Below are 72,089 nucleotides of genomic sequence, written 5' to 3' on the forward strand. Positions count from 1 at the left end.
AGTTAGTGTAGTCTTTATCAAGACAAAACATTTCATAAAATTGGTCCCGGTTGATCTTTGTCTTATCCAAGACATAACAACTTTCAAATTTCAAATGTGCAAGAATAAGAAAAACCCTTTTCTAAACTCTACATTTTATGAATGTTATAAACCTTTTTAAGACTTGTCACTTAATATAACAATCTTAACATTAAGACTTGTTTTGGAACGAAGTATGATTGCCTTTTTGATATAACCATTTCTTCAATTGTTAATTGCTCTTCTTAGACATACAATTGTACTAAGACTCACTTAGAGGATCAATTGAGATATGGTTCTTAATCATTAAGACATATCATAAAGCATAAAAGGTACTCTCCCTTCTTCTTAGAATGGAGAAACTTTTATCTTTCTGCCTACTTGATTCTTCTTATTCGTTTTGCTATTGATTTAAACCTTTCAATTCAGAATTACACTTAATCTTATAAGTATAATCATATTTACAAATCCTTTAGTAAATCATGACGAATATCTTTGTTACTCTTGTGGTGGACTTAATCAACACACAACTTTGTGTACTTGATCTCCTAGTCCTTCACTTGACACTTTGTCAACGAATTTGTCTAATTTCCAAATATTAAATTTCTCATTCATCGTGCAACCAAGTTGCACGATTCCAAGTTTCTGTCCAATTGAAACTTGGGCGATGAGAAACTCTCCCTATTTGGTAAATTCTTGACATTTCCACAATTATCATAATTAAGAATCACATCCACTCGTTGTAGAAATATACGAACATCAATTTTTCATAATGATTTCATTGCAAGGAAATTAAATAAATAAATGAGTCAAACCAAAAATTTATTTTATTCATAAAACCAGCGGAAAACATTTGTCCTTACAATGCAAAATCAACTAAAAAACTATGTAGCCAAAAAGAAAAATTCCTAACAAATCTATCATAACTTCCTAAGCTCAAAATCTAATCTTCAAATCCATGCAATCGAGATCCACTTCTTTGTGATTAGATTCATCTTGCTCTTTCATCAAGCTTCCTCTCTTTTCACTGATCCTGCAAAACATTCAAATGCAATCTTATCACATTATTTATTAAGAATCAACGAATAGGAACTTAATGGAGTTAGATAGTGGATTTTACCTGAAGCACAACCATACTCCTTGACTCTCCCATCTTCTGGACTCTTCAGGCTCTTAGGGCAGGCTTGTATCCAACGCCCTTTCTCTTGGCAGCAAACGCAAGTCGGTTCTCCTAGAACGTCCTCAGAAGCATTGTTGGTTGACTTTCCCAACAAATATCCTCCATTGCTTTGCCAAATAATTTTTGATTCAGCAGCAATGAGCATGTAAGTTAGGTCAATGAGGTTTTCGTCATGATCCATCATATAATACTTTCTTTTGAACTGATTATATGATTCAATGAGTCACTGCAAAACCCAGTTCACAGCCAACTTATCTTGGAATGACACACCCAACATTATCAACCTATCGATGTGTGATTTCATTCCTAGAACGTGGGCACACACGGGTTTACCATCTTCATGTTTCATTTCCAATAGGGCTTTAATGATACTGAACCTTTCAATTCTTCGATCTTGTGGGTTAGGGAGAACAACGGGAGGAGGAGGAGGAAGTGAAGCATGATTTCTTGTTCCTCGATCGAATCGTGGAATATCATCTTCATGTGGAATGCTTGTTCCACAGGATTTGGGAAGACCATAGTTGTCGTACTTTGACATCTACAAAATGGGAGAAAACAAATTCAAGTTAGTTGATAGATTGAGTCCTTAATAAATCACCCAAATAAGATATTAAGGCTAGGACCCAACACAATATTCTACAACTCGGGAGAGGGATGCCGTAACCCAAATTGCAGAACATTTGAAGGTAAGTGAATGACGATTCACTAAATTTCCACCATGAAAACGAAAATTCGATTAAGTTTTAAATGCTTTGAAAACTCCTAGATTCTTTGAGATTCATTGAACTTTTCATTGGCATGTTTAAATCTCGATATGCCCCTCTAGTTTGTGACTGGGATACCGAGGATCACAAAGCGGGTGTGAATAACCATGCAAACTTACATGGTGCCCTCACATGTTACAGTCACCTATTCGATGTGCCGGTTAACCACACACGCTTCACCGAACTATGACAAACATTGAGTCACCCTTTGCTACCTTTGCTTAGAACCATTTAGTGTTCTGGTTAACCACACACGCTCCACTAACGTCTTTGCAAGGGCACAAAGTGTAATTTCATGGAATTGCATCAGTTCAATTTTGCCTAAAGTAACTACGATTGGGAATTTTGTAAAACATTTAGTTACTTATGTACTTCATTATACTTATAATGGAAGGTTTATGTCCTATCTTACACGTTCGGCTAACGACCCTCTACTAGTCAAGAGTGAGGTGGGTAAGAGTGGATACCCATTCAATCGCCATTTTATAGACAATTTCCTTAAACACCCCTTATAGACCAGCTTCGTGAATGAGGCCTACTAACGGTAAGACTAACTTTTACTCATACATATATATAATATTAGAATTTTGTTGTTATATATATATATATATATATATATATATATATATATATATATATATATAGTATAGGGTGTATTTTACAATATTATGTGGTTAAATTTAACAATTATACTTTTAATTCAATTAAATTGTAAACCAAAACTTTATGGATTCATTAAACCTCTTTTAATTATACACCTTAATTAATTAATAAAACCATAAGGGTGTGATTTGAACTTTTCAAAAACATCACTAGGGTTTTAGAATTTAACATTCCTAAATTAAACTTTTAATCAAATTCTAAAACTTGAGGGCATGTTTTGAAACATTTCAAAACATTAGGGTTTAGAATTTAAATATACATCAAATTAAACTTTTAATCAAAATTTAAATTCCAAAACTTGAGGGCAAGTTTTGAAACCTTTTCAAAACATTAGGGTTTCAATTATTTAAATTTCAAAACTAAAACTTTTGAGTTCAAATTTAAACTATAAAACCTAAAGGGGAAAATTGAAACTTTTCATAACACAAGGATTAAATAACAAATAATATAAATTAGACAATTAATTTCATCATTATCTATATTTGACCCAATTTGAATTTCTTGCAAAATAAGTTACCCAATTAATACAAATAATCAAACTTTATCATATAAGGAAGTTATTATCTAATCAATTGGTAATTATCTTTTGTTTAATCAAGGATATACTCATAAATATGTATAAAATCGGATTTTAATGATCTAAAATAGATAAGGCAAGTATCCATGAGAAAAACAACAAGAAATCCCGAAATCCCCTCTTTCTGATGCTCGAACTCGCCGAGTACCCCTATGGACTCGCCGAGTAGGGGCCTACTCGCCGAGTCCACAATGGGACTCGCCGACTTCATCAGGCAGACTCACCAAAATCGAATTTTGCAACTTGAACAAACATACAAGGCATCAATACAATAGAAACCAATCAAGGCTCTGATACCACTGATGGGTTTTAGCCATAAGAACATCCTATGTGCTCATACAAACCCTAATGCTTGGATCTAGGTTTCTCTATTGTACATGCAATTCATCCAAGACTATAAACCCTAGATCTAGCATATGATAATCAATATAACATATAAATTAGGGTTTAGATCATACCTTGATTGTTAAGTAGCAATAACAATCTCAAATCCTTCTTGTATTGACTTTAGAAAGCTTAGAGTCAGAAATGTCATTCCTCTAATGGTTCACAAACACCAAGAGCAAGAGGATGAAGAAGATAAGAGAAGGAGGCTGCCCAAAACGTGTAGAAACCCTAACCAACAAGTTCACCACGTTTTTGGGGCATAAGGGTTCTTTAAATAGTGAGGCTATTAGGGTTATCTAACAAGGAAACCCTAATTTGGATGCTTAGGCCCTAAGCAACCCATGGGCTCCTTCCTTAAAGGGCTAGGGACGATTTCTAATGGGTTTCCCCATAGAATTCGTCCACTCCTTTAATATGGAGTCCATTAGCTCAATATTCAACTATCATACAATTGACAGTTCTAGTCCCTGAAGTTTAATTAATGTCTTTTAGTCACAAACTTAATTACCAATTAATTCTTGACTAATATTAATTAAACAATATGATTTCTCCTTTAATATATTATTCTCATAATATATTAATAAATCATATTTAATCATTTCTCTCCATTATTCATCCTATCAAGTTGCTTTGGTGAAGGCAACCCAAAAGGACCATGCACCATCGGGTCAAGTACATACCAAAATAGTTATGGACTTAGACACTAATCCAACAATAATAACTTGGATAAAACATCATTATGGCATTGTCATCTTGGATATGTGAGCAAGAAACGCATAGGCCAACTCCAAAAGGATGGATTTTTAGATTCGTTTGACCTAAAGTCAGATGATAGTTGTGAATCATGCTTACTTGGAAAAATGACAAAGTCACCCTTCGCTGGTTCTTGTGAAAGGGGTGAAGGTTTGTTGGATCTCGTACACACGGATGTATGTGGACCCTTCATAACAGCCACAAGAGATGCTAATCGTTATTATTTGACTTTTACTGATGATTATAGTAGATATGGATATGTCTATTTAATCAAGCATAAGTCAGAGACTTTCGAGAGGTTTAAAGAGTTTAAGCAGGAAGTCGAGAATCAATTGGGCAGGAACATTAAGATGCTTCGTTCTGATCGTGGTGGTGAGTATCTTAGTACAGAGTTCCTCGACTATCTCAAGGAATGTAGGTTTATCTCACAATTGACACCTCCCAGGACACTACAGTTGAATGGTGCGGTTGAGAGGCGCAATCAAACCTTGTTGGATATGGTTCGTTCCATGATGAGTCGAACTTCGCTAGCAATCTCTTTTTGGGGGTATTCCTTAGAGACTGTTGCCCATATCCTTAATTTGGTCCCTACAAAGAAAGTTTCCAAAAATCCTCATGAGATGTGGACTGGTAAAGTTCCCAAACTAGACCACGTCAAGATTTGGGGTTGCGAGGCATTTGTGAGACGCGAGACTCACGATAAGCTCGAACCTCGAAGCAAGAGGTGTATTTTCATCGGCCACCCACAGAAATCCTTTGGTTACCTCTTCTACAGACCTAGTGACAATGTGGTTTTTGTAGCAAGGAGGGGTGTATTGAGAGAGAGAGAGAGAGAGAGTTCATAAGCCAAGGAAACAGTGGGAGGAAAATTGACCTTGAAGAAATTCAAGAGTCAAGTGGTGAAGGAATTTCAAACCCTACCACTCAAACTGAGGAGGAAACTCATGTTGAGCCAATTGACAAGTCTCAACCTCTGAGGCGTTCCACAAAGGTTAGGAATGCACCTGAGCATTATTATGGTTTCCATATTACTGCGGAAGGTGAGACACTTATCAGTGATGAGACATTGGTAAGTCTGGATGAACCTAACAGTTACGCGGAAGCCATGGCAGGCCCCGAGTCTGCTAAATGGAAAGAGGCAATGGATAGCGAGATATAGTCCATGTATGACAATCAAGTTTGGAACTTTGTTGACAATATACCAGGTCGTAAGACAGTTGGGTGCAAGTGGATCTTCAAGAATAAGACCGACATCGATGGTAATGTACACACTTATAAGGCGCGATTGGTTGCAAAGGGCTTTTCTCAAACTCTGGGAGTTGATTATTATGAGACCTTTTCTCCAGTGGCCAAGATTAAGTCCATTAGGGTTCTGTTAGCCATAGCTGCATTTCATGATTATGAAATATGGCAAATGGATGTTAAAACCGTCTTCCTTAATGAAAGTTTGGCTGAAGATGTTTATATGAGTCAGCCAGAGGGTTTTGTCAGTACAGAATACCCTAATAGAGTGTGTAAGCTCGAGAAATCCATTTATGGATTGAAACCGGCACCTCGTAGATGGAATCTTTGCTTTGATGAGAAAGTCAAGGAATTTGGCTTTTCAAGGAGTGAATATGAATCTTGTGTCTATATCAAGGCTAGTGGGAGCATAGTCAGCTTTCTGGTCTTGTATGTGGATGACATACTACTCATAGGAAATGACATCCCAACCCTGCAGGAAGTGAAGTCCTGGCTTGGGAAGTGTTTCTCTATGAAAGACCTAGGAGAATCTGCCTATATTCTAGGGATAAGGATTATGAGAGACCGGAGTAAAAGACTAATTGGACTTAGTCAGAGTACTTACTTGGAGAAGGTGCTGAAGAGATTCAGCATGCAGGACTCCAAGAAAGGAGAGTTACCCATCCAGAGTAACGCCAAACTGAGTAAAACTCAGAGCCCAAGTACTGAGGTCGAGATAGCAGAAATAAGTCGAGTACCTTATGCTTTTGCAGTAGGTTCGATCATGTATGCTATGACCTGCACTCGACCTGATATAGCCTTTGCTTTGAGCATGGTTAGCAGATATCAGGGGAATCCTGGCAAGGCACACTGGACTGCGGTAAAGAATATCCTCAAGTACCTGCGGAGGACTAAGGACTGGGTCCTTACCCTCGGTGGGAGTGATGACTTAAGAGTTGTAGGGTATAGTGATGCTAGCTTTCAGACTGATACGGATAATTTCCGCTCTCAGTCAGGCTGGGTCTTTACCTTAAACGGGGGAGCAATTTCTTGGAAGAGTTCCAAGTAGGAGATAGTGGTTGATTCAACTTGTGAATCAGAGTATATAGTAGCAAGCGAGGCAGCAAAGGAGGTGATATGGCTGAAGAACTTCATTGGAGACCTTGGAGTTGTACCAGCTATAAAGGAGCCAATGGAAATTTTCTGTGATAGTGAAAGTGCAGTTGCCTTAGCCAAGGAACCAAGGGATCATGGGAGATCCAGACATATCGACAGAAAATACCATTTCATCAGACATCGAATAGAAGAAGGAATCCTCGTGGAAAAGAAGGTATCATCGGATGAGAACCCAACAGATCCCCTCACGAAGGGACTGAGTAGGGTTAAGCATTTCCAACATGCTCGGAGCATAGGGCTGAAGGATGATATTAGTTTTAGTAGTTAGATAATTTGAAATTTGTAAAGTGTAATTGACATTTGATGATGAATAAAAGTTATGTTTATTTATGAGTAAAGTGTTGCTATCTTTTGTCAATCGTTTACTATATTTCTTTTGCATGTTTTGACTTCCAGAATAATTATGTTTGGTATATCATATTATTCGAAACTCCACAGTCAGTCATATGTTGGAAGTAGGTATGAATCAAGACTATCATGAGTGGTTGCAGAGGTCTAAGTTGTTGGACATGGCTACAACACTCATGAGTGCTCATAAGTTCTAAGCATTGAACTCAACCCACGCTCACTGGTATCACTTCATGGAATTTATCTTGAGTGATCGTGAGACGGTAATATTATATAAGTCTTCAAACCTAGAGATATGGCTTGTTGCCTATGATTTGGTTATGCATTGATCGTACGAAACCACATTGGTAACTTGATGTTATAAAACGTACTTTTGTGTGTGATTCAAAAAATAGTAGAATAAGCATATGAGTCGAAGTCTGTCTGTTCCTTCTTATATTAGAAGTGATATCTGGGCCCCTCGAGGATTTTGTTTTGACCTATGTACAGAACCGAATTGATGTGTTCAATTTAGTTCTATATCAAACAAATCGGAAATTGGGAAACAAACTGCTGGACAATAAGTAAGACATTGTTCCATGTATTTTTCCAGCTGATATCTAGAACAGAGGATTATATGATCACTTATCTTAAATGGCACATCATCATCTTCTCAGTTCCGAGAGACCTTGAAAGAGCTACGATTGCTGATCGGTTCCTAAAGTCATACTTACAGACATAGTTATTAGACTTATCCAAGTGGGATACTGTTGGATAAGGTGTCTAAGTCCATAACTATTTCTGGTATGTACTTGACCCGACCCGGCATGGTCCATTTGGGTTGCATGGCATCATGTATTTGGATAGACTAAATGAGAGAAATAACACTTGTGGTTTATTAATATATTATAAGTTCTAATATATTAATAGCGTTATTTAATTAGTATTGATCAAGAATTAATTTGGAATTAATTAAGTGATCAAAAGATAACTAATTAAATATATGGGTTGATTATGTAAATCATCCATAACTTGTATAGTAGGCTAAAAGGCTCCATGGATTATGTTGGGATTAAAACCCTAATTGTGATTTGATGAACAAGATGCGGAAAATAAGAACAAACACAATAATGAAGATTATGTCGAATGATCACTCGATTTATTGAAATATGAGGAATAAATTACACTTAAAGTATAGACTAAAGAATCTAACACTACATAAGAAAGCTCACGTGGCGGCTACATTTTGCCTCACACTCTTAACCCCAATAATGAATAATACATGACTATTTATAGGGAAAAGACAAGTCTTGGGCTTTTAACCTAGAATTCATCAAAGGGGCCCATTGCCATCATCCATGGAGTGCTTTGAAACCCTACAATCTCCCCCTCAAAGTATGGAATGGATGACAATGCTTTAACTTCCAAAACAAGCATCTAGCAAATAAAAAGATCTGCAACGAGGAATATATGAAGCAATCCACAAATCTTGATTCTTCAATAGTCTTCAAAAACGGGCTCTAGGATATATAGATCAAGCACTGAAGTAATGTCTTTAAACTTCATTTTCGAATGTAATCCCAAAGAATCTTCATGAAAACCAAACCCGCCATAAAACCCATTTCAGAACAAAGAAACTGAATCACTTCTTGTCTTTGAAGAGCTCCCCCTCCAAGTCACAACGATCTTCAAATAAGCTAATGATATAAGCCATCAAAAAATATCATGTAACAACCCAAACTTTAAGATTCGTAACGCCGCTTGATCGAGAAAATATAAGAAGTCGGAGATATAACAAGTCCTTAGCAGAGCTCGATGAAAAACTTCTGCTGTAAAGGATACTTCTCTGTAAAAACCTTAGTAGAGCTCGATGAAGAACTTCTGTTGTAAAAGCTACCTTCATAATTCTCCCACAAGCTTTATCAAAAATCTTCAACTTTGAAAAGTCACAAATCCAATTTCGAATGGCCATACCAAATTCTCCCCCGATTTATAATCAAAAACATGATTATAAAGCCTTCAAATGGTCATGAGAATGATCTTGAATGGATAAAAATTTACTATGCTCCCTCGCGACAAAAAGATATACACAAAAAAATCCGAAAAAATCGTGAAAACTTGACGTTAAAAAAAACGACTTTCCGAACCGCCAAGACTTGATGGAATCTTTATTTTTCTGTTCACGAAAAAAATATGAGCGTTGAAAAATCCAAAACTGTTCACCAGCCCTTAAAATTGCAAATTTTTCGAAAAATGGGCTGAAATTGTCACTTGCTGAAAAATAGGGACTGAAATTGTAATTCTGCATCAATACTCCCCATTATTTCTGACAAAATCTGGAAATCGTCCATAATCGCCAAGAAGTGAAAACAATAGGGACCAGAAGAGTCAATTCGCTGAAGTTTCAGGGACCATTAATGTAACTTGATATCTTCTTCCCCAATTTAGACGCTGATAAAAGGAATGCGCGACTGGAACAAATTAGACCCCAAAATTTAAAACACGCAGATCATACTTTCGTTTCAAGTACAAGCAACCGAACCTAAGTTCGTTTCAATACCGCCATTTATTCACGCGAACCTGATTTAAAGAACCGAACGTTCGGTTCGTTTCTTATTTTCATATCAAGCTTCATCAGGCGAAACTCCTTTCGCTTTCGGTTCATCCTTCTCTTTCAGTCCCAGCATAAGCAAGCGAATCCAAGATCGAGGTTCGTTCCAATAGCTACCAAAGCGAATCTCCCCCCTTTCGTTCCAAGTGCTAACAAATGACCCCAAGTTTATTTCACGTTCGTTTTGAGCACAAGCCTTCATACCGAGCCCTGAGTTCTGAACACCAAGAATCTCACCCAAAGCGAACCAATTTCAAACACGAACCCAATGTCAGATCGAGGTTCGTTCCAATTCCGTTGATTATACCCCAAGGCGAGTCTCCATTCCCAGGTTCGCTTACTGTTCTCACTATACATTCTCTTCAAGACCTTTCGTTCCAATTTTTTTTTTTAACAAGCGAACCCAAGATCATTCTAGGCTCGTTCCAACTCCATCAATCAAAGCGAATCCACATCAACGAACGTCAGACCTTTCGCTCCGAATTAGTCTCACAGATGTTCGTTCGATCGTTCACAGGTAAGGTAATTTTGACCTTCGTTTGATAATTGTTCTTCCCAATTGATTTCCAATTCCAGTTTCGTTCGTTCGCAGGTTGTCAAGCCCCAAATCAATCGTTCACACCCGAAAGCGAATCAACAAAAACGAATCTAATCAGAGGTTCGCCTTTTCCTGATGTTTGAGGGATCGCAGGCAAGGACATTCGCTCATAGTTCCACCCAATTCATAGCCAATTTTGACTTTTCAAACTGTGACCAATTGTTCGTCAATAATGCCTTCACACAACTCCAAAAATTTCATTCGACAATCATACAATCGCCACCAGATGAACAGTGACAGAAAACATAAGTTTTCATGAACATTTTCTTGAACAGAATTTTGATTCCATACCGCCAAAACACCAAAAATCTTCAAAATCTTGTGTAGAAAATCATCAAATCAAGAACCGATACTTCAAAAATCAATAGATCTTCAAAGACCCGCTCTGATACCACTTGTTGGGATTAAAACCCTAATTGTGATTTGATGAACAAGATGCGGAAAATAAGAACAAACACAATAATGAAGATTATGTCGAATGATCACTCGATTTATTGAAATATGAGGAATAAATTACACTTAAAGTATAGACTAAAGAATCTAACACTACATGAGAAACCTCACGTGGCGGCTACATTTTGCCTCACACTCTTAACCCCAATAATGAATAATACATGACTATTTATAGGGAAAAGACAAGTCTTGGGCTTTTAACCTAGAATTCATCAAAGGGGCCCATTGCCATCATCCATGGAGTGCTTTGAAACCCTACAGATTATCAAGTTGGGTTAAACCCATAGGATGCTCCATGGGAGTTACAAACCCATGGGTCATGGAAATGAAAAGTCATGTCACATTAGGGTTTACATGGTGTAACCCTAGATGTGACACACTATATAAGCAACATGCTCTCTAACAAAATTGGCTACACTAAGTTGCAAGAGGGCTAGGCCGATTTTTAGAGTGTTACATATTCTCTCAAAGTCATTCCAAAGCATTTGGTGTTGTGTGAAGCATTTGATGCATCACACTTGGGGTGCTAGGATCTCAAGGTTTTCAAGGAATCAAATCAACTACAAAGTATGTAATTCTAGCCATCCTTTAGAATAAAAGTTCCCCATGTATGCTAGATAGGTTTATGAACCTTGGAAATCATATTTTGCATGTATTTTAGACAAACATAGATCCAAGGTTTTCTATGGTTGCATGTACACTTAGGGGTGTTAGAATGCTCAAAACCCATCACCCTTGGGGCATAAGCTTGTACAGAAAGCGTTCACCATGTCCTCTAACCACCTCCTACTAGCAATGGGGTCCTTCTCCCCAAATAACATGGGAGCTCAACAAGCATGAAACTCACAGAAGAAAGAGTGTGAGCTCCCACAATAAACATAATACCAATAGAACATGCCCAGACGCTCATCCAAAATCTCCATGACCCCCTCCTCAACCAAACTGAAGATCAAAGGTGTCTGCACCAGAATACCGCGGGTGATCTCCGATGAGATGAATGCCCGCATATGTTCTTTAATTGGCTCAGCACCAACACCTAAGCCCGAACCTCCTCCACGTGTGCTCATCATAATTCTGAAAATCAATCATACAAACGATCAGAACATACCTAAAGAATCCTCATCCCACAGACTTCCTAGATTCTCCATGACTCTCCTTGATTCGAGTATAAATCATGTGCTTTCAGTAGTACGGGCTCAATACTACCTTCCACACATATCCATACTTCCCTCAAGAATTATCCTTAATCCTCTAAGTCACCTTATCAAATTGTTACCTTAAGTACTCTCTAAATAGTACCTCAAAAACCAACTAAAACACTTACCATGCTATCCTGGGTTCCCGATCTCACCCTGCCATCAACTGCTAAAGAACTCCAATTAATGTTAGGTAACTACTTCATGAATACAATCACATGCAACAAAGTTTAGATAATCCTTCAAGTAAATGGCTCATCCCTACAACGGTTAGACTCAAACGAGAGTTGTGATAGAGTCAAATCCATCACTCTCAGATTATTTAACCTTTACAGCATGTGACTTAATGTATTCACTTAATAGTTAACTCACATCACTAAGGGTCTCACAAAGCACAAAGCAAGCAGCATTCATGCAGTAACACTACAAGCACAAAACAAACAAAGGACATCCTGAGTCCACTTGCTACTACCATGCTAGGAACTTGTACTCTCACTGCCGGTTGACCTATGCATGTAAATTATACACAATACGGGATCAACTAGACTTTCGAATTAATGATTCCATCCTAGTACCAAAACCAGAGGATGAAAAGGAAATAAGGCTAAATCAATGATTCTAGGGATATATGATCTCAATCGTGTACAATTTTAAAAGCGTACACTTAGCAATTACCTCTTCTAATACATAATATAAATGTATATCATCCAATTCCTCCTAGGCTACAAGGCATCACATATTAGGCCAGTCTATCATGCAATTCCTGTAAGTATCATTAGACTTATCCTAGCATGCAAGCATTCATATCATATAACATATTAACATGTATGGGTATTTTGGAAATCACTTACTTGAGCTCGGATGATTGTGTGAATCACACCCTTTTTTTCTTTATAAAAATTCTTTTTACAAAAATTATTTTCTTTCAAAAGATTACTAATTCCTCAGTTTGAGTTTAGACGCACCCAAGAGTGTGCCAGAATCCCTCACACCAAGACTCTGATACCAACTTTTAACGCCCCAAAAATTCATAATAAAGTTTTCATTTTTAAAAGAATAAATCATACAAATGAGTTGTTCCAAAACTGATCAAAGTGAATAGATTATTTAAACATTAGAGTAATATCTTTAATTGTCAATTCGGAAAACTCTAGGAGATGTTGTGCAGTCACGTTGGGCCATTCCCTTTCAAATCGGAAGTACCTAAAACCATCAATATGAAACCATAAGCACATAGCTTAGTGAGTTCCCCAAGATACCACATATCATATATATATATATATATATATATATATATATATATATATATATATATATATAATAGAGATTGATGTGTGCCAGCCATAGTCTATCCATTATACCATGAGCCGTATCATGATCTTGCTTTGCCAGGCCAGGGTCCAAAACCCTGGGTCGTACAAACAAGTGCCAAGAGCCACCTCCTGGTCTTCCATGAAAGTATCATAAAGTCAACTAACAAATTACATATAATTGCCAAGGTCCAGACCATGGTCTTGCATATAATTGTTAGGAGTCGTATATAGGTCTTTCATGTAATTGCCAGGTGTCATCACCTGGTCTTCCTACATAACATATCGTAGTTAGCCGAATTTGGTGCCTTCGACCCATGGGTATAGTGAGGAGATTCACCTAAATCACAAAGCCGACTAACACCCCTCTCATACCACGTCTACCACAGTTAATTGCTCTCTTGCCAAATGATGGGTGCTTAACACCTCCAATCAATCCACACAAGGTAAACCCTAAGTATACCTTCTAAGAGTAAAATTTGACCAAAAGTCAATGGTCAAAGTCAAATTCAACAGCCCATATGTCAATTATCTAGCCTCACGTCGTGACCAAACCTTGGTCACGTCGTGAGAGTCCACTCGGACCGATTCTAACTCGTCTCGACCCAACCTAGCCAACGTAGTCAAGGAAAGTCACCTGAGCTAAGCTCACAATATGAGCATTGGTTCTCATCTCGTGAGCCTTAAAAGGCTCTGAAGAAACGAGATCATTCAATCCTCACATGTGAGAGCCTATGTCTCATGTTGCGTGTACGGTCTGAAGTCAAAAATCCAACAATTTAAGTCCTCAATCTGTTAAGCTTTGAACTCTAACTTTCCAGAAGGTCTTGTTACTCCCTAACACATTTAGAGTCGATACTTTATGAGCATGTATGTCCAAGACATGTCTAGATCTCATTTGGGGCCAAAATTGAAGAAAATGACATCCATCTTTCCTGCAAGGTTCCAAAACCCAACCATTCAATAGATTTGAACTTCATAACACTCTAAAGATCCCTATATCCCTTAAAGTTTCCAACTTTATGTTTTCCATACATTCAAACTTGATCATCCAAGGAGGAAAGTGGGACAAAACTTAGATCTAGCCACAAATAACAATAAAGGTGCAAGATTTGACACTTACAAGGGTCCAGAAGCAATGTGAGCTGATGATGATTCTTTGTAAGCGTCTTCAAAAGAGCACCTTCTTCTTCTTCTTTTTCTTCTTCTCGTCTTCTTCAAACCAAGAAATGCTCCAAAATGGATAAGAATCTAGCAAGGGATGAAGGCTAGGGTCTTCTGAGATGAAAGAGGGTTTGGAGGCTGATAATGAACCCTAAAATGGGTTTAGAGGTGCTTAAATACGAAGAAAGCCCTAAAAATAATGGGCTTGGGCTACATCAGTTCTCATGTCGTGAGCCTCTATGTCTCACATCGTGAGACCAGTCCCGAACAAAAGATTTCATATAAACCTATAGCACATCATGAACCTCTATGTCTCACGTCGTGAGGATCCTTTTCTTCCAAAATCCAACCTTTGGACTCCCTGAAACCCTATTTATATTCATCTTGGAAAACGGGTGTTACAAAACTAAATGATTAAGATGATGCACAATCCTCAGATCTTCATGAAGTGATTAAAAAGTGTAGAAATTGCTTCCAAAAGTCCTTTTTTCGTATGGGAACGTTTAGGGTTTAACTTGATCAGAGAGGGAGCCTTTATATACCAGCGAATAACTTCTGGAGCAAGAAAGTGAAAAACACGACCGCATTTTGTTCTAAATTCCTGAAAACCCCCGATTAATGAAGTACGTTGCTATATTTGACAAATAATGGAAATCACGATCGTGTTTATTCAAAATCACAATCGCATTTTTTTCGAGGTCCCAAAACTCTGATTTTTGGCCTGGAAAAGTTTCAAAGGTAAAGTATGATCATATAAGGAAAAACTCGATCACATTTTTCCTAAAACACACATTTTAGACGTGAGCTCTTCAATTTCATCAAATCCAACCCATGTTCCATCTTCCTCGGGTGATTTAGCTCCATTAAGCTCCACATATGCATCCAAGCTGCTTCCAAATCATCGCTCCACTTGAAATATCTAAAAACAACATAAAAACATGAGCAGTACGAGAATAATAGGGATAGACATGAACAGAACATTATTTAAACTAATACACACACAAATACATAAATTATGATGCAAAATGTAATAAGAACTAATATAAAGGATGCATAAAATGACATCTATCTCTTTGCTCTCCATGTCCTTCCATTTTGCAACCTTGTAGGGCCAGCCATGACTTCTGATAGTTGACATACTCTGATTATTGTCTACCAGTGACTTAAAACAACCTCAATCTATACGACTAGGTAATGATATCCTCTATCAAGTCTTTTAGAAAGATTTGGAGATATGTCAGTTTCCTCAATAGCTCTCTCAAACTTGAATTGAAAGCTAGGACCAACTATAGGTTCTTCATTGGTCGACTCTTAAATCTTATCAAGATCAACATATCTCCCACTAACTCTTTTGGATACCAGTTCCCTCTTTTGGAGGACAACTCTCCGTATAAAAAACATTTTATTTTTAAAATCTTTGTGGAACAATATACAAAACACTAGTTGGGATGTCCAACAACAGACCATATCGCTAAATTAACTCCTAGATTGTCGAGCATTTTAAGAAGAACATAAACCTCATAATCATAGACTTCTAAATGTGCTAGTTAGGGATGAACCATTACTTTTCATTTTAGAGAGTGTTCTATAACCTTCTAAATTGGTACAAGACCAAGGACTCTTTCCTGACTATTCACAGTACAATCCATTAACCGTTCGGTTAAGCGTAAATAGACACATCAAACAATAAATAATAAAATTATTTATTTTTTTTCTCCAACAACACTCATTGTGACACTAATTTAGGTAGAGAGAGAATGTGAAAAACGTTTTTATAATTCCTTAGATGATCGATATGGTTTTTACTAAGACACTCACCAATCCTATTAGATTTAAGTATCATATCCTTTTGCCCGGTTGATTCTCAATTTCATTACATAAAAACTATGAATACCTAGAAGATTCTAGCCTCAATGTTTATTCAGATAAACATGTCTGCACGAAGTCAATCATGCTATGTATTGTGGTCTATTTGAATGGTCCATTAGTGTAAACTAATTCCATCAAATATTTTTCACATCATCAAGTAATGTATTTTACCATCTATCTTGATAAATATGATTTGCATTTACCATAAGACTTACAATCAAATGATATCCACGATTCGATCCAACAAGATACTTGATAATGCGCTTCGTGTTTACATGCTCAAGAGAAGCACACCACAAATACATTTTATGCAAACATTTGTATGTATTCGATTTAGTAACTATTGTGGATAATCTGAATGGATCATTGATTAAAACTAATCCCAACAGATATCTACACTATCACATAGTGATTTTATCATTGTCTTAAAAAATAGGAGTCACATTAATCACAAGACTTGTTGTCAAATGAATTCTGAAGTCCTATCTAATTGGACTTTTGGCAATGCAATTCTTATTTTCAAGAATATGACTCCACAATATTACATCTCATTCAAATGCTTAAATCAACCTTTTATTTCCAAAGAAGTTTCACATATTTTTGCTTTCTTTTAAACGTGTTAAAACATTCTAAATAAGTCATAACAATCTTATGAAATATTGTACAAACAATCTTTTTCTCATAAAACCATAGACTAAATATTTGGGAGAACAAGATGTCGTTTAATCCTATGACTATTAGCAAGATCCTTATATTCATGATCAACTATGCTTCTCCTTGTTTCAGTCATCTTACTCCCTTTAAGTCAATGCACATTCTTGCGAATGTTAGTATTATATCCTTTGGTAAAGTACTTATGGATTGGAAGTAACATTCTAACAATGTTATGAGTTTATATATATATATATATATATATATATATATATATATATATATATATATTTGTAGATTAAACATTCATAAGAATGAGTTATAGCAATAAACCCGAAATCGACCAACCATATCAAAGCACGACGCATACATATATGGGCGTGCCGCTCCCTACGAATAGCAGGTTTCTTTCGGTTTTCTTAGTTTTTCAAATCTTGCTCTATAACCAAAACCTAATGGCTCTGATACCACTATTGGGTTTTCTATGCTTCTCTACACTAGATTTAGGCAACAGAAGCATTCAAAAATAATCCTAAGTGTACATGCAACTTATATCTAAGTTTTATTGTTATAACAATGAACTTTGAAAACTATAAATATAAACTAATAAGAAGGGTAGAATTACTAATGTTACATGTATAATCATATATACTTCCCTTGTAGATATCAAATTCCTTGCAATCACTTGGAAGTACTAGCACCCAAAGTAGAATGCCTCTAATGGCTCATACCTAAAAGACTAAAACCCTATAATATTTAGGAGAAATGAGAGAGTACTTGAGAAAAATGATTTCTCTAAGTATATGGAAGATTATGAATAAAAATTATGAAGTTCAAAGGGTCTATTTATGGCTGAGGTAACTTGTAGGCGAAACAAATTTGAATCAGTTAAATAATCAGATTTAATCCATATTCAAATACTTTCCTTATTTGTTACCAAGATTGATTCTGGTAGCCTCCTAGAAGCCCTAAAACCATCCACCATCTTTATGGTTTCTAGAATGATCCCCTTGTTCAACTTTTGAACAGTTCACGTTTAATCCCTACACCTTTAATCAATTTCTGATTAATTCTGTAATTCCAATTAATTCAAAATTAATTCTTAATAAATTATAATTAGTTCATAATTAATTTATAAACATGTAATAAGTCAATTTACTAATTATCTCAATATCTTAAATTCATTTTATCTATTTTAGCTATTAAGGGAAACCCAAAAAGGACTCTGTTATTATTCCTAAATTTATAACAATTTAGTTATGAGATTGGACACCAATTTCCAACACTACCAACTAAGAAGGCTGCTACGACACCATCCAAAATGTTGAATGGGAAACCTCCTAGTCCTGCACATTTAAAAATACAGGGTTATGAAGTTTTTGTGTGTCGAGAGGCAGACAAATACTCCGTTGGGTATTCTCAAAAGTCCTTTCGATATCTTTTCTATAATGCTTCTGAGAACAATTTTTTTGTTTCTCAAAGGGACTTCTTCCTCGAGAGCGATATCATGTCCAGTGAAGCTAGTGGTGGCCCAATTTATATTTAAGAAATTCAAGAGTCAAACAAAGAAGGACCAACAGTTGAAACGGGCACTTAATTACAGGTTGATCAACCTGTTGATCAAAACTACATAATTCCAACTCCTCCACTTCGTAGATCTGATAGGGTCTAATTCATTCCTTAGTTTTTTGTTTCCATATTAAAACTGAATGAGAAGTACTAATTAGTGATCACATACTAGTAGGTATGGATGAACCATCTAGCTATAGTGAATCAATGGAAGGCACTGAAGATGTTAAATTGAAGGAGAGCATGGAAAGTGAAATTCAATCCATGTATGATAATTAAGTCTGGCATTTGGTTGATCCTACACCTAACATCCAAACTGTTAGAAGCAAGTGGATCTTCAAGAAGAAGACTGACATGGATGGGAATGTGCACACGTATAAATCCAAGCTAGGTGTGAATAACTACACTCATACTCAAGGAATTAAATGTGAGGAAACATTTTCACTAATATCCAAGATTAAGTCTATTAGAATATTACTTGCCAAATCTACTTTCTATGATTATGAAATATGAAAAATAGATTTAAAGACTGCTTTCCTTAATTAGAAATTAGTAGAGGATGTCTACATGACATAATATGAGGGCTTCATTGATCCAAAATATCCTAATAGAGTGTGCAAATTGAAAGGTACATTTATGGAATCAAACAAGCTTCATATAGCTGGAATCTTTGATTTCATGAAAATATCAAAGAGTTTGGATTTTCTAGAAGTAAGGATAAGTCTTGCGTATATGGAAAATCTAGTGGGAGTAATATGGTCTTCCTAGTGTTATATGTGTTGGATTAGGTGTCTAAGCCCATAACTATTTTGGTATGTTGTAACGCTCGTAGATCCGGGCTAATCAATTTAGAGATAATAAGTGTCGAAAACGACTTTTCAGCAAAAGATTATTTATAATAAATAGTCCTAACCAAGTTGTATAATATGTCTCAAGGTTTCCGTACATATAAAGAACGCCGAAATCCGAGTTATAACGAAGAAGTTATGGCCCGTCGAAGTTTTACGGCAAAACCGGCACGACACCGGGAAGCGTAAATAGTAAATTTATGATGAAGCGACTTTTAGCCTTAACAATATAAACGAAAGTTGTAGTATATGTTAAACTGAGAACATACAAAAAAAGAACGCCCAAATCTATCTTCGTATGAGGAAGTTATGAATTTTCTAAGATTTGGCTTAGCAGTACACGGCCCGAAACTCGAATTTTAGTTCGAGCGGTTTTTGGCTTACGTGACCTAAATGAGAGTTGAATATCTCCTTAATAGGAACTCAACGGTAAAAAGATAGATGAAAACGGATTCCGTATGAAGGAGTTACAAATTCTTCGCAGTCATTTAACAGTCTAAACGCCTCCTACTGTTAAATTTGAGATCGGTTGAGAATTAGCCGACGGAGTCTAAATGAAAGTTGTAGATCTTGATTTTACCTATGCGTTGTACAAAAGAACGTTGAAAACGGAGCTCGTATGCGAGAGTTATGATTTTTCTAAGTTTGAAGGCTGATACGCGATAGTGGTGACGTGGCACCACCAGAATTGGACACGTGGCACCACCAGAAGGCTGCCACATGCCCCAACTCGGCGAGTAGGTCCTCCTACTCGGCGAGTCCATCAGGAATTCAGCCTATAAATAGAGGTGCCGGGCATTCCAACTTCCTCACACCTCACCCTTCAACTTTCTCTCTCTAGTTTCTCTCTCTAACCTCCCTTAAGCCCCCTAAAGTCTAGGTAAACCCCCTAGCACCCGAAGGAAGCCCCGAGGCTCCCGGAGTCCCGAGAAAAGAGCCTTTCGGCTCGGGAATGCTGCTCCAGCGAAGCCCGGTTTTGCGAAAAACCCGTTGTAAGTGAGCTGTACCTATCCTATCTTTAGTATAACTTATGTTTCAATATAGTAATGTTATTAGGACCTTATAAGGAGTATTTGGGATATTATTATAGGTTATATAAGTATTGTTTAACACTTATATAATAATAATAATAATAGCTAGACTATTAAATTAGTCTCGTCAAACGTTAGACTAAATTCTAGTGGTAATGATACTAGGTTTCGTCAAGGGATAATTGTTTTGAGAGTATCGAAGCGCTGTCCGAGTGCTGAGTCACCACCTTTCAGGTGAGTGCATGGTCCCCTTCAACTTACACATAGATATGAAGTATTTACTACGTGCTATGTGTGCATATTGTCTGTTTACTTGCTGTCTATGCTCAGTGAAAAATTTTATACATGTTTTAAATGATTTAAACTATATATGTATTTTATATCTACGAAAATGTTGGGGTAAAACATGGGTAGATATAATAGATGAAATATGAGTTGGACGATGAGTTGAGAGGTGATATAGACCATGAGGTATGGGTGAGAGGTGTATGATGTGAGAAGCCTTTTTCCCAAACGATGTCCCCGTCATTTAGCAGAGTATGGATGACAACCATAGACTATTCTAGACAGTCCAGTGGAACACTAGCAGGCTCGCAACTTGTAGGTGTTGTGAACGATGTGTTCACCCGGTGTACTCTAAACCTTGGTGACCATGCAGACTTGGTGCCTAAACCTTGGTGATCATGCAGACTTGATACCTAAACCCTGGCGACTATGCAGACTTAGTGCCTAAACCCTGGCGACTATGCAGACTTAGTGCTCGTTGTGTAAACCATGGCAATGATGGACTTCGTGTCGATTCCTTTGGATGATCCTTAGGAACGAATGAACGAGGAATAAGCTGATTCTTGGGGTAGATCCTTAAGAATATAGAATATAATGAGGATGGGTAATGGGGTTTAATTGCTTGATTTTTTAAACATAATAATAATATTATTGTGGGTTGAAAGCCCTGTGTACTCACTAGGTTTCGCAACCTGACCCACTCAGTTTATTTATATCACAGGTGTTGATATGAAGTCAAATTACACTGAGAGATTTAAAGAGATGTAGATCACTAGTGTAAATAAATGTAAGTTATGTTTATGCTTATGTTTCTGTATTAACGATGACATCCCAAACGTTTTAAAATGAATAAAATACGTTTCTTCGAAAATGTTTTAATAACATATTTATCATGTTTTTCTGGGAACAAATTCCGCAACATTTTTATTAAAAGAAGTACTCTGATTTTTATAAAGCATAAACAAAATCGGTCTTTTCTGGCCGTGAAAATGAGGATGTCACAGTTGGTATCAGAGCATTAGTTTAAGGGAACTGGGAATATGGATTTATTTCTAGTCTTAAACTTAGAATGCTAAGCAATGATGGTGAGGAGTGTGTCTTAGGTAATACACCTGAATAGACACAAGCATTAGCTTATTTAGGGAAAATGCCTAACATGCTTTTATGTGCTAAATGATTTATGACGCTTTATAATGCTAAATGTATAATTGGATCTATGGTCTGTTGCCGACCGGATCTGGAAATTTTATGTGCTCAGGTTTCTAAACGTTCAATTATGATATTAGAACTAGCATGTAACTTTTCGGAGTAATAAGGAGGATTACACGTCTAAATCTTCTCTATCTGTATTCTCGTCTTTATGCACTGAACGCATGCTTCCGTGAACGTAACGTCATGGTGAAGGATGGTAGCAAATTGTGTAAATGGTGGAAATGAAAAGGCTTATGATAGTGAATGACATCTATCGGAAGATATCGTAAGAGTGGTATCTTTCCTTTAGAATATGTATGGTAAAATAACAGTGTGTTTAGAAGAGTCCGGTACGTCCAAAGTAAACCTTCGATCGGCGGGATGATGGAACGATTGGTGTAATTCCTGAAGTTATCCCATCGTATGGAGTTTCCACCGCCAACCGAGTTGAAGTAGAATTAATGATTGAACATACGCATGGAAGAAGTCCTAGTAGAGTCTAGGGAAATTTTTATGATTGTTTGGACACATTTATATGTGTTAAAATTTGTTTTTTTTTGTGATAATGACTTGGAAAACTGCAAGACAATACTTGGGACGAGTATGAGTAGGTGTGAATGGTAGTAGAGGCCTATACTACCGGAAGCACAGGACTCACACTTGGATCAGGGAAAGTCACGAGGTTGCTAAGAAGCTAGTAATTGATTTCGTTTTATTCAAGTATGTCATTACCATTGTTTCGTTAATAACTAAGAAGATTATTGTTATTCCGACCCTAGTGATCATATCGAATTGAGTCCGACTACGATGAGTAGGTTATGAGAACCAAGTTTGATGTAGCGTCCAACTTAAACCAAACGATTGAAATCAAAGCGATCAATAGAAGTATCGCGCTCGTTGTTAAAGAAGTTGGTAGCTAGAAATGCTGTGACATCCCCAATTTCACGGCCAGAAAAGACCGATTTGTTTATGCTTTATTTTTATAAAATCAGAGTAATCGTTTAAAGAAAACTGTTGCGGAATTTGTTCCCAAAAACAAAAATATGATAACCATTTATCCAAACATTTCTCAAAGAGAATGTATTTTCATTAAATAATAAAACCTTGGGATGTCATGTTCGATACAGACCAAAAGCATAAACAATATAAAATAGACCTTACAATAGTTATTTATAACTACTGATCTATAATCCGAAATCTCTCGTCAAGTCCGCCAACTTATACCCTTGTGCCATTACCTGTAATGAAAAGAAAACTGAGTGGGTCAGGCTTAGGAGCCTGGTGAGCATATAGGGTTTTCAACCCACAATAATATAATTATTATATTTAATCAGCAAACAATCAACCCAATTACCCATCCCCATTATCTTCTTAAGGTTTTACCCTAAGAATCAACTATCCTTCATTCATTTATTCGTAAGGAATTGGCACAAATTCCATTGCTGCCAAAGTTTATTTATCAAGTACTAAATCCATAGTTATCAGGTGCTAACTCCATAGTCACCAAGGTTCACTTAACAAGTGCTAACTCCATAGTCGCCAAGGCTTACTCAACAAGCGCTAACTCCATAGTCGTCAAGGCTTACTCTACAAGCGCTAACTCCATAGTCGCCAAGGCTTACTCAACAAGCGCTAACTCCATAGTCGCCAAGGTTTACTCAACAAGCGCTAACTCCATAGTCGCCAAGGTTTACTCAACAAGCGCTAAATCCATAGTCGCCAAGGTTCATCAAATAGGCACGAAGTCACATCGTCGCCAAGGTTTATACAATAGGCGCTAACTCCATAGTCACCAACTATCCCATCTACCCAAGTTCTACCCAACATTTTCGTAGATATAAATACTTACACAGTTTAAATCATTTAACACTTGTGTAAAACATCAATTCCACGCCCATATCAAATAGACAAATAATATATAAACACATAGCACGTATTTCATAGCAAATACTTCATATTTATGTGTTAGAAGAAAGTAACTACACACTCACGCATATAAACAACAATATACTTAATACACTCAAACCATACTTGTATTATTATCGTGTTTATGAAAGGTAGTATACACTCACTTGATTAGAAGATGATCGGACAACACTACGGCTTGCAGAAGTAGTATATGTCCGCAGATCTGGAAGATCTTCACAAAAATTGAACTTTTCGCGGGCAGAGCTTCGGCTCGGGAATCATGCTCTTCGGGATTCTCGGGGCTTCGGATCTTGCTTCGGGACTCAAGATTGAGACCGGGGCTTCGGGACACTTCGGGTATGCAAAATGATGCAAAACGGGAGAGAGAAGAGAGAAAAATAGCAATTGAGCCGGCTGCCCTCGCATCCTATTTATAGGAGGCTGGAGCCTCGGAGTACGCGGGGCGTACGCGTCCGAAACGTCACTACATGCGTCATCCGAAGAACTCAAGTGCGAAGGTCGTCATGCTTCGCTGTACGCGGGGCGTACTTCGGATGAGTCCGATGACTCGTCTTCGGATAATACCGGGATTTAATAATTAAATTTAATTATTAATTATTTAATAAACTTCGAAAATTCATATCTTCTTCATACGAACTCCGTTTTCGACGTTCTTTATATCCACACGTAGGTGAGACTACGCTCTACGACTTTCGTTTAGACTCCATCGGCTAATTTTGACTTTTATTTTTATTATTTATTTTTAATAAGCTGGGACAGAAAATTTAGTTATAAATTCATAACTTCTTCGTTTGACGTCCGTTCTTGCCTAACTTCTCGTCGTTTCGCTACTAACAACGAGATCTTCGATTCTCGTTTAGATCGCTAAGGATAAATATCACTCTAACATAAATTCACTTTTTACGTCATTCAGCGTTGTGTCGGTTCTGTCGCGAAACTTCAACAAGTCATAACTTCTTCGTTATAACTCGGATTTTGGTGTTCTTTATATGTACGGAATCCTTGTAAAATATACAACTTAGGTAGGATTATTCATCCTAAATAATCTTCTAGCAAAAAGTCATTTTGACGCTTATCGTCTCTAAATTGACTAGCCCTGATCTACGGGGGTTACAAATGCTACATGTTAAAATGTGATTATATCACATTAGACCATGAAGGAAGGCATATTCCATTCCAGAATTTGACTCTAAGAGACCTGAGTCTAAGCGTTGCTACATACGATGATAGGTCATTAGAATATGACACATCGGTCAATTGTAGTAATCAAATTAACTTATCCTAAGTTTAAAGGAGTCTCTGACAAAGAATGAGGTTGTGACACGAAGGTCATGATTGAAAGACTAACGAGCAGGTGCAAGACCGAGCACCGCCTGCAGTCAAAGAGTCCAAGAGTTAGATACTCGTTCGAAGCAACATAGAAGCTACAGTTATTACCTAGGATGAAGAGATAATGTATGGAGTCATTATACTGCCCTGTTTTGTTGATGATTCCGGGACGTAATCATCCTAAGGGGGTGATAATTGTAACACCCGTAGATCCGGGCTAGTCAATTTAGAGGCAATAAGTGTCGAAAACGACTTTTCAGCAAAAGATTATTTATAATAAATAGTCTTAACCAAGTTTTAGAATATGTCTCAAGGTTTCCGTACATATAAAGAACGCCGAAATCCGAGTTATAACGAAGAAGTTATGGTCCGTCAAAGTTTTACGGCAAAACCGACACGACACCGGGAAGCGTAAATAGTAAATTTACGATGAAGCGACTTTTAGCCTTAAAAATATAAACTGAAGTTTTAGTATATGTTAAACCGAGAACATACAAAAAAAGAACGCCCAAATCTGACTTCGTATGAGGAAGTTATGAATTTTCTAAGATTTGGCTTAGCAGTGCACGGCCCGAAACTCAAATTTTAGTTCAAGCGGTTTTTGGCTTACGCGACCTAAATGAGAGTTGAAGATCTCATTAATAGGAACTCAACGGTAAAAAGATAGACGAAAACGGATTTCGTATGAAGGAGTTACGAATTCTCCGCGGTCATTTAACAGTCTAAACGCCTCCTACTGTTAAATTTGAGATCGGTCGAGAATTATCCGACGGAGTCTAAATGAAAGTTGTAGATCTTGATTTTACCTACACGTTGAACAAAATAATGTCGAAAACGAAGCTCGTATGCAAGAATTATGATTTTTCTAAGTTTGAAGGCTGATACGCGATAGGGGGTGACGTGGCACCACCAGAATTGGACACGTGGCACCACCAGAAGGCTGCCATATGCCCCAACTTGGCGAGTAGGTCCTCCTACTCGGCGAGTCCATCAGGAATTCAGCCTATAAATAGAGGTGTCGGGCATTCCAACTTCCTCACACCTCACCCTTCAACTTTCTCTCTCTAGTTTCTCTCTAACCTCTCTTAAGCCCCCTAAAGTCTAGGTAAACCCCCTAGCACCCGAAGGAAGCCCCGAGGCTCCCGAAGTCCCGAGAAAAGAGCCTTTCGGCTCGGGAATGCTGCTCCAGTGAAGCCCGGTTTTGCGAAAAACCCGTTGTAAGTGAGCTTTACCTATCCTATCTTTAGTATAACTTATGTTTCAATATAGTAATGTTATTAGGACCTTATAAGGAGTATTTGGGATATTATTATAGGTTATATAAGTATTGTTTAACACTTATATAATAATAATAATAGCTAGACTATTAAATTAGTCTCGTCAAACGTTAGACTAAACTCTAGTGGTAATGATACTAGGTTTCGTCAAGGGATAATTGTTTTGAGAGTATCGAAGCGCTGTCCGAGTGCTGAGTCACCACCTTTCAGGTGAGTGCATGGTCCCCTTCAACTTACACATAGATATGAAGTATTTACTACGTGCTATGTGTGCATATTGTCTGTTTACTTGCTGTCTATGCTCAGTGAAAAATTTTATACATGTTTTAAATGATTTAAACTATATATGTATTTTATATCTACGAAAATGTTGGGGTAAAACATGGGTAGATATAATAGATGAAATATGAGTTGGACGATGAGTTGAGAGGTGTATGATGTGAGAAGCCTTTTTCCCAAACGATGTCCCCGTCATTCAGCAGAGTATGGATGACAACCATGGACTATTCTAGACAGTCCACTTGAACAATAGCAGACTCGCAACCTGTAGGTGTTGTGAACGATGTGTGCACCCGGTGTACTCTAAACCTTGGTGACCATGCAGACTGGGTGCCTAAACCTTGGTGATCATGTAGACTTGATGCCTAAACCATGGCGACTATGCAGACTTAGTGCCTAAACCCTGGCGACTATGCAGACTTAGTGCCCGTTGTGTAAACCATGGAAACGATGGACTCCGTGCCGATTCCTTTGGATGATCCTTAGGAACGAATGAACGAGGAATAAGCTGATTCTTAGGGTAGATCCTTAAGAATAGAGAATATAATGGGGATGGGTAATGGGGTTTAATTGCATGATTGTTTAAACATAATAATTATATTATTGTGGGTTGAAAGCCCTGTGTACTCACTAGGTTTCCCAACCTGACCCACTCAGTTTATTTATATCACAGGTGTTGATATGAAGTCACATTACACTGAGAGATTTAAAGAGATGTAGATCACTAGTGTAAATAAATGTAAGTTCTGTTTATACTTATATTTCTGTATTAACGATGACATCCCAAATGTTTTAAAATGAATAAAATATGTTTCTTCGAAAATGTTTTAATAATGTATTTATCATGTTTTTCTGGGAACAAATTCTGCAACATTTTTATTAAAAGAAGTACTCTGATTTTTATAAAGCATAAACAAAATCGGTCTTTTCTGGCCGTGAAAATGGGGATGTCACATTTGTACTTGACCCGATTGTGAGCATGTTCCTTTTGGGTTGCCTTCACCACAACAACTGATAGGATGAATTAAGGAGAAAAAGGATTAATTATGATTTATTAATATATTATATGAATAATATATTAAAGAAGAAATCATATTGTTTAATTAATATTAGTCAAGAATTAATTAAGAATTAATTTTGTGGCTAAAAGAGATTAATTAAACTTGGGGGACTGATATTGTAATTATAAGATAGTTGCATACATGGGCTAATGGACTCCATAGAAGTTGGAGTGGACGAAATCTTTGGGGAGACCCATTAGAATTCGTCCAAGGCTTCTAAGGAGGGAGTCCATGGGCTGCTTAGGGCCTAAGCAGTTAGATTAGGGTTTCCTGGTTGAAAACCCTTATAGCCTAAGTATAAAAGGAACCCTTGGCAAGCCAAAAACGTCCCTAGCCTTCTAAGAGAAACCCTAGGACGTTTTTGGTGCCTCCTCCTTCTCCTTGTTCATCTTGTTGCATATGGTGTTTGTGACTCCATTAGAGGTGCAATATTTGAGGCACTAAGCTTTTAAAGGTCAAGATCAAGAAGGATTGAGATTGTTATTGCTATATAACAATCAAGGTAATATCTAAACCCTTTTATTGTGATAATATTGATTATTATATGCTATATCTTGGGTTTATGAGCTTTGGATGATTATTGCATGTTCATTAGACAAACTAGATCCAAAGCTTTAGGGGTTACATGTACACCATAGGATTGATGTAGTGCTCATAACCCATCAATATGTTGATGACATACTCCTTTTAGAAAACAATATTCCAACGTTTTATAGTGTCAAATTTTGGCTTGAAATTTTTTTTGCTACAAAGGATCTAAGAGAAGCAGCTTACATATTTGGCATTAGGATCTATCGAGATCGATCTAATCAGACAAAGCTAGAGTACATACCTATATAAGGTTTTAAAAAGGTACAACATGCAAGATTCTAAGAAAGGGTATCTACCCAAGAAACATGGAATAAGATTGAGTAAAGATCAATTGCCCACAACTGAACAAGAAGTGGATAATTTCGATTCCTATATGTTTCTGCTGTAGGATCGATCATGTATGCCATTACATGTACTAGACCTAATATCTCATATGCTCTTACCATGGTGATTCGATATCAACAAAATCGTTATGATAGTCATTGGATGGTCATAGAGAATATCCTCAAGTATCTAAAAACTAAGGATATGTTCTCAGTATATGTTGGAAAATAAGAATTAAGAGTTACATGTTAAACTGATGCAAGTTTCCAGACTGATAGAGACAACTCTTGCTCATAATTAGGATGAGTTTGTTTGGTTAATGGAGGGGTTGTTACATGGAAAAGATCCAAATGAAAGACGATGGCAGATTCGACATGCGAGTCTGAGTACATTACGACTAGTGAAGTAGCAAAAGAAGCTATATGGTTAAAGAAATCCATTGATGATCTTGGAGTTGCACCAAGCATAAAAGAACCTATGAAGATCTTGTGTTATAATGAGGGTGTAGTCTCCTTGACTAAAGAATCCAAGGACCATGGTAATTCAAGACACATTCAGAGGAAGTATCATTATGTTCGACATCATGTAAAAGATGGCGATATCATCATGAGTCGGGTACTGGTGTTATTCAGATAAAGATAAATCCTAGAGTTTGTATCCTTCTGGAATACCCCTTGTTGAACTATAAACAGACTGCTAAGGTAAACCGTAGAGCCAGTTTTTATTTCTCCAGAAATCATCCAACCTTTGTGTGTGTGTGTGTGTGTATATATATATATATATATATATATATATATATATATGAAAATCACATCCTCTTTCCTAGGGCTTGGTGATTCGAATAAACCCTAACTTTGGTTAAATCCTTTTTTCTTTTTGGTGTTATGGTTTTGATTCCATTAGAGGGGTGCTCTATTGGATCCTTTATATTTGCAACAAAATAGCACGTACAAGATCTCAAGGAAGTGAATCCGAGGTTAGTGATCCTTTACTTTTGTTATTATTCAAAGCAAGTTGCTATAACTAGTAAAACATAGATTCTAGGATGCATGTACACTTAGGTATATCTTTTGATAATTATGCTACCTCTGAGTTGTGTGCTTAATACAATAAACCCCCACTAATTCATAGCCTTAGGTACACATGGAAAATCAAGTTGATTATTTTCATTAAAATTAAAAATATGATCAATCCATAACTTAAAACTATTAAGATGCTCAAGTTCCTTATTTTTTATCCATGTGGAAAAACTTGTTATAAGTTTGATTAATTTAATTTATTAATACTCTTTATCTAAATAAAACAAGTTATTATTTTCTTTTAAGATCACCGTTTTGAATTATCTACAATTTACGAGATTGCAACATTCTTTTGATTGGTGTTTCACTTAAAATGTGTGATATCCAGATTATAAGGGTGCGTATGATCTGGCTTGGTTTGTTTTTGGCCGCATAACAATTTATGTCATTGTGGGGGGGGGGGGGGGGGGGGGGGGGGTTGTTGGACTTGTCAATTATAAGTTTGGTTGTATGTAGTGATGTGTGTTTTATGTTTGTCACATAACAACCCTTGATATTTTTGCCTCAAGTCTTTCATTGTTTCTTGGTTTTAAGGAAATTTGACACACATCGTTATAAGAAAAATAAGTTTTAAACTTATCATGTCATCAATTTAGGTATGAAGAGCACATACAAAGCATGCAATCACTTGCTCTTGTTTTTCAATAATATTTTATCTCGTGTAGAGGTTCTTAAACTCGTAGATGCATTCCTATATCTAGAGAGTATGCTAGGATGGTTAATATTAATCAAGAAATACCTCTTTACAGATAATGGTGAGTAGAAACTTATAAAGAATGGCCTTTAGTATCTTCTCTTAAGTGGTGACCTTTGGTTTGTTTGCAAGTGATGTTTTTCAAGAGATCCCATAAATATGATGTATGGCATTAGAAACTGATGCCTACAACAAGACTTTTGGGTTCTTTGACACGTTAAACAATGGCAAGTCATTAGGGCTTTTCTTGCATTTAAGTTCAAGGATATCCAATCACCCAAAATGCACACGACATCTTACTAATAATGACGATGAGGATATTGACATAGACGACATCTTGGTCGCCATCCAAACAAGATGCGTATTTCCTCTTCCCTCTCCTAGAAGTTTGAATCAAAAGCAGTCTCATCAATGATAATGTCTGGTTTGAGCATATGTGCTTGAATTGGTTTGTTGAATTCCTTGATTACTTACTTTAGCTTCTTGATTTTAATATTATGGATGTCTCATGCATCACCCTCCTCGTCTCCACACCCTTCGTCATGAAAGGGTGTGTTGTAATAGGATTGTCCCCATCCCAACATCTTTGTTGGTTTTATAAAAAAAATGATGCATAATAATGGAAATGATCAAAAGAAATGTATGGATCATAACATGCAAGAGTAATCTCTCTTCTTTATATGGTAAAAAGATTATTATTTCATACTTTAAAATGGTTTTTATTATCAATTTTATGCTTAAAATGAGAAAAGAGCTTCTCTATTTATAATAAGAAGGATCCTAATATAAAAGGGAAAAAACTAAAAATAAACACAAAAAACTTCAAAAATGATAGCAAATTACAAAGCCTAAAAATTTATTGTTGCACCAGGAAAATAAATTGATTTTCTTTGCTAGAACCCTACATTGGTCATCGGATTGGTACACAAATTCTGATGGGATTTAGGCATAAGAAACATTCCTATGTGCTCATGCAAACCCTAATGCTTGGATCTAGGTTTCACTATTGAACATGCTTTGATTCCAAGACTTACAAACCCTAATCTAGCATATAAACAACTAAATTAACATATAGAATCAGATCTAGATGTTTACCTCTTCAATTGTTGGCTTAGATCTTCTCTTTCTTCTTTTCTTGAGCTTAGAGTCACAAATGCAACTCCTCTAATGGTTCACAAACCCCACAAGCAAGAAGGCAATATGAGAGAGGGAGAGAGAGGCTAGAAATCGGCCTAGGGATCTCTTAGAATCAAGTGGTAGCCGAATTCAATGCCCTAGGGGTCATATTTATACTTACAGGTTACTAGGGTTTCAGTCTAAACCCTAATGGACAGCTTAGCCACCAAGCAGCCCATTGAACCTTCTGGAATAAGGCCTTGGATGAAAATATGATGGATACCCATCATAATTTCGTTCCCCTTTAAGCCCATTAAGTTTCTTTAACCTAAAACTCAACTATCATACATTTGACAGTTTATACCCCTTTATTCAATTAGTCTCTTTTGACCACCAAATTAATTCCTAATTAATTTATGACCAATACTAATTAAATAAATATGATTTCTCCTTTAATATATTATTCTTATAATATATTAATAAATCATAATACTCTCTCTTTCTCCTTAAATTACCTTGTCAAGTTGCTTTGGAGAAGACAACCCAAAAGGACCATGCACAATCGGGTCAAGTACATACCAAATATAGTTACAGGCTTAGACACTATTCCAACAGTCTCCCACTTGGATAAGTCTAGTAACTATATCTCACATATGACTTCAGAATCCGATTAGCAATCGTAGCTCTTATACTTCGCTGTCAACTCTGATCAACTTGTCCTTTAGATAAGGGATCGTATAATCCTCTGTTCTGGATATCATGCTGACAATCCTTATTGTCCAGCAGTAGTTCCTTGATTTCCGATTTGTTCGACATAGAATTTAGTTGAACACATCAAACTCATTCTGACTGGGCCCGGCACATAAGTCAAACCAAATCATCAAGTGGCCAATATATCACTTTTATTCTCATAGAATAAAAGGAACAGATCAACTTCGACTCATATGCATCTATTATTTACTAATGGATCATACACAATAATGTGTTTTATAACATCAAGTTACTGATGCATTTACACATTATCAATGTACAACCAACCAGCAAACAACAACCATATCTCTAAGTCTTAAGACTATATGATGTTATCGCTTTGCGATCACTTAAGATAAAACACCACTAAGTGATACAGCAAACTCGGGTTTAATCTAATGCTCAACTCATATTCATAAGCACTCATGAACTTTGTAGCAAACCTTTGCTATGTCTAAAACCTTTTAGACAATCTACAAACAATTCATGACAGTCTTCATTCATATCTACCTCCAAAATATGACCGACTATGGACCTTTTGAATAATCATATCATTCAGGAAGTCAAAACATGCAAAATGGAAACAATAGATAAATAACCAACACAAGATAGTAGCTTTACTCATAAATAACACATTTTATTTATTCATCGAATGTCAAGTACAAACTATCTATTACACATTTCCTATCTAATCCAAACTTATATCATCCTTCAGCCCAATGCTCCTAGCGTGCTGCAAGTGTTTGACCCTACTCAGTCCCTTCGTAAAGGGATCTGCTGGGTTTTCTTCTGATGATACCCTCTTCACAATGAGGAGTCCCTCTTCTACCCGATGTCTGATGAAATGGTATTTTCTGTCAATATGTCGAGATCTGCCATGATCTCTCGGTTCCTTGGTCAAGGCAACCGCTCCTTCATTATCACAGAAAATTTCCATCGGCTCTTTTATGGATGGCACAACTCCAAGGTCTCCAATGAAGTTCTTCAACCATATAGCCTCCTTTGACGCTTCGCTCGCCGCAATATACTCTGATTCGCACGTTGAATCAGCTACGGTCTCTTGCTTGGAACTTTTCCAAGTCACTGCTCCTCCATTTAGGGTAAAGACCCAGCCCGACTGCGATCGGAAGTTATCCCGATATGTCTGAAAACTAGCGTCACTGTACCCTCGTACCCTTAAGTCATCACTCCCACCAAGGACTAGAAACCATTCCTTGGTCCTCCGAAGGTACTTAAGAATATTCTTAACTGCAACCCAATGAGCTCTACCAGGATTCCCTTGATATCTGCAGACCATGCTCAAAGCGAAGGCCACATCAGGGCGAGTACAAGTCATAGCGTACATGATAGAGCCTACTGCGGAAGCGTAAGGTACTCGGCTCATATCGGCTATCTCTGCCTCTGTACTCGGGCTCTGAGTCTTACTCAGCTTGGTATTGCTTTGGATTGGCAACTCCCCTTTCTTGGAATTTTCCATACTAAAACGCTTTAGTACCTTTTCCAAGTATGTATCCTGACTGAGTCCTATCAGTCTCTTTTCCCTGTTTCTTACTATTCTTATTCCCAGAATATAAGCAGCCTCTCTGAGGTCCTTCATAGCGAAACAATTCCCAAGCCAGGACTTGACTTCCTGCAAGGTTGGGACATCGTTTCCTATGAGTAGTATGTCGTCGACATACAATACGAGGAAGCTTACTATACTCCCACTGGCTTTGACATACACACAAGATTCATCTTCGCTTCGCAGAAAGCCAAACTCTTTAACCTTCTCGTCAAAACAAAGATTCCATCTGCGAGACGCTTGTTTCAATCCATAAATGGATTTCTCAAGCTTGCATACTCTATTTGGATACTTCGCATTGACAAAACCCTCTGGTTGATTCATGTAGACATCCTCATCTAACTTTCCATTAAGGAAAGCGGTTTTCACGTCCATCTACCATATTTCATAATCATGAAACGCAGCTATGGCAAGCATCACCCTAATAGACTTTATCTTCGCAACCGGTGAGAAGGTCTCATCATAGTCAACTCCAGGAGTTTGAGTAAAGCCCTTCGCAACCAATCGCGCTTTATAAGTATGCACTTTCCCATCCATGTCCGTCTTCTTCTTGAAGATCCACTTGCACCCGACTGTCTTACGACCCGGTACATTATCAACCAAATTCCAAACTTGGTTGTCGTACATGGACTGAATCTCGCTGTCCATCGCCTCTTTCCATTTTGCAGACTCTGGGCCTGCCATGGCTTCCTTATAGCTGCTAGGTTCATCCAAATTTACTAGTGTACTATCACTAATAAATGTATCCCCTTCAGTAGTAATATGAAAACCATAAAACTAGGGTGGAACACTAGCCCTAGTGGAACGTCGAAGAGGTAAGGACTCGTCAATAGGTTCAACAGGAGTTTCCTCCTCAAGTTGAGTGCCACTGTCAGAGGTTCCTTCATCGCTTTGATCTTGAATTTCTTCAAGTTCAATTTGCCTCCCACTGTCTTCTTGGCCTATCAATTCCTTTTCTCGGAAAACTCCTCTTCTAGCAACGAAAACAACATTGTCACTTAGTCTATAGAAAAGGTAGCCAAAAGACTTTTGCGGATAGCCGATGAAATAACACTTCTCACTATGAGGTTCTAGTTTGTCGTGAGTCTCTCGTCTTACGAAAGCCTCGCAACCCCAGACCTTGATATGTGCCAACGAGGGAGCCTTCCCTGTCCACATCTCGTGAGGAGTCTTGGAAACCTTCTTGGTGGGAACGAAGTTAAGTATGTGGGCGGCAGTCTCTAAGGCATACCCCCAGAAAGCTATTGGTAACGAAGTCCGACTCATCATAGAACGAACCATGTCCAACAAGGTCCAATTACGTCTCTCAGCCACACCATTCAATTGTGGCGTCCTCGGAGGCGTCAATTGCGAAACGATTCCGCATTCTTTTAGATAGTCGTGAAATTCAAGACTTAGGTACTCTCCTCCTCGGTCTGACCGAAGCATCTTGATTTTCCTGCCCAGCTGATTCTCCACTTCATTCTTAACCTCTTTGAACTTTTCAAAGGTTTCCGACTTTTGCTTGATTAAGTAGGTATATCCATATCTGCTATAATCATCTGTAAAAGTCACGTAGAAGCGGCAAGCATCCCTTGTGGTGGATCTAAAGGGCCCGCATACATCGGTGTGTATGAGATCCAATAAACCCTCACCCCTTTCACAAGTGCCAGTAAAGGGTGACTTGGTCATCTTCCCAAGTAAACAAGATTCACACGTGTCATCGTCCCTAAGGTCGAATGAATCCAACACTCCATCCTTTTGGAGTTGGGCTATGCGTTTCTTGTTGACATGGCCAAGGCGACAATGCCACAAGCATGCTTTGTCTAGACTAGTAGACGAATCAATATTCAAAACATTATTTCCTAAATTATCAACAATCATCACAGATTCATAAATCCCATTACAAGGTAATGCATTGAAATAAAAGACACCATTCAAATAAACGTTAATAGAACCATCATTATTATCAAAAGAATATCTGAAACCTTGTCTAAACAACCCGTGAAAAGAAATAATGTTTCTCGCCATATCTGGCGCATAACAGCAATTCTCTAAATCTATCCCTAACCCATTATTTAACACTAAAGAATAAACACCGACTCTGGTCACAGGCGACGATCTTCTGTTTCCCATAATCAGGTTCATCTTCCCATGTTCCATCTCCCTACTTCTTTTTAGGCCCTGCATATCAGAACAAATGTGGTAACCACACCCCGTATCAAGAACCCATGAAGTAGCAAATGATGAGTTATTAGATTTAATAGAATACATACCTGCAAAAGTGGGCTTGATCTTCCCATCTCTTATGTCTTGTAGATATTGTGGGCAGCTTCGCTTCCAGTGGCCCTTTTGGTGGCAATAGAAGCACTCTGCTTCTTTTGGATCGGAAGAGGGCTTAGCAGGGCCAGCTTTGGTCCCACTTGAGGACGAACCATCATGGGGTTTCCCCTTATGGTGGCTCTTACATGGAGCCTTCCTCTTTTTGCCCTTTCCTTGACCTATTGCCATCACAGGAGCGGCCACAGCAGGGGACGGTGCAACGGATTTGTCTTTGAGGTTGCTCTCAGCAGTCCTCAAGAGTCCTTGGAGCTTGCTCAAGGAGACCTCCTCTTTGTTCATATGGTAGGTCATCCTGAACTGATTGTAGCACGAGGGCAAGGAGTGGAGGATTATGTCGATAGCCAAATCCTCATCAAACTTAACATTAAGTTTGAGAAGACGATCAACATACCTCTGCATTCTCTGCAAATGAGAGGTTAGGGATTCTCCACTCCCCATCTTAGCGGTGATCATGTTAGTAATGATCTCATAGCGCTCTTGCCTCGCGCTCTGGTGATACCTGTCCAGCAAATCCTGATGCATTTCATATGGGTACATGTCCTCATAGGACTTTTGGAGTTCGAGGTTCATGGTGGCCAGCATGATGCAGTGAACTTTCGTGGCATCACGCTCATGGGCCTCAAAGGCGGCCAATTCCTCAGGAGTAGCAACATCTGGGATGATCTTCTCAAGCTTTTCATCGAGGACATATTCTTTGTCCTCGTAGCGTGTGATCATGCGGATATACCTCATCCACTCATTGAAGTTTGAACCATCAAATGTCACTTTCTGACACAAGTTCATCAACGAGAATGACCCAGAAGCGTTGTTGTTGTTGTTGTTTGCAGACATCTGAAAAAGAAGGGAACAAAGTTTGATTATAAATGAATCCCTAATTAAACACCCAAATGAGAAATTAGGGCTAGGATCCAGCAACATTATTTACAACTTAGAAAGGGATGTCGTACTTTAAAAGTAAATAATTTGAAGGTAAGTGAATGACGATTCACTAATTCTCACCATGAAAAACGAAAAAGCAATTCAGGTTTTAAATGTATTGAAAACTCCTAGATCTTTGAGATTCATTGAACTTTTCAATGGCATGTTTAAATCTCGATATGCATTTCAAATTTGCGACTGGGATGCCGAGGATCGCAAACAAATTTGTGAATAACCATGCGAATCAACGTGGTGCACTCAATGTCTTTATCACGAAATCAATGTGTCGGTAAACCACACACGCTCCATTAATCTATGACAAACATCGAGTCACCCTTCGCTACCAATGTCATCCCCAAATTGATGTGTCGGTTAACCACACACGCTCCATCAACGTTTGACAAGGGTACGAAGTGTAATTCCATGGATTAGCATCATTTTCACATTTTACCCTAAAGTAACTAGGAATGGGAATTTGTAAAACATGTAGTTACTTTATGATCAACATTATACTTTTAATGAGGAGAGGGTTGCTCTATCCTACCCGTTCGGCTAACGACCCTCCACTAGTCAAGCAAGCGGTAGGTGTGAGTGTACACCCATTAAGCGCCATTTTATAGGCAGCAACCTTATACCCACCTTATAGACCGGCTTCGTGAATGAGGCCTACTAACGGTAAGACTAGCATTTTAAGTTATACATATATATATATATATATATATATATATATATATATATATATATATATATATTAATTAAGCTTGTAATAATATATAATAGTATAGGGTTGAATTTTAAACTTGTAAAATTCTAAGGGTTTGAAATTAAGATTACTCAAAATTAAACTTTTAATCATGAATTCAAATTTCAAAACTTGAGGGCAAGAATTGAACTTTTCAAAACACAAGGGATCAAATAACACATAATTCAAATTGACCAATTAATTTCATAATTATCTATATTTGACCTAATCTTGATTTTAGTCATTAGATAATTACCAAATAATTTTAAATAATCCATATTTATCACATAAACAACTAATATTTAAAAAGATTTGAAATTATCTATTCTTTTGGCAAGGATAAACACTTAATTAAGATAAAATTCGGATTTTAACTTCATAAAACAAATTAAGCATCAAGTCCAAGTCAAAACAGCAGCCAAAACCCGAAAATCCCTCTGCCTGACGAACTGGCTCGCCGAGTCAGACCTGGACTCGCCGAGTAAGGGTCAACTCGCCGAGTCCAGATACTGACTCGCCGAGTTGAGTCGGGCAGGGGCCAAAAACTCGATTTTCAGCAAATAAAGCAGTTAAGCATCACATACAACTGAAACCAATCAAGGCTTTGATACCACTGATGGGATTTAGGCATAAGAAAACATTCCTATGTGCTCATGCAAACCCTAATGCTTGGATCTAGGTTTCACTATTGAACATGCTTTGATTCCAAGACTTACAAACCCTAATCTAGCATATAAACAACTAAATTAACATATAGAATCAGATCTAGATGTTTACCTCTTCAATTGTTGGCTTAGATCTTCTCTTTCTTCTTTTCTTGAGCTTAGAGTCACAAATGCAACTACTGTAATGGTTCACAAACCCCACAAGCAAGAAGGCAATATGAGAGAGGGAGAGAGAGGCTAGAAATCGGCCTAGGGATCTCTTAGAATCAAGTGGTAGCCGAATTCAATGCCCTAGGGGTCATATTTATAGTTACAGGTTACTAGGGTTTCAGTCTAAACCCTAATGGACAGCTTAGCCACCAAGCAGCCCATGGAACCTTCTGGAATAAGGCCTTGGATGAAAATATGATGGATACTCATCATAATTTCGTTCCCCTTTAAGCCCATTAAGTTTCCTTAACCTAAAACTCAACTATCATACATTTGACAGTTTATACCCCTTTATTCAATTAGTCTCTTTTGACCACCAAATTAATTCCTAATTAATTTATGACCAATACTAATTAAATAAATATGATTTCTCCTTTAATATATTATTCTTATAATATATTAATAAATCATAATACTCTCTCTTTCTCCTTAAATTACCTTGTCAAGTTGCTTTGGAGAAGGCAACCCAAAAGGACCATGCACAATCGGGTCAAGTACATACCAAATATAGTTACGGGCTTGGACACTATTCCAACAAATTCACCATATTGGTACTTTAGATTAAGGATGAGATTTAAAACCGAAAAACCAGACCGGAACCCGAACCCGAAACATTAGAACCGAAATACGTAGAATTGGTCTGGGTTCTAGTTTTAAAAAATAGCTTTATCCAGGTTCCGAGTAATCCAGGTTTCAGGTCCTTCGAGTCCCGGTAAACCAATTCTAAAAATCAAAACCGGTGTTAGGAACCGAAACGGTTTTAGGGGCTAAAACCGATTTCTATGAAAAGTTTAAAACATGCATATCTCATTCGTTCGAAATTGGATATGCATGTGGTTTTTTCTAACATGTATTTTAAAGTTTGTACATGAGTTAAGACTATAAGTTTTTCATTTTTTTTTTCATATTCATTGATTACATTCTCCCAAAATTGGGATATCAAAACAAGAAATTTTTTGTTTTTCAACTTTTTTTGTATTCTATGAAAATTATAAAACATGTAGGGTTGTTTATTATTTGGATAAAACTGAATTGTCCAGTTGGACAATTTAAATCAGACTATTTGGTTCGGATATTCAGATTTTTTTATTAGTTTTAGCAAAACTGAATTATTATTTTGGATGTCGGATTGGTTTGGTTTATAAAACAAGAACTGAATAGTCCAAAAAAACCGAATAACAATTTATTATTTATTTAGTTATATTATTTATTTGAATGTATATCTTTAATAATTTATAAATTTACTAATTTATTTTTTTAATAGATTTGATAGTTTCATCTAATATAATACCTTAATATATATATATATATATATATATATATATATATATATATATATATATATATATATATATATATATTTCCTATCAAAAAAAAATTTATCTATAACATATTTTTCGTGTTAGTTGTTTATAAATTCGAACTGACATCAAACTATATATATATATATATATATATATATATATATATATATATATATATATATATATATATATATATATATATATATATATATATATATTTCCTATCAAAAAAAAATTTATCTATAACATATTTTTCGTGTTAGTTGTTTATAAATTCGAACTGACATCAAACTATATATATATATATATATATATATATATATATATATATATATATATATATATATATATATATATATATATATAGTTTCATGTATAGAGTGGGCTAATACTCATGTTATATATTTATTAAAATGTTTGTCAAAACCGAATTGTAAAATCTGATCCAACCGAATTGTAATTTGGTTGGATCGGATCATATCTGAATTTAATTTGGACTATTTAGATCCATATTTTAAAAACTGAAATCAATTTGGATCTATTTGATCGGATCGGATCAACTCGATCCATCCAAACGAACACCCCAAAAACATGCATATCTAATTATTTGAAGTCGGATTAACTTGCAGTTTTTCCAACTTGTAGTTTAAAGTTTGTACTTAATTTTAGACTGTAATGTTTTAATTTTTGGTTCTATATTCATTGATTTATATTCCCTCAAAATCGGGGATATCAAAGCTGAAAATTTTCTGTTTTTCAAATTTTTTTGTATTTTGTGAAAATTTTAAAATATGCATACCTGATTTGTTTGAAATCGGATTAGCATGCGATTTTTTCCAACGTATTTTATAGTTTTGTACATGATTTTAGACTATAATTTTATTATTTTTTGGTTACATATGCATTGAATTATAGTCTCCCAAAGTTGAGAGGTGAAAGTTTGAAATTTTCTGTTTTTTTCAGCTTTTTTTTTTAATTTTGTGAATATTTTAAAACATGCATATATAATTCGTTTGAAATTGGATTAGCGTTAGGTTTTTTTAATGTGTAGTTTGGAGTTTCTATAAGATTTTAAACCATAATTCATTTTTGTTTAATATTCAATGACTTACAATCTCCTAAAGTTTGGATATCAAACCCTGGAAATATTCAAAGTACAAACGATTAAGTAATTACCAAAAAATTCTGGTTTTTTCGGGCTTTTCGATTCTAGACCAATTTACACGATTCCACCCAATCCACTTTGACGTTTTTTCAGGTTTTCCAGTTTTAAACCCACTTTCTCTGGTACCTTATCCGCACCGAAGCGAAACCGATTCCTATAAACTGGTCCGGTTTTCGATCCTTCAAAATCTCATTAACCGTTTTTCGGGTCGGGTTTGTACCCACTTTCATCCCTATTAGAATGGTACGGATGTTTATCCACTTGTTACGCCAGTTCACCTTCAAGCATTATGTTGGTTTGACATGAGATCGGAATGGGTGGTATTTTGTTGGCCTGATCCAACCAAATGCTCCGTCGGTCCGCTGAAAAGGACATTGATTTTGTTTGATTAATCGTTTTTTGGGCGCCTAACATCACTTCATTACAACTTTCCCATTTTAATTTTGTGATATAGGCGCTGATTTGAAAAGAAAAAACATTTACTTCCACATCGTGTTGGAAACTTCGAGTTGCACCACATTGCAGAATCAAATCTGAACTCATGAACATGATTCTAAAATCCAGAAATCTGAAAACGGTAAATAAGATGAGCAGACTCAAAACGTTGAGTTCGATCCATAAGAACGTTGTATAAGAACAAATTGAAAAAACTCACATGATCCTCAAAAGTACTTATACTTTCGTTTGTTTTTGGGTTCCTTCCCATGTCATTCTTTTCTTCATCTAGATGTAATTTGACAACAATTACGTTGATTTATTATAAGAGATTAAAATAACTGATTTTGACAAATTATTAAATTTGAATACTCTTATTAAGAAAAAAAAATCCGATCTTCTAAAACAATATGTGCAAACAATAAATGGTGGACCCAAATATCTGGGCTAGCCTCAACTATCCGTTGGGGTGTACAACGTTCATACGCGAACCGTTGGAAGTAGCTGCCAGCTGTACAACCTTTAGTCTTTTCAATACAATATTTACATTAAAACCCCTGCTCTTTTAGACAAATCCACCCAAGCCCTGCAAAATTTAATCTCTTTTGTTAGCACCACCACTACAAATTTAATCTTAAAAACATGATAATAGAAAATAATTTTGGTTAATTAGTATGTTTTAGTCAACTTTTATTTATTATTTTATTTTCTTAACCTACAATTTGTTTTACCCGCTGACACATAATTTATCGTTATTAAAAAGAAAATTCTACAAAAATATTTTGCTTTTTGTTCTTGGTAATGTTATTTTCTGCAAGAAATTGTTTTTCAATTATGCTTAATGGAAAAAAACAGTAACTAAATAAAATAAACTTATCTTTTCAAAAATATTATTGTATATGACAACAAAAACGTGTTAGTATTTGTTGAAAAAACGGCCATTTTGCAAAAATAAAACACAATTATTTAAATAATTTAATAATTAATACTTTCAAACTTCTTTTGTTTGATAATTATATGAACACCTTACGAATATACTTATTTACAAAGAAAATGAAAAAAAATCCTGACGTATATTACCAAATTAATACCTTCGATAGCATAAGTAAGTCTACAAAATGACCAAATCCATTTTACAAATGTCAAATAATATAATTCCAAACGAATGGAACTCGGATTGTATAGCATAAAATTGTTAAAACATTGAACTCATACGGATCTAAAGTGAAAGTAGCTTAAACTACAAGGACTACATATGAAAATATAATATTCTTTATAAGAGGCAAATCATCAGGTATCAAGCTCACAGTGTAACCACTAGTGAACTAAAGCTACGAGCTACGTCTCCTTCTTTCTCTCTCGTTTTGTCTGTAAACCTTGAAAGTGAAGTAAAAATGGCGATGGTGGTGGTGATATCACTCCCATTGATCCTGTTCTCGTTGATGCTTGGTGTTGGGTGTTATCTGATAGGAAGGGCAAGAGGAAGACAAGACATTAGAACTCATGCACAAGCTTTTGGGGTTCCGATTACACCGCCTAATGCCGATCAAGCTTCTTCATCACCTCCATCTTGTTCGAAACCCAAAATTGCAGATATTGTGTGACAAAATCTTTGGGTTTTTGAGTTCTTGATTTTGGATTGGATTGGATTTGATTGGGTTGTCGAAATAATGAATAATTCTTTGTTGTTCTTGTGTAAAGATTTTTCTTGGTGGATAGATCTATATATGATTAGAGAATTCAATTTGCAGTTTTGTACAATTGTAATACCATTTTTGAATTGTGTTTTATCAAATGTATCTTCATATCTTCATATGTGTTTGGGATTGTTTTAAAATAATTTTTTGACTTATAGCTTTTAAAAAGTTAAAGTTTCAAATGATGTTTGGAAAAAATTCTTGAAATTATTTTGTTTTCTGGTTTTTTAAAAGGTAAAAGACATTTTAAAGTAAGAAATATCATTTAAACATTTTTTTAAAAACAATTTAAATATTTACTTTTTAAAAAAACTTTTAGAATCGCAAAGACGTTTTTTTATGATCATTGGTCAATAACTAATATCATTGATGAATTTTAGAAACTTTTCTGGATTTTATTTTATTTAAACAATAGTATGTGCACGTTTAAATTGTATTTTTTTTAAATTTATTTGGGAGAAAAATATTTTAAAAAAATAGAAACATTTTTTTTTTAAATTACAGAAATTAAGAAAAATCTCCACTAACCATCAATTTCGCAAGCAAGTGACGCTGCAAAATTAGGGAGAATTTTGTGAAATGGTAATACCTTGACAATTTGAGAGGGTAATCCACCGACTCATAATACGAAATAGTCATAACATCATTTTTACACTAAAAAATAGACTCTGAAAAGTTAATCAGTCTGAGAAATGTTTAGGACACTTGAAAACAATTATTTTTTTAAAAACAAGGGCTATATTTTCGTAGTGCCAAAATAGCATATTATTTGCTACTTTACAGGTAGAATAATTCTCAAGCAAAATATAACTATATTATTTGTTATTTGACATATACAATAGTTTTTATTCAAAAAAAATAAGAATTTATTGCCGGTAACGATGGCGTACCGATTCCAAGGGTACCTACTCCAAATTAAAAATGCACCGGTTTACTTTACCCGTTGGAAATCCCTCTATATATACCTTATCTCTTTTCTTTTATTTTTTTTTTTCTCTTTTTTAAATGGTAACTATTCAAAAAAAAAAATCGTTCTCTCTTTATTTTTTTTAATATTTTTACTACAATAAATAAAACTCTCTGCATTTTAAAAACCATATATTCTTTTCAATTTCATTCCATCTCTTTTCTCAGTTCATTTTCCCTCCAATTCTATTTTTATTTTATCCAATTTCATTCAATATGGATTTTCGTGGCAAATGTTATGTTTAATCTTAATTTTGTTTTAATCCTTTTATTTTCCATTTATATTAGTTTATGTTTTAATAAAAAAAATATTATGTTTAATTTTATTTTTAGTTTTTTAGTTTTAAATTATTAAATGTTTAATCTAAAAAAACAAAGGTTTAGATTATTTTTGTCACTTAACTTTTAGTTTTGTATTCATTTGATCATTTAACTCTTTTTAAATTTTAAAATTTCATCAAACTTTTGGCTTTATGTTCATTTAGTCACTTAACTTTTGATTTGGTCACATTTAGTCACCTAACATTTAAGATTGTGCTTATTTAGTCCCTAAACTTTTAAATTTTTCAAAAGTTTAGTGACTAAATGAGCGTAATTTTAAAAGTTGTGTGACTAAATAAGCACAAATCTAAAAGTTAAGTGACCAAACCAAAAGTTAAATGAATAAATGAGCACAAAATCAAAAGTTTGATGACCTTTTTAAACTTAAAAAGAGTTAAGTGACCAAATGAACACAAAAACCAAAAGTTAAGTGATCAAAAATGACCTAAACTTATAGGTTAAAGAGGAATGGAAATAATGATTGTGGAATGAAAAAATAGGAAGTGAAAGGGAAAAAAATGATGTTGTAAATGAGTTAGGAAGTATTATATGGATTCCCATCATCCTAACAATTTCGAAGGACCAAAAACATTTCTTAGGGTGCCATATAAAATATTTTTCCCCTCCAAAATGTGTTTCTTTTTTCTTTCCGATAGTTATTTTCCACATTACAACTTTTGCAACAGGTAAACTAGTATAGAATATAACAGTTTCTCGCTATAAAATATAGTTGTCTTTTTTTAAACTCTAATAACATGGAAATGTTCAGGGTGATGAACATTTCTCACTATTAAAATAAGTAATCTCGTGATCTGATGTATGTGGATGTGTGGTGTTTACTAATAAGAGATACGAAGTTGGATTGCTATTAAAATAAGAAAACCATTTTTCACTCCAAATAAAAGATTGCAACATTTTTCATGCGAAGGGGATAACATTTACATCAGCAAATATTTAATTTCTGCTGCTTGAAATTTTTATACTAAAAATGACGATGAATTTTTTATTCATCGAAAAAAATCATGTTATTCAGATAATTCATTTCATTTAGAAATTAATAAAAAGATTAATTACGTAAAAGACTAAAATCACAATGCATATAATTAATATTTTGGCCCTATATTTTCACTAACGGAAAAAGTAACCATTTTTTTTCACAATTTTTCTTATATATAAATTGCAAAAATGTCAAACAATCTCACTTATAGGTGCACTTGATAGTACACTTTCAGTTAGGGGTGTAAACGAGCCGAGCTGAGCCCGAACTTGACCAAGCTCGAGCTCGGCTCGATTAATTTGAGGAAGCTCGAGCTCGATTCGAGCCTTAAAATGAAGCTCGAGCTCGGCTCATGAACAATTTAGTGGGCTCGCGAGCCTAATCGAGCCTAAACGAGTCTCTATGTATATATATGTATATATATATATATATATATATATATATGTGTGTGTGTGTGTGTGTGTGTGTGTGTATATATATATATATATATATATATATATATATATATATATATATATAGGCTCGTTTAGGCTCGCGAGCCCCATTAATTGAAGTTCGGCTCGAGCTCGTTTAGTAAACGAGCCCCATATCTAGGCTCGAGCTCGGCTCGGGCTCGTTTAATTCGATCTCGAGTCGAGCTTTTAACGAGTCGATCCCGAGTAGCTCACGAGTAGCTCGGCTCACTTACACCTCTACTTTCAATTTTATCCATGTACTAATTTACAGAAGGACATATAATTTCCAAAAAAGAACATGGGTCAATATATAAAAACTGAAATTACATAAGCATGTCTAAAAGAAGCATTTTGTTTAATCTGTTGATTCTCAGATAAAACATAATTTACCACACATTGACATTTGTTGCGAAATATTTCCTCTGTTATTGTTGCTAAACAACTTGTTAATTCAAAGTGTTTGTAAACTTCCACAATTTTATCGTCTTAAGATGGCACAAATATGAAATTACATTTTTTTTGAACGGCATATTTATTAAAAACTAGCAAGGGGCTGTCACAAAATACAAATTACAAACAAAGAAAATGAGAAATAGACCAGACGGACCAACAACTATTTCTAAACATGGATCTATTCTTGAAACAATTAAAAGAAAGTAACTGAATAACATTTGTCGCTTTAAGAGAATAACATCTCCTTTTGTTGAAGACCATAGCATTATGAGCTTTCCAAATAACCCACACCACCGAGTATAAAAGAGTCAACCTGAGATTTTTCTCCTTCTTGCAACTCACCCGCATCTTCAACAAAGAAATAAGATCCTCCGGCTGATATAAACAAACCACTCTAAACTCCAAACCAGTTCAAAATATGCAATGAAAAGGGACATTTGAAAAAAAAAAAACATGCTCAATTTCATCTACTTCGTAGCCACACCATTTGCAAGACAAATCGTTTACCAAGACCCCTCTAAGGGAGGAGGGAGTCATTCCCTCCCAACCCACTGAACCCATTGTCACATTAATTTTTGTCACTTCTTTTTTTTTTCCATCTTTCTCAACCCACAACACATGGAAATCCTATCTTTTTCAACCCACTCAACTAAAAAAATACAAAACAACAAAGGTACAAGTTTTAAAACATATGGTACAAGAGAAAATGAGAAAGAAAAAGTAGAAAGAGATGATGAAGTGGATTAGTGAAACCAATTAAACAACCCGTTGAAACGGGAGTGGTACCGGCGGTAACTCTATTGCTAATTAAGATTTTATCTTGATTGTTTTGTATTTTTTTTTTAATTGAATGAGTTGAGTGGGTTCAAAACGATAGGGTTTCAGTGTGTTGTGGGTTGGGAAAGATGATGAAAAATAAATAAATAAAAAAGTGATGTGGCAGTGGGTTCGGTGGGTTGGGAGGGAATGACTCCCTCCTCCCTAGTAGGGAGTCGTTTCCTCCCAACCCACAGAACTCACTGTCACATCAATTTTTGTCTCTTCTTTTTTCTTCATCTTTCCCAACCCAAAACTCATGGAAATCCTATCTTTCTCATCCCATTCAACCCACTCAATTAAAAAAAATACAAAACAACTACGGTACAAGTTCTAAAACCCATGGTACAAGAGAAAATGAGAAAGAGAAAGTAGAGAGAGATGATGAAGTGGGTTAGTGAAACCAATTAACCAACCCATTGAAGCGGGAGTGGTATCGCCAGTAACTCTATTGCTAATTAAGATTTTACCTTTGATTGTTTTGTATTTTTTTTTAATTGAATTGGTCGAGTGGGTTCAAAAAGATAGGGTTTCCGTGTGTTGTGGCTTGGAAAAGATGAAGAAAAAATAAAAGAGAAAAAGTGATGTGGTAGTGGGTTCAGTGGGTTGGGAGAGAACGACTCCCTCTTCTCTAAGGGAGGAGGGATTCGTTCCCTCCCAACCCACCGAACTCACTGCCACATCAATTTTTGTCTCTTCTTTTTCTTCATCTTTCCCAGCCCACAACACACGGAAATCTTATCTTTCTCAACCCACTCAATTAAAAAAAAATACAAAACAACTAAGGTACAAGTTTTAAAACACATGGTACAAGAGAAAATAAGAAAGAGAAAGTAGAGAGAGATGATGAAGTGGGTTAGTGAAACCAATCAACCAACCCGTTGAAGCGGGAGTGGTACCGCCGATAACTCTATTGCTAGTTAAGATTTTACATTTGATTGTTTTGTATTTTTTTAATTGAATGGGTTGAGTGGATTCAAAAAGATAGGGTTTCGTGTGTTGTGGGTTGGGAAAGATGAAGAAAAATAAAAGAGAAAAAGTGATGACGCAGTGGGTTCAGTAGGTTGTTAGGGAGGAGGGAGTCATTCCCTCCCAACCCAATGAACCCACTGCGACATCACTTTTTCTCTTTTATTTTTCTTCATCTTTCCCAACCCACAACACATAGAAACCCTATCTTTTTGAACTCACTTAACCCATTCAATTATAAAAATACAAAAAAAATCAAAGGTAAAAAATTTGTATTAGCAATAGAGTTACCGGCGGTACCATTCCCGCTTCATCGAGTTGGTTGATTGGTTTCACTAACCCACTTCATCATCTCTCTCTACTTTTTCTCTCTCATTTTCTCTTGTACCATGTGTTTTAAAACTTGTATCTTAGTTGTTTAGTATTTTTTTAATTGAAAGGGTTGAGTGGGTTGAGAAAGATGAAGAAAAAGAAGAGACAAAATTTGATGTGATAGTGGATTCAGTGGGTTGGGAGGGAAAGACTCCCTCCTCCCTAAGAGAAAGATTAGTAGTCATCGGGATCTTATTACATATAATCCTCCATACAAAACAATTAATTTTGGTAGAAACCCAACTTATCCAATGAAAATCAACCATGCCACTATTCACACCCAAATTTAACACCATCAGCCCCTGAGAGACGAAACCGAGAAGTGCCCCAAAGAATTAGCTTTCCACACCCACGTATCCTGGGAAACGGATATATGTAAACCCGCCACAGTAGCTGCTAAACCGTCTAGCTCTTCCATCTCCTTGCCCCTCATTGGTTGTCTCTTCTGCTCCGTATGGAAAACAACCCCATCTTCGCCTTCAAACATATCTGAAACTTTACAGTTTTTATTTGACTCTATTTTGTATAAAGCTGGAAAAGTATCTTTCAGAATTCTATCTCCACACCACTTATCTTTCCAAAAATAAGTTCTATTTCCAGGCCTGTTTCCTGCAAAAAAGATCATCAAGACAAATATTTCATTCCTCCAACTCCCAAATACTACAATAGATCGCAAGCCATGTACCGGGAATGCCGCACTTAGCTATAGGCTTCCCATCAATGCAATTTGTGTTATGAATAGCTCTAAGGGAGGAGGGAGTCATTCCCTCCCAACCCACTGAACTCACTACCACATCAATTTTTCTCTTTTTATTTTTCTTCATCTTTCCCAACCCACAACACACAGAAACTCTATCTTTTTGAACCCACTCAGTTAAAAAAATACAAAACAATCAAAGGTAAAATCTTAATTAGCAATAGAATTACTAACGGTACCACTCCCGCTTCAACGGATTGGTTTATTGGTTTCACTAACCCACTTCATCATCTCTCTCTACTTTCTCTTTCTTATTTCTCTTGTACCATGTGTTTTAAAACTTGTACCTTAGTTGTTTTGTATTTTTTTTTTAATTGAGTGGGTTGAGAAATATAAGATTTCCGTGTGTTGTGCGTTGGTAAAGATGAAGATAAAGAAGAGACGAAAATTGATGTGATAGTGGGTTCAGTGGGTTGAGAGGGAACGACTCCCTCCTCCCTAATACAAGAGGACCAAAGAGTATTATCTTCAACTTTTAACTTCCACAACCAGTTTGCAAGAAGCGCAATATTCATAGATTTAAGACACCCCACTCCAATTCCTATTCTAATAAATAAATAAGTTTATTCTCATATTGACAAGTGTCACAATATTAAAAATCTTTGTTAATATTATATGTCACTTATCATGTCACATGTCAATCTATTAATTCTTCATTTTAAATTTTAAATTGTAAATTTCTCACTCTAATTACATTAAATTAATAATTTATTTTTCATTTCAAGTTTCAAATTTTAAATTTCACACTCTAATTACATTAAATTAATAACATTAGAATAAAAAATAAAATAAAATAAATATATATTATAAGGTGCTATAATTTCATGTATTTATTTAAATCAACGATTATAATTTTATATAACCAAAAAAATATCCCTTAATTAATAATTTATTTGAAATAATAATTGATTTATAATTTTAAGCTTTTACTACGAAAGTCTAATTAATTTTATAATCGTTGTTCTCACTTGTTGTAAACTAGTTTTGTATAAAGCTTGAAAAGTATCTTTCAGAATTGTATCTCCACACCACTTATCTTTCCAAAAATAAGTTCTATTTCCAGGTCTGTTTTCTAAAAAAAAAAAAAAAAAAAAAAAAAAAAAAAAAAAAAAAAAAAAATCATCAAGACAAATATTTCATTCCTCCAACTCCCAAATACTATGATAGATCGTGAGCCATGTCCCAGGAATGCCGCACTTAGCTAAAGGCTTCCCATGTAATTTGTGTTATGAATAACTCTAATACAAGAGGACCAAAGAGTATTATCTTCAACTTTTAACCTCCACAACCATTTCGAAAGAAGCGCAATATTCATAGATCTAAGACACTCCACTCCAAATCCTCCCAAGTTCTTGGGCTTAATGACCACCTCCCAAGCTACCGAATTAATTTTATTTTTAGACAAAATTGCAAAAATGGTCCCTGTGGTATTCATTTTTTTTGTGGGGTTTTAGTTCAAACCCCGATTTTTTTGGATTAGTGGTTATTTTGAGCTAGTTTTGTTGCTGATTTGGTCCCTCAGTAAACTATAATTACTGTAATGCCCTTTTGATTTATTTTTTATGTTTTTTTTTATTTAACTTAAATGAAAAAGAAATTAATTAATTAATTTGGGCCAACATATATATATATATATATATATATATATATATATATATATATATATATCGTGTACGCATGTAATGTCCTAAGGGTATTATAGTCATTTCACTAGTTGGAGGGACCAAAAACGCAACAAAACTAACTCAAAATGACCACCAATCCAAAAAAGTCGTGGTTTGGACTAAACCCCAAAAAAATGCATACCATAGGGACCATTTTTGCAATTTTGTCTTATTTTTATTATCATTACCACCCCATAAAAATCTCCTCCTATTTTCCTCCAACAGCTCAAAAAAAAATTTGGAGCTTTAAAAATTGAAAAATAATATAAAGGCAGGCTACTTAATTAGCACAGATTTCACAAGAGTGAGTCTACCACCAAACGAGAGAGATCTGGCTTTCCATAATGATAATTTAGCTTTGAATTTCTCCACAATGGGGTTCCAATTCCTAGCAAGCTTCATATTTGCCCCGATAGGAAGACTAAGATAAGAAAAATGAAATGAAGCGGGTTCACAATGCATAATGCTAGCAAGCCTAGCAGTATCAATGTTATCCACCCCAATACATAGAACTTTGCTTTTACTATGGTTAACCTTTAGCCCCGAGGCTAGAAAAAAAACACATAAGAATTCGATTTAGATTTAAAAAGTTCATCTCGGACCACCCCTCATAAACAACACATCATCCGCATACATAAGATATGATAAAAGAGTCCCACCATGATGTAAAGAAATATCTTTAAAGATATGTCGGTCACAAGCTTCCTTCATAGAAACATTTAGCCCTTCCATATGAAAAGGTGTGATAAAGGATCACCTTGCCTCACACCTCTCTTTATAGCAAATTCTTTAGTGGTTGAACTATTTACTAAAATAGAAACTTTTCCGAAAGAAAGACAACCCCAAATCCACTTCTTCCATTTATCTCCAAAATTCATTTGTTCCAAAATAGAGTCCAAATATCTCCAATTTAACGAATCAAACACCTTATCAAAGTCAACTTTAAAAATAAGCACTTGTTTTTTAATCTTCTTGCCCATGATTACGTAATTATGTCAAGTGGTTCAAGTGTGTCCGGAAGAAAGAGAGAAATCGATTGACATGACACATCAACTTTGTGTAGATTCAAGGGACTTTTTTAGTATTAAAACGGTTAGTTGTAATATTTTCCTGCAACTAAATTTGGTTGGAGGCTTTAAATAAAATAAATTTCCGTGTCTCTAAATTAGTTGGAGATCCTGTTCAAACATCGAGTTAGGCAATGCAAGTTTGTGAAGGTTTTCTGTTTAGTAAGTTAGTTAATTAGATAATGTATTTTCATATAGAAGTAGCTTTCGGTATGAAATCAATTGTCAATTCAATATAAGTTGTCCTTTCAAAAAGAAATACACTTTAATTCATTATGTATTTAATCAACTTGAATCTGTATTTAGATATCTTTGTAAATCAAAAGGAATTATCGAACCATTAAATTGTTTCACGAAAACCTTGGAAACTATTTTGGCTAAAAAATAGTTATTCATCATTAGTCATGTATTCAACCAATATTTTAAATCTTGGAGACAGCTTAAAGTTAAGTATCAAATAACACTTCTAATCTTATTATAGAAGAAAAAAAAAGAACTTCACAAGTTGTAGATGGTTTTGAAACTGATTGCACTTAGAAGTATTACAAATATTGTATGATTAATTTCTAGTATTAAAGAATTGGAAAAAGAAGTGGTTGTGGAATTGGTCAAGACTAAGGTCGAACTTTTCATAAACACCTAAAGTCGGTTTTGTGTCCAATTAGAGAAGACACGGTCAAACTATAGAAATCATGAAATTAAAGTCTACAAAAGCAGCAATAAGAGGGTTGACTTAACAATCTCCCATTGGCATTTGTGGGTATGATGATGTATTCTTCTCCTAAACTAACAATTAATAACTTTAATCTTATCAATCTTCAAGAAATACATTATCTTTCTAGAAGTTAAGTTAATGCCCTTTTATATAAAAGTTCCAACATCTCAATTCTCAATTTCTTAATTGACTCATAAAAATTGTAACGGTTTTTAATATGTTTTATCATGTTGATATTACTTATTTGTTTATCATCTATAAATTGGTTTAATGATTTCTTTGGATTGGAAATGAATTTTATTACTCATATATCACCAAAAAAAATGGTATTATTATTAGATTCACGTCTTATAACACTAATCATGCCACTTTCTTTTGTATAATAAAATTGTAAACCCCACTAAAGCTTAAGAACTTCCATAGTTATCTAAAAAAACATTTATCAATCCTACTACTAGCTAGAGGTTGAACATCCTTTTCCTTCTACCGTTTCCTTCTACCTTCCAAGAATATTAAATACATATTAACCACCAACTCTCTATATATACACACGAAAATAAAACAAGACATGGTATCTCTTTTCTTTCTTCTATCATATCATATTATCAACCAAAATGGTACGTTTGAGTGTGATGCATGTTGCTAACAATCATGTTGGCATCTCCATACCCCTTGGAATAGGCCTATTTGTCGTGGTGTCTGCCATAGTCGCATTGTGTGCCAACCATGCAAGACGAGCATCAAGAAAAGATCAAGGAAGTACAGATAACATCGGTGGTACTACTGAGAAGATGTGTGATTCAAGTCGAGAAGATAATTATCAAGAAAAGTTTGCACCAAGATCACCCTTAAGGTCTCCAAAGCAATTGATCACCACCATAAGCAATAAGGCTATGACATCGTTCATCGTCAACCATAAGAGAGGAAGGGGTCATGATGGTGGTGGTAGTGATGCAGCGGTGGAGGAAGGATTTGGACAAGGTGGTTTGTGGCAGAAAGAGATATTGATGGGAGTGAAGTGTCAGCCGCCAGAGTTTTCAGGGGTAATATATTATAATTGTGATGGGCATCAAGTTTCGGAGTTCCCTCCGAGATCTCCAAGGTCACCAAGGGTCGCCCATTCGCCGGATTTTACTTTTCCGATGATCAAAAGTTCGGTTTAGTTATCCTTGATTTAATTATACGTGTTGTCTGGTTTTCTTTGTATATGCTACTTGATTAAAAGGAACTCCGTTATCCGCTTATCAATTGTCACTTTCAGGATAACTATAGTTTTAATTTTGGAAATGGTATAAATATTTAAAAGTTTCGAGGAAAGGTTATAAAATAATCGAGGTCACTACAACGTAGGTGATAATCAACATGTTTGAATTGAACACATATTTTATATTCATGTACGAAGGAGGACAATGTATATAAAACGAATGCATTCTATAACAACTAAAATTAGTAAAATATTAGGATTAGGTTTGACGTAAAATTAAAAAAATAGAAAAAGACAAATCACAAATGTGGTCAAGGTCATTTATTCATCAATAAACAAACATGAAATTCGGTAAGAAGCTTTTAGAACTTTTTAAAAAAAATAAAGAAAAACCCTTGAATTAAGAGTGTCTTGTTGAGAATATTGATATCATTGATTGATGTTCCTCAAACTGTTCATTGGTATATCCGTTTACGTATCCTTTCTTTATATATTATTTATTTTATATTTGTGTACTATGTTTGTAAAGGATTTATTGCAAGAGGGTGTTTCTTGTATTTATTGGAAAATGGTGGATTGAGGCGCACTATCGGTCAAAGATCAATAAGCATGCATGTTTTACCCGGATCCGGATTAGACACGTTGTATATAATGTTTGTGTGTGTGTAAGTGTTGGTTCAGAATACACAGATCACTCTCATGTACTCTTCGTCTCTTCTTTCTAGTTTAGGGTTCGTTGATTAGGGTTTTCAGTCTTGGTGTCTATAATCCTTAGGTTCATATATTAGGGTTGAGAGTAGTATAGGCAGAGCGTTGTAGTGAGGCTTCTTGTAATATGAGTGATCGAGTGTTTATGGTGAGTTTTTGACTTGTAAGTTCTTTCAGAACTAACTAATTGTTATTCAAATAAAAGAATTGTTAATGTTGTTTAGATCTAGTTTTTGTTCATGGTATCAGAGCGAGGTTCTCCTTGTTCTTGATTTGTTGTTCTGCGTCTAGATCTAGATCTAGATCTATAGAGTAGTTTGGCAATTTAGGGTTTTCTCATGTTGTCTTTTGTTCCCCCTGGATCGGATCTTTGTACGTAATCTGTAATTATGATCATGTTTGGTGGTCGTCGTCTCCAATAGTTCTTCATCACTATGTTTAGTTGTAAATATGGCGCTTAGTAGTAAATGCTTAGGTTAACCATTGTTATCATAATGGTCAATGCTAAGATAGTCGATCAATGTTAAACCTGTACAAACAAGTTCTATAAACGAAGGTGATTCTTGGCATTTGAATGTCGGTTCTACTTCAGCGATAAATCATTTCTGATCTAACGAAACTACTTTGCTGCCTTGTAGAGCATTTAAGTGGAATCAATGTGAGTTTCGCACACTTTCTTATGTGTTTGGACTTTTTGCATGGGATTGTTTCTTCTGTGCTGTTCTTGTTTGTCTCTTTGCCCTTCTTTGTGTGTGATTTCTTATTTGTAAGTTTTTCTTGTTTGTATTATCATTGGTGGTCCTGCTGCTGAGTCCGGTGAATCTTCTAATAAGAATTAATATGTTGGTTTTGATGATCCACTTTATTTGCATACTTTTGATAACATTGTTACCACTATAATTAGTTGTAAACTTCTTGGAACTAAAAATTTTAGAGTTTGGAGGAGTTATGTGACAAGAGCTCTGAAAGCTCGAAATAAATTGGATTTGTAGATGGTATTGTTGTTAAACATAAAGATGATTATGTTAAATCTCTTAAGTGGGAGTGTGTGAATGCTATTGTTTGTTCTTGGATCTTAGGATCTTTATCCGAGTCTATATGTGATGGTCATGAATGTTCTGAATTTGCTTTTGATATTTGGACTGAGTTGTATTAAACTTACAATAAGGCTGATGGTTCAATTGTTTTTAATTTGCATCAACATATTAATTCTTTAACTTAAAGTGTATTAAGTGTTTCTGATTATTTAACAAACTTGATGCACTTTATTGTAACATCCCGACTCCCGCATATAAATTTTAAAGCTTTTATATTCATAACTATAGACCTACTCAACGAGTTAGCTACCCCAACTCGTCTTGTAGAAACTGATAAAGTCGTGTGTATTCTAGAACCTACTCGACGAGTTGGAGGACCCAATTCGACGAGTTGACTTTGAACATGAAAACCCTAATTTTTAGGGTTTTCATCCTATTTAAATGACCTTAAGTCCTCCCTCCAGCCTCCTTACCACCTTTCACGTCCAGAAACAAAACCTAATCGAGTTAAACTTTTATTTTGAGTGTATAAGGCTAAAAGTGTGTTTAGTGCATGTCTTGAAGAGACTTGAAGATTGAGAAGCTTAGAACGAGAAGGAGCTTGTAGATTCAACATCTACTTTGTTTTGGCATTCATTTGAAGGTAAAAAGTCATTATCTTGAACATTCTCTTGTTAGATCTCTTCATTCAAGAGTTTAGGGTCATTTCTAGCTTATATTTGAGGCATTTCTGGTATTGAGCACGTTTTGAAGTGAGGAGTTCAGATCTGGACTCCTCTAGGCACTCAGGGACATAAAGCTCTCGAATTTATCAAGCTTTGGCCCTTCTCCATGCCCTAAACCTCTTCCTAAGACTAGTTTTGGGTGTTTTAGCTTCTTGAAGCCTTGTATGCATGTAAAGTTGGAAACTTTACGTGGTAACTACGCCCTAAGAGGCTAGATCTACAGTTTGGAGCCTTGGCTTCACTTAAAAGCGTCTGAATGAGAAAAGGACTGAAGGAACTCAACGAGTTGCATAGTCAACTCGATGAGTTGGATGAGGGTTTCCTGCTTTCTGGATTCTGCATGAACTCGGCGAGTTACTGAGATAACTCGACGAGTTTGTTAGGGTTTTCCCGATCTTCTGGACACTGTATGGAATCAACGAGTTGTTTGATAACTCAGCGAGTTGACTCAGGTTTTCACGATTTTCTAAATTCTGAAGAAACTCGACGAGTCTGTAAGCTGCACTCAACAAGTTGACCAAGTTTGACTTCTAAGGGTACTTTGGTAATTTGGGTCTTGATAAAATTGGTCCTATGATGATTGTAGGTGGTTGATTTTGGAGTTGTTTTGGGGAGTTTGACATTATCATCCAGTGCTACTTGTGAGGTGAGTTTTCCTCACTATACTCAAGGGTCGAAGGCACCAAGGTCGTCCATTTGGATTGTTATCCTGCTTTATTATTAGTGTGATATGTTGATCGGTATCCTGGTAGATAAGATGTTTCTATGTGGTTATGATCGGTTAGATCGGTATCCTGGTAGATAAGATGTTTCTATGTGGTTATGATCGGTTAGATCGGAATCCTGGTAGATAGGATCTTGCCATGCTTAGTGATCTGCTAGATCTGCTTGACTGTCTGTAGACTGTTATGTGATTACCTGTTATATGTGCACATGTTTGATTGGTAGTTGAGGGTATTCCATCCCGAGGATGATTGGACCCTAGTATGTTATCCCTATAGAATGTTACATGATTATCTGATATAGGTGCACATGTTTGATTGGTAGTGAGGTATTCCAACCTGATGGTTGATTGGACCCATAGTATGTTGGCATTCCAACCTAATGGTTGTGGGTCGAGGGTATTATATCCCGAGGATGATTGGACCCGTAGTATGTTAGCATTCCAACCCGATGGTTGAGGGTCTGGGGTTTTCCAACCCGATGGTTGATTGGACATATAGTATGTTGGCATTCCAACCTGATGGTTGAGGGCCTCGGGTATTCCAACCCGATGGTTGATTGGACCCATAGTGTGTTGGCATTCCAACCCAATGGTTGAGGTCCTGGGGTATTCCAACTCGATGGTTGATTGGACCCATAGTATGTTGTTTGTGATGGGTTTTAGCCATAAGAACTTTCCTATGTGCGCATGCAAAACCCTAATGCTTGGATCTAGTCTTTCTAATCAAACATGCTTTGAATCCAAGACTTCTAATGACTATTTAGGTGTAATAACAATATTGAAACAGATCTAGCATCATACCTTTGAATTCCTTGTTGATCTTGTTGTCTTGGAGCTTCTAGAGTCACAATTGTCACTCCTCTAATGGCTTACAAACACCAAATAGCAAGGAGGATGATTTGGGAGAGAGGAGAGGGAGGAAATCGGCCAGGGTTTTCTTACTTTAGATGAAGTGTCGATTTCCCTTTGTTATAGGGTCTATTTATACTTGTAGACTCCTTAAGGGTTACAACCTAAACCCTAATTGGATAATCTTCTCTTAAGGCTATCCAAATCCATTCCTTAGATAACCCCTTGGACGATTTGAAGTTATCCTTAGCTTCTAGAATCCGTCCAATGCATATCAATATGGATTTACAGTCTAAAGTTTAACTATCAAACAACTGACAGTTTATACCCTCTTATTTAATTAATCTCTTTAAGTCACCAAATTAATTCCAATTAATTTATGACTTATATTAATCAAATAACAATATATTATTCTTTATATTATTCTCATAATATACTAATAATATTTACTCTCTCTTAATAAATCATCCTATCAAGTTGCTATGGTGAAGGCAACCTAAAAGGACCATGCACAACCGGGTCAAATACTTGCCTAATATAGTTGCAGCCTTAGACACTATTCCAACAGTCTCCCACTTGGATAAGTCTAGTAACTATATGCACAAGTACAATTCGGTTTGCAATTGTAGCTCCCAAAGATGCTGTCAAACTCTGATCTAATCAATCTTGTCCTTTAGATAAGGGATCTTACAGTCCTCTGTTAGATATCATGCTGACAATCCTATGGAATGGTTAGTCAAGCATTTAGGTTTCTCGATCTCTGATTTATTCGACATAGAAATTAATCGAACACATCAATTCAGTTCTGACCGGGCCTGGCACATAAGTCAAATCAAATCATCGAGCGGCCGAGATATCGCTTTTACCTTCTTAGATAAAAGTTACAGATAAACTTCGACTTATATGCATTTACTTATTCAATAATCAACTATACACAACAATGCGTTTTATAACATTGAGTTACCAATGCGTTTTCGCATTATCAATGTACAATCAATTAGCAAATAATAAACCATATATCTAGGTTATAAGACTATATGATATTATCGTCTTGCGATCACCCTTTTATATCATATTCCATAAGGTGATTCCAGCAAGCGCGGGTTTGTTCCAATGCTCAAAACCAGTTCATAAGCACTCATGAATGTCGCAACAACCCTTTGCTATGTCTAATACCATTTAGACAATCTACGCACCGATTCATGACAATCTTCATTCATATCTACTTCCAACATATGAATGATTGTGGACAATTTGAACAATTCGATTATTCCTAATAAACTCAATTATTTTGGAAGTCAAAACATGCAAAGTGAAACAATAGCTAAACAATTAACATAAGATAGTAACATTACTCATAAATAAAACTCCTTTATTTAATCATCAAATGTTAATTACATTTATCTATTACACGTTTCTAATACTATCTAATCTATGCTAATATCATCCTTCAGCCCAATACTCCTAGCATGCTGCAAGTGCTTAACCCTACTCAGTCCCTTCGTAAGCGGATCTGTTGGGTTATCTTCTGATGATATCCTCTTCACTACGAGTTGTCCTTCTTCTACACGATGTCTAATGAAGTGATATTTTCTGTCGATATGTCGTGATCTACCATGATCCCTCGGTTCCTTGGTCAAGGCAACCGCTCCTTCCTTATCACAGAAAATCTCCATGGGCTCCTTTATGGCAGGTACAACTCCTAGATCACCGATGAAGTTCTTCAGCCATATTGCCTCCTTCGACGCTTCGCTCGCTGCAATGTACTCTGATTCACACGTTGAATCAGCTACGGTTTCTTGCTTGGAAATTTTCCATGTCACTACTCCTCCATTTAGGGTAAAGACCCAGCCCGACTGCGAACGGTAGTTTTCCCTGTCGGTCTGAAAACTGGCGTCACTATACCCTCGCACCTTCAAGCTATCACTCCCTCCGAGGACTAAGAACCATTCATTTGTCCTCCGAAGGTACTTAAGGATATTCTTCACCGCAATCCAATGTGCTCTGCCAGGATTCCCTTGATATCTGCTAACCATGCTCAAATCGAAGGCTACATCAGGGCGAGTACAAGTCATAGCGTACATGATTGAGCCAACTGCGGAAGCGTATGGAACTCAGCTCATTTCTGCTATCTCAGCTTCGGTACTCGGACTTTGAGTCTTACTCAACTTGGCATTACTTTGTATCGGTAATTCTCCCTTCTTCGAGTTTTCCATACTAAAACGTTTTAGTACCTTCTCCAAGTAAGTGTTCTGACTAAGTCCAATTAGTCTCTTACTTCTTTCTCTTACTATCCTTATTCCCAAAATGTAAGAAGCTTCTTCGAGGTCCTTCATAGCGAAGCACTTCCCGAGCCAGGACTTAACCTCCTGCAGAGTCGGGATGTCATTTCCTATGAGTAATATGTCATCGACATATAGAACAAGGAAGCTTACTATACTCCCACTGGCTTTGACATATACACAAGACTCATCTTTGCTTTGTACGAATCCAAACTCTTTAACTTTCTCATCGAAGCAAAGATTCCATCTGCGAGACGCTTGCTTAAGTCTATAAATGGACTTCTCAAGCTTACACACTCTATTCGGATGCTTCGGATCCACAAACCCCTCTGGCTGAGCCATGTAAACATCCTCAGCCAACTTTTTGTTAAGGAAATCGGTCTTGACATTCATTTGCCAAATCTCATAATCATGAAATGCGGCAATCGATAGCATCACTCTAATAGATTTTATCTTCGCAACTGGTGAGAAGGTCTCATCATAGTCAACTCCGGGAGTTTGAGTAAAGCCCTTCGCAACCAATCACGCTTTATATGTGTGTACGTTTCCATCCACGTCGGTCTTCTTCTTGAAGATCCATTTGCACCCAACGGTCTTACGTCCGGGCACATAATCAACCAAATTCCAAACTTGGTTATCATACATGGATTGGATCTTGCTATCCATTGCCTCTTTCCATTTCGTAGACTTCGGGCCTGCCATGGCTTCCTTATAGCTATTAGGTTCATCAAGATTTATTAGTATACCATCACTAATATACGTGTCCCCTTCGGTAGTAATATGAAAACCATAAAACTGGGGTAGAACTCTAACTCTATCGGAACGTCTAAGAGGTATGGATTCGTCAATCGGTTCAACCGGAGTTTCCTCCTCGGGTTGAGTGCCAGCGGTAGAGGTTCCTTCATCTATCGACTCTTGAATTTCTTCAAGCTCGATTTGCCTCCCACTGTCTCCTTGGCCTATGAGTTCTCGCTCTCGGAAAACTCCTATCCTCGCAACAAAGACAACATTGTCCTTCGGTCTATAGAAGAGATATCCAAAGGATATATGCGGGTAGCCGACGAAAATACATCGCTCACTTCGAGGTTCGAGCTTGTCGTAAGTATCTCGTCTTACGAAAGCCTCGCAACCCCAAACCTTGATATGTGCCAACGAGGGAGCTTTCCCTGTCCACATCTCGTGAGGTGTTTTGGCAACCTTCTTAGTAAGGACTCGGTTAAGGATATGGGCGGCAGTCTCTAAGGCATACCCCCAAAAAGAGATTGCTAGTGAAGCACGACTCATCATAGAGCGAACCATATCCAATAAGGTTCGATTATGCCTTTCTGCCACACCATTCAACTGTGGTGTCCTAGGAGGCGTCAATTGCGAAACTATTCCACACTCCTTGAGATAATCGTGGAATTCAAGACTTAGGTACTCTCCTCCTCGATCGGATCGAAGCATCTTGATTTTCCTGCCCAATTGATTCTCCACTTCATTCTTGAACTCTTTGAACTTTTCAAAAGTTTATGACTTTTGCTTGATTAAATAGATATACCCATATCTACTATAATCATCGGTAAAAGTCACATAGAAGCGGTTCCCATCCTTTGTGGTTGATCTAAATGGTCCACATACATCGGTATGTATTAGGTCCAATAGGCCCTCACCCCTTTCACACGTACTTGTGAATGGTGATTTAGTCATCTTTCCAAGTAAACAAGACTCGCACGTGTCATCTTCCCTAAGGTCGAATGACTCCAACATTCCATCCTTTTGGAGTCGGGCTATGCGTTTCTTGTTGACATGTCCAAGAAGACAATGCCACAAGGATGCTTTATCCATACTAGTGGAAGAATCTATGTTTAAAACATCATTTTCTAAGTTATCAACAATCATAACAGTTTCATAAATTCCATTACATGGTATAGCTTCAAGTAAAAGACACCATTTAGATAAGCCAAAATAGAACCATTCTCATTATTAAAAGAAAATCTAAAACCTTGTCTTTATAAACCATGAAATGAAATGATGTTTCTAGCCATTTCCGGCGAATAGCAAGAATTGTTCAAATCTAAACATAAATTATTCCTAAGCACTAAAGAATATACTCCAATCTTGGTCACAGGCGACGATCTTCTATTCCCCATGATTAGATTGATTCTTCCTTGCTCCACATCCCTACTTCTTCTTAGTCCCTGCACATTAGAACAAATGTGGTAGCCACAACCGGTATCAAGAACCCAAGAAATAGCATGATTAGAATCGTTAGATTTAATTGTATATATACCTGCGAAAGATGGCTTGATCTTTCCTTCCTTGATGGCTTGCAGGTATTCCGGGCAGCTTCTCTTCCAATGTCCTATCTTGTGGTAGTGGTGGCACTCTGCCTCCTTCGGGTTAGGGCAGGGCTTAGCGGGATCAACTTTGGTCCCACTAGAAGAGGCACCATCTCGGGCTTTAACCTTACGATAGTTCTTAGACGAACTCTTCCTCTTCTTTCCCTTTCCTTGACCAATAGCCAAGACAGGAGCAGCGGGTGGATTGGGAGTTGGTGCAACAGACTTGTCTTTGAAGTTGCTCTCAGCGACCCTCAAGAGACCTTGGACTTTGCTTAGGGTGACCTCCTCTTTGTTCATGTGGTAGGTCATCCTAAATTGATTGTACATCGGAGGCAAAGAGTGAACCACCATGTCGATCGCCAAGTCTTCCCCAAAGTCAACATTTAACTTGCGAAGGCGGTCGACATACCTTTGCATCTTTTGCAGGTGCACGGTAAGAGATTCTCCATGACCCATCTTAGCGGAAATCATGTTAGTGAAAATCTCTTACCGCTCTTGTCTCGCGTTTTGGTGGTATCTCTCCAATAAGTCTTGATGCATCTCGTACGGGTACATGTCCTTGTAGGACTTTTGGAATTCGGAGTTCATGGTGGCTATCATGATGCAATGTACCTTCGTTGCATCTCGCTCATGAGTTTCGAAAGCGGTAATTTCAGCCGGAGTAGCAATTTCAAGGTTGATTTTCTCGAGCTTCTCATCGAGGACATACTCCTTATCCTCATAGCGAGCAATAGTGCGAATGTATCTTATCCATTCGCTAAAGTTCGTTCCATCGAAGGTGACCTTTTGGCAAATCTCATCAACATGAAAGAACTAGCAGCAGCGTTGTTGGCGTTCGACATCTACAAATAGAAAGGACAAAGATAGATTAGAATATGAATCCCTAATTATCACCCAATAAGAAAAAATAGGGCTAGGATCCAACAACAACATTTACATATTAGAAAAGGGATGTCGTAATCTAACATGCAAATAAATTAAAGGTAAGTGAATGACGATTCACTAATTCTCCACCATAAACCCTAACTATTAGTCCTAAATGTATTGAGAATTCCTAGGATCGGATGAGATTCATTGAAACTATTCACTGGCATGTTTAAATCTCGATATGCCCCTCTAGTTTGTGACTGGGATACCGAGGATCACAAAGCGGGTGTGAATTACCATGCAAATTCACATGGTGCCTTCATTGTAACGATCACCTATTCGATGTGCCGGTAAACCACACACGCTCCATCGAACTATGATAAACAATGAATCACCCTTTGCCACCTTTGCTTAGAACCAATTAGTGTGTCGGTAAACCACACACGCTCCACTAACTTCTTAGCAAGGGTGCAAAGTGTAATTTCATGGGATTGCATCAATTCACTTTTCCTAAAGTAACTAAGATTGGGAAATTTTAAAATATGTGTAGTTACTTTGTATTTCCTATTATACTTTTAATGAGAGGATGAGGTTGCCCTATCCTACCCGTTCGGCTAACGACCCTCCACCGATCAAGCAAGCGGTGGGTGTGAGTATACACCCATTAAGCGCCATTTTATAGGCCGCAACCTTATACCCACCTTATAGATCGGCTTCGTGAATGAGGCCTACTAACGGTAAGACTAGCATTCTAGTTATATATATATATATATATATATATATATATATATATATATATATATATATATATATATATATTAATCTTGTAATATTATATTAGTATAGGGTTGTATTTTAAACCTTTTAAAATCTAGGGTTTGAAATTTAAATTGTCCAAATTAAAACTTTTAATCACAAAATATAAATTTCAAAACTTGAGGACAAGTTTTAAACATTTAAAACATGAAGGATCAAATAACAAATAATTTTAAATAACAATTAATTTCCTAATTATCTATATTTGATTTATTCAAGATTTCTTTCAAGATAATTACCAAAATAATCAAAATAATTAATTAATTATCATATAAGGAAATTAAATATTTTATTAGTTGATAAATATCTTTAATTAGATCAAGATAATAGTCATATATATCAAAAAATCGGATTAGGGTTGATCTAATATGATTAAGGTAAGTTTCCATAAGATAATCATGAAGAAATCCCGAATCTGGCCATTCCTGACGCTTGGACTCGTCGAGTGCACCAAGTGACTCGCCGAGTCAGGCCAACTTGCCGAGTCCACTATGGAACTCGCCGAGTCCATGAATCAGAAACACAAAAATCGAATTTTTCAGTTTAGTTTCAGACAATTAAGCAACAATTTAATGAAAACCAAGCTAGGCTCTGATACCACTGATGGGTTTTAGCCATAAGAACTTTCCTATGTGCACATGCAAAACCCTAATGCTTGGATCTAGGCTTTCTAATCAAACATGATTTGAATCCAAGACTTCTAATGACTATTTAGGTGTAATAACAATATTGAAACAGATCTAGAATCATACCTTTGAATTCCTTGTTGATCTTGTTGTCTTGGAGCTTCTAGAGTCACAATTGTCACTCCTCTAATGGCTTACAAACACCAAATAGCAAGGAGGATGATTTGGGAGAGAGGAGAGGGAGGAAATCGGCCAGGGTTTTCTTACTTTAGATGAAGTGTCGATTTCCCTTTGCTATAGGGTCTATTTATACTTGTAGACTCCTTAAGGGTTACAACATAAACCCGAACTGGATAATCTTCTCTTAAGGCTATCCAAATCCATTCCTTAGATAACCCCTTGGACGATTTGAAGCTATCCTTAGCTTCTAGAATCCGTCCAATGCATATCAATATGGATTTACAGTCTAAAGTTTAACTATCAAACAACTGACAGTTTATACCCTCTTATTTAATTAATCTCTTTAAGTCACCAAATTAATTCCAATTAATTTATGACTTATATTAATCAAATAACAATATATTATTCTTTATATTATTCTCATAATATACTAATAATATTTACTCTCTCTTAATAAATCATCCTATCAAGTTGCTATGGTGAAGGCAACCCAAAAGGACCATGCACAACCGGGTCAAATACTTGCCTAATATAGTTGCTGCCTTAGACACTATTCCCACAGTTTGTTAGTATATGCTTATTGTTATGTATGGGTATTTTGGGGGTAACTCACTAAGCCTTCGAGCTTACATTTATGGATTATTGTTTTAGGTACTTCAGATGACCGCAGGAAGGTGAAGGTGTGACCATACACTTCTTCGTTTTATGATTGTGATTTCTGGGAAAACTCTGATGTTGATCTATTTTGAAAACAATTTATGAACATTCTGGTTTTGGATGATTTTGCAAACAATTTATGAACTTGGGTTGATTTTGAAAAGTTTAATGTTTTGTGAATTTTTATGGATGTTACATTTATAAAGAATTTGAAAAGTTTAATGTTTAGTGGTTTAGATGATTCTTTTAGTCAAGTTAAAAGCTATATTTTACTTCTTGAACTAATGTGAAGACTTCTTTCTCAATTTTTTCTTGAGAAGAGTATAATATAAAAACATGATTCTTTAATTGTCTCTTCTAACAAATCTCAATCTTCTATATTTGCTAGTAAAATTAATGATACTAGAAAATTTAAAGAAAAAAAATCATAATCTTCAGTGTAAGCATTATGGTCTCAAGGGACATACAACTGAAAGTGATACAAACTCATTGGATTCCCAAAAGATTTTAAACATAGAAATGAGTTTAATAATGTTAACAAGTTTTTGTCTAATGCTCATGTTGTTGCTTCACATGTTAATGAGTCTTATAGTACCTCTACTTGTTATGTGGATAAAGTTGGTCAACATTATCTTACATTCTCTTCTAGTGACAAGCAATTTGTTGAGGATATGTCTGTTAATGCTAATATGACAAGTATTGCTTGTAATAGTATGTTTTCTAATTGTAATAAATGGTTTGTTGATTTAGGAGCTAGTCAACATATGATTGTTTCTAAATCACAATTAGTTGACACCGTGGATATTTCCAAGTTAAATATTACAGTTGATCATCCTATTAGATCAACTGCAAGAGTTAAGGAGATAGGAAATATACATTTGTCTAATTCCATATCTTTACTTGAGCCCAAACCCAATCTCTCACCAGGACCTAAACCACCTCGAGTGACCACCATACTGAAAATAAATAATGCAAACCATCATAAAACACTTGAAGAACCTCACACCATATGGGTCCCTTAGTATCCTCGTGACTCCCTTGACTCCAATACAGATCATATGCTTCCATTAGTACGTGCCTTACATTCCATACCAATCTGTACTTTCTTCAAGAATCGTCCTGATTTCCTAAATGACTCCCTAAATTCCAACATTCCACAATTCCATTAAACAACGTGTCTGTTGATGCTAACATGCTTCTTAGGTTCTCCTAGGATTCCCTTCCCGTCACTCTCCGTCATTAGCTGCAGAAGAAACCCCCACTAATACCCACTAACTACTGTTGGATTAATGTCTAAGTCCATAATTATATTTAGTACGTACTTGAACCGACCCGGCATGGTCCATTTGGGTTGCACTTCACCAAAACAATTTATATGGATAATCCTTTGAGAATTGCATGCTTATGATTTATATTAATATATTATAAGTTCTAATATATTAATATATAATCATATTATTTAATTAGTATTGATCAAGAATTAATTTATAATTAATTAAGTGATCAAAAGGAACTAATTAAATATGGACTCTTAGATATATATGTGTAGTGGGCCAAGTTCATTTAGGTTGGGCTAAGTCTTCATGGATAGTCCATGGAGCTTTAACCCATGGATCCTAGGAAATGAAAGGTCATGGGTATTAGGGTTTAACCCTAATCCTCCACACTATATAAAGGGTCTTATGGCTCATGAAATTAGGCAAGTGGCTAGTGTGGATACACTAAAGACGGCAATAACCGATTTCATAAGTGTGAGCCAAGTATCCATACTCTCTTAAGTCTTCCAAGGTGTTTTGGTGATTTGTGATACCACTTGAGGCTGCCACACTATTGGGGCTAAGCTCTTAAAGTTCAAGACTTCAAGTTTCATTAAAAGGTATGTATTCTAACTTGTTATATTACCCAAGTATCAAGGATTGTATGCTAGATAGGGTAATACCTTGGAATATTCATATTTGTATGTATAATAGAGAAAACATAGATCCAAGGTATTTAGGGTTGCATGTACACTTAGGAGTGTTAGAATGCTCAAAACCCAACAGTGGTATCATAGCCATGGGTTGTTTTCTGTTATATTGATGCAAATGTTTTATTTTCAAAGTTGGAAAAAAACATGACTTTTGTCAAATTTTAAGATAATTACTTGTTTTTGTGAAAACTAATTATTTGTAAAATTTGAATCATTTGCTATATGAGTTGAATTAGGTCAAATTTAGTAAACGATAAAATGCTATGATTATTTTATTAGTTTTAAAAGTTTGATCTAAAGAGTTTTATGAAACCTCCATAAGTTATGGAATCCAAAAGTTTTTTTTTTTAATTATCTTGATCTTATGAGTTGATTTAGATTAATAGAAAATTATGTGATAATATGTTTTCAATCCATTTTAATCTAAGAGTTGATTCTAAAATGTGTTTTTGTAACTTGTCCTCAAGTTACATGAAAAGTCACATTTAAGTTTCTTAAAACTCATAAAAGTTGTCATAGGGTACAAAATGAAGAGTCTTGTCCTCATTAAATGGTTTTATGACTCTATAACTTGTCCTCAAGTTATGGAGGTTCAAGAGTCTCTTCATTAAATAAAAAAATATGTAACCTTAATTAAATCCATAAGTTATGAATAAGGAAGAGTCACATTCTTTAATGGTTTAAAGTCTTCCATAACTTGTCCTCAAGTTATGTAACTTGAAGAGTTTTTTAATTAATACTACTTTAAACATATAAGTTATGGAATTAATTAGTTTTGAATAGTTCAAAACTTGGCCTCAAGTTTTGGAATTTATAAAGTTTTCCTCGTGAATACTTTAATTATAAGTTAAGCCCTTAGAATTTTAAAAGTTAAAATTCAACCCTTATACTTTATAATATTATAAGTTAATAATATTTATATATATGTATAAGAGTAAATTCGTCTTACCATTAGTAGGCCTCATTCACGAAGCCGGTCTATAAGGGGGTATAAGGTTACTGCCTATGAAATGGCATTTAATGGGTGTCCACTCTCACCCACCGCTTCCTTGACTGGTGGAGGGTCGTTAGTCGAACGGGTAGGACAAGGACTATAATTCTCCCTTCATTAAATGTATTAATGATAAATACTAAGTAACTAAACCTTTTATAAATACCCAATCTTAGTTACTTAGGAAAAAGTGAATAAGATGCTAATCCATGAAATTACACTTTGTACTTTGTTTAAATCGGTTAGTGGAGCATGTGTGGTTAACCGACACACTAACCTGGACTTAACAAGGTAGGCAAAGGGTGACTTAATGTTTATCATAGTATCGATGGAGCGTGTGTGGTTTACCGGCACATCGATTGAGGGGTAAACACTTAAGGGTACCAAGTAATTTGTATGGTTACTTCACACCTTGTTTTGTGATCCTCGGCATCCCAGTCACAAAACCTGAAGGGCACACTCGAGATTTAAACATTCCATTGAAAAGTTCAACGAATCTCAAAAGATCTAGTATTTTCAAATCCAATTAAAACCTAATAATACATTTTGTTTATCTTGGTGGAAATTGGTGAATCATCATTCACCTACCTTCAAATATTTTATAGCTTGGATTACGGCATCCCTCTTCTAAGTTATAAAATAGTTTGTTGGGTCCTAGCCTTAATATTTCATATTGGGTGTCATATTAAGGACTTTAGATCAACTATCTTGAATATCTCCCAAAAGATGTCTAAGTTCAGACATCTATGATCTTCCCAAATCTCTTGGAACTTTACTTCTTTCACCTCCTCCAATTATTCTCCCTTACCCACAAGTTCTTGAAAATTTTAAGGTCACTCAATCCCTATTGGCAAGCAAGGTCTATGTATGATCACATCTTGGAGAAGAAGTCACGTATTCACAAGCCGGGAGAGTTGGGTGTCAAAGTCTAGAGGAAGTGGATGTTCAATCACTTTCTAAGTCACATAGTGAACTCCTTTGGGACTCCTATGAAATAGAATATGACAAGACCCTTAATGATCTTATCTATTTGCTTGGTGCTGCTAAATCGGAAATGATTTGGTGTACTAGTAAAGCAAATTTGATTAGGAGATCAACTTCCCAAAACTTTATGGACAGGGACAATGGTGACACAAGAAATCCAGAAAAGCATTCTCTTCCCAATGAAAAGGGATTGGCCATAATCAACTTGGTTGACCAAATGGTAAAGAGAAAGGCTAAGTCTGAGATAGTCCCATGTACTATTACCTAAGGGTCCATATGTTTCTATTGCCAAAGGAAGGGGCTTTGGTTACGAAGCTGCCAAACTTACCTAAGGATGGTAAAGTCAATAAGTTTGACTTTATTTCAGGTAAAGTCCATTGTCTAACTCTATTAAGTTCCTACTTGCAGATTCTTATTACATGATGTGACTGGGTCACATGTTGATGTTTTAAGAATCAAAGAAAAATAAAGAAACTTAAAGGAAGTATATGTTGATTCTGATTGCGAAGATGGATTTCGATCGCATGGTTCGGTGATCAGAATTTTTTAGCTGTTGCTTAAGAGTTATGATATATTGCTTAGGTATAGATAACAACAACGTTTTCATATGGATTGTAAGGATAAGGTTTTCCGCAAAGTTTTAAAATAAAAGGAAAATTTTTGATTTCATTTATTTTAAGTATCCTTATAATGGCATTTGTGGAAAAATTATGGCTTATAAGATTCCACTGATAGCAATATTGAATATGGATTTGATTCTTTCATCTATTTTAGTGTCTAATTTTACCAAATAAGGAAAGATTCTCATCACCCAAGTTTCTGTTGGATAGAAACTTGGAATCATGCAAGTTGTATAGTATGATGAATGAGAACTTTCAAGCATTGGAAAATTAAGACTAATTACTTGTTCACATGGATGTGTGAGTCAAGTAAAGAACTAAGGGATCGAGTACACATTCTTGTGCACCGATCAAGCCCACCACAAATGTGTTGGATTAGGTGTCTAAGCCCATAACTATTATTGGTATGTATTTGACCCGAGAGTAGCATGGTCCATTTGGGTTGCATATCATCAGGACAATTTGTTAGGCTGGACTTTTGAGAGAAGGTTATTTATGGTTTATTAATATATTATAAGTAATAATATATTAATATGAAATCATATGTTTTAATTAGTATTGATCAAGAATTAATTTAGTAGTCGAAAGAGACTAATTAAATCTATGGGGACTAATTATGATAATTAGTTATATTTATATGTGTTGGGCTTATGATCCATGTTGGACCAAGTTTATGTATGGATACATAAAGAGTTCGGCCACATGAACCATGGATCATAAAACCCATGGGTATGGATTTGGGTTATATCCATGACCCTAGAAATCCCACATATAAATAGATACTTCATTGCCCAAAATCGCCACTTGTATCTTTTTAGAGTTCATGGTGTCTTTTGTGTGCATGGAATTCTCTCTCAAGTTCATCCTTTGTCCATGGTGTGTTGTGATTCCATTTGAGGCTTCCACACTATTGGGGCTAAGCTCTTTAAGGCCAAATACACCAAGTATTCAAGCTCCATCAAAAGGTATGTCATGCTAACTAGTATATTATATTTTTATGTTAAATGCATGCTAGTTGTAAGATTAATACATTGGAAACCATTTGCATGTATAATTAGTGAAAACATAGATCCAAGGTATTTAGGGTTGTATGTGCACCATAGGATGTTGTAGTATACCAAAACCCAGCGCCATGGGTTGTTTTCAATTATACTTGATGCAAGTTGCTGGAAAAAAACTGGAAAAAAAATCGAATTTTTTGTTGTCGGGACAGCAAAATCGACAAGTCTAGTGATGGACTCGACGAGTCCATGAACAAATTCATCCAACTCGTCGAGTTGGTTCATGCACTCGACGAGTTGGACCCCCTGACAGCTTATCTTCGAGTTTTTTTTTTGCCTGTTTTGGATTAGAATCATTACCGCAAAGTGTTTTTGTTCATAAAATTTGTCTTTTGATACTATGGTAATGTTTATTCTCATCCAAATAAAGGATAATAATCAAAGTTTCAAGTTTTATACATGTTTATATGATGCTTGAAAAATGTTGATTATGAATGTTCATGTTTATGAGTTTGTTTAGATTAATAGGAAAAATTATTAGATAGTTGTTTTCAATCCAAATTAATCTTGAAGTTGTTCATAATATGTGTTTTTGTAACTTGTCCTCAAGTTACATGAAAAGTCACATTTATGAATTTTAAAACTCATAAAATTTCCATAAGTTATGAAAAAAATGAAGAGTC

The 72,089-nt window shown here is 35.9% G+C and overlaps 3 protein-coding genes across 3 annotated transcripts; 2 read left to right on the plus strand and 1 right to left on the minus strand.

The window, feature by feature from the left end:
- Nucleotides 1–42,909: 42,909 nt before the first annotated feature.
- LOC145100022 (uncharacterized) lies at nucleotides 42,910–43,388 on the plus strand. The gene has a single exon (XM_079037459.1). The coding sequence runs from the start codon at nucleotides 42,988–42,990 to the stop codon at nucleotides 43,195–43,197; it is 210 nt and encodes a 69-aa protein (XP_078893585.1). The 5' UTR covers nucleotides 42,910–42,987; the 3' UTR covers nucleotides 43,198–43,388.
- A 7,017-nt stretch (nucleotides 43,389–50,405) lies between these two features.
- LOC145098168 (uncharacterized) lies at nucleotides 50,406–52,040 on the minus strand. Its single transcript, XM_079035833.1, has 3 exons — nucleotides 51,818–52,040; nucleotides 51,352–51,608; nucleotides 50,406–50,468 (listed from the first exon to the last, which is right to left on the minus strand). The coding sequence occupies exons 1-3, from the start codon at nucleotides 52,038–52,040 to the stop codon at nucleotides 50,406–50,408; spliced, it is 543 nt and encodes a 180-aa protein (XP_078891959.1).
- Nucleotides 52,041–53,456: 1,416 nt separating this feature from the next.
- Nucleotides 53,457–54,005, plus strand: LOC145098169 (uncharacterized). Its single transcript, XM_079035834.1, has one exon. It carries the CDS (start codon nucleotides 53,457–53,459, stop codon nucleotides 54,003–54,005), a length of 549 nt encoding a protein of 182 aa, XP_078891960.1.
- The last annotated feature ends 18,084 nt before the right edge of the window (nucleotides 54,006–72,089 follow it).

The sequence above is a fragment of the Lactuca serriola genome, chromosome 4, assembly GCF_051521515.1.
Source record: "Lactuca serriola cultivar US96UC23 chromosome 4, Lser_US96UC23_V15, whole genome shotgun sequence".
Taxonomy (NCBI): domain Eukaryota; kingdom Viridiplantae; phylum Streptophyta; class Magnoliopsida; order Asterales; family Asteraceae; genus Lactuca; species Lactuca serriola.

What these genes read in the sequence shown, in the direction of transcription:
- LOC145098169 (XM_079035834.1), top strand. Translation starts at nt 53,457, where the DNA reads ATGGTACGTTTGAGTGTGATGCATGTTGCTAACAATCATGTTGGCATC.
- LOC145100022 (XM_079037459.1), top strand. Translation starts at nt 42,988, where the DNA reads ATGGCGATGGTGGTGGTGATATCACTCCCATTGATCCTGTTCTCGTTG.
- LOC145098168 (XM_079035833.1), bottom strand. Translation starts at nt 52,040, where the DNA reads ATGGGCAAGAAGATTAAAAAACAAGTGCTTATTTTTAAAGTTGACTTT. An exon ending in AAAGAGAGGTGTGAGGCAAG is followed by an intron (nt 51,609 to 51,817) that starts GTGATCCTTTAT and finishes TTTTTTTTCTAG; the next exon opens with CCTCGGGGCTAAAGGTTAAC. An exon ending in GACTCACTCTTGTGAAATCT is followed by an intron (nt 50,469 to 51,351) that starts GTGCTAATTAAG and finishes TTTTTTTTTTAG; the next exon opens with AAAACAGACCTGGAAATAGA.